This window comes from Lottia gigantea (assembly GCF_000327385.1).
Source record: "Lottia gigantea unplaced genomic scaffold LOTGIsca_69, whole genome shotgun sequence".
Taxonomy (NCBI): domain Eukaryota; kingdom Metazoa; phylum Mollusca; class Gastropoda; family Lottiidae; genus Lottia; species Lottia gigantea.
In genome coordinates, this window is record NW_008710347.1 from 896,173 (window position 1) to 968,261 (window position 72,089).

The 72,089-nt window shown below is 31.1% G+C and overlaps 2 protein-coding genes across 2 annotated transcripts; both read left to right on the forward strand.

Annotated features, from left to right (window-relative positions):
• Positions 1-3,650: 3,650 nt before the first annotated feature.
• On the forward strand, positions 3,651-7,593 carry LOTGIDRAFT_167796 (hypothetical protein; the record flags this gene model as incomplete). Its single annotated transcript, XM_009065300.1, has 3 exons — positions 3,651-3,797; positions 7,099-7,342; positions 7,577-7,593. The coding sequence occupies 3 exons, from the start codon at positions 3,651-3,653 to the stop codon at positions 7,591-7,593; spliced, it is 408 nt and encodes a 135-aa protein (XP_009063548.1).
• Positions 7,594-46,217: 38,624 nt separating this feature from the next.
• Positions 46,218-53,756, forward strand: LOTGIDRAFT_179482 (hypothetical protein; the record flags this gene model as incomplete). Its single annotated transcript, XM_009065301.1, has 2 exons — positions 46,218-46,385; positions 53,235-53,756. The coding sequence occupies 2 exons, from the start codon at positions 46,218-46,220 to the stop codon at positions 53,754-53,756; spliced, it is 690 nt and encodes a 229-aa protein (XP_009063549.1).
• Between the last annotated feature and the right edge of the window lie 18,333 nt (positions 53,757-72,089).

Here is a 72,089-nt window from a genome sequence, read left to right on the forward strand (position 1 = left end):
CGTTAAAAAACTGTCGAATAAACCCTAGAACACGTTGTAAGGTACACGATACTGTCTCAGACTGGAGGAAAACTTGAATTCCAATTATACCAGTCGATGGACATAGTCATTTCAATATCAGCGAATTAAGTCACCAGTATATCAGGATTAAAATCATGAACAAGTCACAAATCGTCTTCGAAACTCTTATAACCGCCCCTGTAACAAATGAGGATTGTATGGGCAGTCCGAAGACCGGGAAAAACAGGTCGAGTCTATCTGAAGAGAAGTAAATATTTTAAATGATTATTATCTCCCCTTATTTATTTCACAACGAAGCTGAACATCAATATTCCCACCTCCAGATTCATATATTGCCAAAGGAATTGTCTACACTGTGTAGGAAATTAGATGAAAATCTTCTAGTGCTGGACATTCACAAATACCTACATGTAATTGTAAAAATCATACAGCTTTGTAAAAGTTAATGACCAATGATTTTATTCAGTTCGTTAGCGAACCGGAAGTCAAGGTTCGACTCGGCCATGGGTCTAGATAAAACCTGCAGATCAAATTAATACTCGCAACGGAGAATTGTCAACTTGTCACTACGAGATTTCTCAATATCCCTGTTAATACTTGCTGCAGCAATATTCCATCATCATCATATACAATACGTTTTAAAAAGTTGTGTATAACATGCGTCCAGTATTCAATCGTTGAATGTACCCTAAATAAGAGATTTGATATGCGGAAGAGAATTAAAATAAGCTTGTAACAAGTCTAGCTTTCAGTCATTTACTAAAAGATGTTGCTTTTCAGCAGCAGGAGTAAATTTGCTCCTTTGAATATGACGCACTCGTTCTCCAGCTCTAATCGCTTTAGGTCGGAATGAAATCTTAAATTTTAGAATTTAACTTTTAACATTTTTGTATCATATAATAATACCATTTTCCTTTATTACTACAATTATTATTTCAGACATAAATAATAGTGATTGCTTTAATAATTTAATATATCGGTAGTTCCGCTTCTGATTTTTGATATTTTTCGACTTTTTAAGTTCATTCATTCCTTGGTGCAATAATATTATTGTAACGGTTGTTAGTATTCCAGCCCGGTAATACCTAACAGTTAATCAAGCTGTTAATAGCTCATTAAATAAATCTTACCATGGAAATTAATACCGTTATTCTTTTATCTTGATACTAGGGTCACCATGCTTTATTATGCCCAAGTTGAAACTAATGAAAACGATATTACTTCAGCAATGAGACACATGTGTCGAATTAGAAAATGAAGCGAAATTTATCCTATTGTTTGTTCATTACCAACTCAAATACAAACATCCATATCACTAAAGCGTGACATAATGACAGAATGAGATGCTCTCGTGGGATTCCTAAGACTTACGATTTTCACCAGGGTCGAGATTTGACCACTAAGGACACACCAGATGGCCTATTGCCAATAACCTCGGACAAATGGCCACTCAAGAGAATGTATCAATTCAACATCACATTTGTATCATTTTTCAAGTTCTTCATGTTTAGCACTCGTTTGCGGTTTCCTTCAAAGAGCATACACTTCAAATCTTGTTCCAGTGTACTTTAGTGGTCAAGAAAACACTCAAAATGGTCCAAGAAATTTTTAAAAGCAGCCAAAACTATCAAAAACCAAATTTTTATAGGAAACGTAGTGATTGAACAAAACATTTTTCGAAATGTTGTAGTGTTGGACACAAAAATTGAAATACCTATCAAAAAAAAAGAAAGATTTTCTGGGAAATTATGCATTTTTGAGGCAAGCTCACAGGTTATCACCTTTCAGAAAAAAATAGCTTGTAAGGGAGGAAAATGCAATGCTTATAGAGAAAATGAACACATACTTAAAGTTTTGTTGTAGATTTTCTCGTAGTTCCATAGTATTGCTCATCATTGTGACTTTGAACAGGAAATAGAACCATTTATTTATATACAGATTTCAAACTGTGAAATCAAAACTATTCTAAAAATGTTTCTTGAATCTTTCTAAAGACATAGCATACAGAAATGGTCATTAAAGGGGTTAAAAGTTCACATTTTGGTCTCAAAGATCTTCCAAGTTGATCAACTTTCACTCTTAGATACACAAAAACCAAAACAATTCTTCAAAAAGAGGGGGTGTTTCAAGACCTTGGCATGTTAAACTGTTACAAAGAAGATAGCAACAACTAAATCGTATACTTTGGTATTAGTGAGAATTAACGGTGTGTCTGTTTGCCAAACTAACGACTTGTAGAAAGCTAAGAGTTCTTGACTATGTCAATACATCTTATTATTATGTAGCAATGGTATCAATAGACACAAGAGGTGTTTAAGAATCATTAGGTAACACGGTTTGTAGTTCTTCCCGGTGTACTATTTTTGAAATACTTTTCCCTGGGAACTCTGCTCAATCATAACACCGTAAGTTTTTTTCTTTCGTTTTATGAAAATAAAATCATTCTATTTCTTCGATTCAGAGGTTATTTCGTTCAAAAGAATTTTTGGAATTTTAGCAAAAAAAATGATTTGGAATTTTTCTAGTTATTCCCGATTTTTATTTTGTTCATACATGATTAACAAATATTTAAATGACTAAAAGACGACAGTTTATCATAGAAAGTTTTCAATCTTAATGATGGCAAATATATGAGACCCTTCTAATTTTCTTTCTTGCACAAACATTAACTTTTGGGTGTGATTTCTGCAGAACTGGAGACTAGACCAGGTTAAGATTTGAAAACTGTAATAAAACCCAAATTGTTCTGGATACGTTTCTTGATGCCTTTGACCCACATGTTATGGTTTGATCTTTGGTCTAAGGTAAAGGGTCTCACATGACGTTTTTGGGTCACAATTAATTATGATTGCAGACGTTCCTTATTAATTTGGAAGATTTACTGTCATTGGTTTGTAGGCCAAGGTTTTTGAGAATCACAAAAGTATATTGATAAGCATTAGGAAATTACTGGCATTGTTTTGTCAACGATTTTGTGCATCTCTTTTCTTGCAAATATCCCATCTGGTAGTCAAAATTGAGTCGAATTAGCTTCATAGCTATCCAATGTTTTCTATACCTGCGTTCCGAAACACTTTTTGGCATAAAGGTTAGGAATAACTGTCTTAAAAAAAACCCCGAAAAACAAGACAAAAAGAATTACATATTCAGTAGGGACAATAATGACATAAATCACCTTCGCCAACTGTTGCACTGGAGATGTACTATTTTACTGAAGACAACAGCAAATGAATTGAATCCAATTCGATCAAGATAATATCACAATATGTCATAATAAATATTTATACATGGATTATAGATGTCTAGATATTGTAGAGTGTTTCTAATATTACGTGTACATCATCTATATTGTTTCACGTTCAATACTAATTTTAACCAAACGTTGTCGTGGTTATCATGTACCGTAACCATCTATCTATCGAGGTAACGACTAAGCATACTAATGAAGTAGGCCAAGAACAAGCTGTTATTAGGGAGCTATGAAATGGGAGCCCCAAAATCAAAAACCACCCTAACTGTACGGTTCAGGACTCTTCAGGAAGTAAATAAAATGACCAAGTCTCCGATTAGCAACTGTACGGTTAGCAACTTGCTCTGTGCGATTCCAGACTCTTCGGGAAGTTAAAAAAATGAGCAAGTCTCCGGTAAGCAACTGTCCGGTTAGCAACTGTCCGGTGACCAACAGTTCGTACTTCAGAAAATTGGCTACTGCTGCAGTTACTTTCAACTGTCAACTCTTTCTGACTAGTGCAAGAAACAATGAACCAACCAAGATAGTAAGTGCCTTACAGATGACTTATAGCAAAAAATATGACACATTGAAGCATGGGAACCCTTAACAACAATAATATACCCGGAATAAACAGATACATTTGTTTTTTTGTGGTTTCTAGCTTCAAAGGACGTTGTATAGCCTTGGTTTGTGTACTGGAATATTTAATACTTTTGTCCGAATCAAACTCATCTTCGGGTTGGCGTCTATGTTTCTGGGTTTCTAGCACCAAATCATGATCACACCATTACGACAAAACAAAGGGGCGTTCGATTGGTGAGTTATGCACATTTGGGACACTTGGAATCAACCGTAAGTTCAATAAAACAAGTTGGAACAGGGTTCAGAATGCATCCACGTGTGCAGAAAAAGAAGTATGTGTGGACAGAATTCAGTAGGGCAGAGAAAGGAATAGGGGGTCGGGGGGATTTTGAGTTTGATTGAGGCCAGAATTGGAACAGACAGAACCTGTCCAGAACTCACCGATTGAGTACCAACATGTTTCTGTGAGAATGAAGTCATCAAGATTTTCTAAAAGTAAAGGATTTACAAACGTCTATCGGAATTCAAATATACAGCTCAAATGGTCCGTGATACACATAATAAGGACATAAAAACATCTTCGAAACCCGAAACGACGAGAAATTTGGATACTGGTTGTCAGTTCAAGGGAGGTAATTATCTCACAAAATTGTGTTATCACAATGTCAGTTCTATTATAGGAGAGTATCACCCAGTATAATATTGGTTAATTTTTGAATAATTAATTATTGCGAAGGGAGTTTTGAGACAATGAAATGAGTTTCACGATCTTGTTTTGATTTTCTCTTCTGGTTAAGGCTAATATTACTAGGGTGGTCACTTGTGTTTGCTCTTGTCCTGTTTCCTACTGAAAAATCACAGTTTGTGAATCACATCTGGTGATGAGTATGCCTTCGAAATTTTCCAGACCGATTTTTCTATATCAAATTGAAAATTTTTTCCGAAATTTGTAATTTAAGCACAATTTGAATGGGCAATTAGTTTTCTTGATTTCATAAGAGTGAACAACAGCAGCAACAGGTAATCCGCTTTGAGTTTGGGTGCCTTGAGAACTTCTAGACTCCACCGTCTTAGATGAGGAAGGCATGGCAACTAGTCACCACTGTAAATAGTAAAAATTTCATTATTTAGCATAGTTTCAGGGTGAAATTCATTTAATAAAATTGAATGTTGCGTTAGGCGAGTTGGTTCAAAATAAGCGATTCTCTTTTTGGCCTGTCTCTTTGCTTTGATCGGAAAATCAGAAACCATCTCTTTGATGATATTTTTGTAACCTTTGAGCATACAGAATGTATTGAAGCTTAATCTATTTTGCAATGTTTGGCTTAACAGACAACTTCGTTTCTTTGACTTTGTTAACAGTTTGTTAGACAAACTATCATTCTGTAATCAGACTTGATTTAATAGAGATTATTTGAATGAAGGAGCCTATCATAACACTAGTAATTTAATCAGCTACTCAATAATTATATTGAGTGTCTTTTTCATTATCAAATGCTATCATACGTGCCATCTTGCTCTTGTAAATTCATCGTGAATTAATTTGGATTTCCTTAATAAAATGAATGAGTTCTTGAAAGTTTGTTTTTCTATGTTTTGAGTCTAGTGATTTTCCGAGGTCTTTAATGCCAAATTTAAAATCTGTTTCATGCTACTAAGGTTACTTCCAGGACTTCCAGGAATAAAAAGCATGTTCAAATATAATATTTCCACTAAATATCGCTCCTGATTTTCCATTGTTTTTGTGCATCCGATAATATAAAAGAAATGGTTATTGTTCATTTGAGAGGCTTTAAAGGAAACACCATTATTCTCACTGAAACCTCCTTTACTTGTATGAAGACGCGACTAATTTTCATCTAAATAGCAATTGAATGGCCATTTAATGAGAATTCGGAGCTAGAAGAGTGATAAATCGTTGGAATGATTTATGTTTCTGGTAATCCCCCTTCTTCCTCATACCAAATTTACATTGACTTGACAATATCATGTTATATGGAACCAAATCGACAGTTCACAACATGTACATTTCAGTCCAAATTGACAAAAATTAAGTTAGCAGGAAAATAAAACAAAAACTTGTGAGAAATGGGAAAAGTTTGTGCATTAATCTTTTGTGTATAATCTTGGTTGGTGAAAGACGACAGATTGAAGTGTCTAGGGAATTCCTCACAGATCGTTTGTTATAAACCAAGCGTTCTGATTTCTCGTCACTTTCTATCAAGACGGAACACAATCAAAATTTGTGATCGACATTCAGTAATTAGGCTGAAGCGATCCAATAAAGATATAGTGAGAATAGGCTGCACTAAATGGCCAGCTCCTATTTCATAACGACTCATAACGTTTCTTAATAACTTCTTCTATCATCTAGAGTCTTATTTGTATGATAATTTTACCTCTCAAGGGAACGACTTCTGGGTCACATGTCAAATATGGAGTCATATGCAATATGATTCATTTCGATAATATGCCATGGAAGATAAAATAGGAAATTCAGTCACGTGGATAGAATTTGAACTGAAGTTTATTATATCAGAAGAAAATCCCGTTACTCAACTGTCTTTTGATTAATCTCTGCTCTATTTACAAAATTTCATGGCTGATTAGCCGATTGATTAACCTTAGCAAATCGATGTCATCTCTTATTACTGAACAACTACTGCCTCAAATTCTTCAATTGCTTCTTGATCAAATTTAGAAAGCAAAGATAAGAGAGACGGCATATTGATGGGAAAGGAAATGTCGAAGTGCTCTATACACTAGTATAGGAAACAGGCATTATTTCCATAATAAAATTATAACACATCTTGTAGAAGTCGGCTTTAGAACAGATCGACAATAATCACTGGACTTTAGAAAGAATTTCACTTCAATCTTCCTATTACTGATTAATATACTGATAAAAGTAAACAGTGGATTTCTCTACAAAACTCACTTAACATCGTTCATTTTTACCACAATCAACTTTGATACGATTAATACGAGTAGAGCCTTATTCAATCCAAGATTTAATTCTACTCTAAGAGAGATTTTCGGGATTTAAGACTTGGTTTGAAATGTTCTTCATATAACTTAGTGGGTATCATTTCAGTCGGTATTTTATCAGAGACAGACGTGCTTTTGTAAGAACCGAATGAACGACAGCGCAATTTCACTCTTACTTAAACAGGTTAGCTAATTGATACATGTGAAAATACTACACGATATTCTAAGGTAATTTTCATAATGCTATATAAATAATTTTACTTTTTACATTTCAGTATTACGAAAAGTGGACTTCAAATATGCAGTCTTACTCCGCTCTGGAACTTGGAAGAAGTTCTTTACAAAGTTCATCTACATCAAAACATTCGAGTACCGTGTCATCAACTATAGGTACCAGCTTATCATCAACAACTAATCCAAAACATTCATCCTCGCATCACCAATCACACGATACTTTATCACAGTTTGCTGAAATAAAAACAGAAAAACTTTCATTTGAAGAAAGTATGAATTTACCAGGTAAGTTATTTTTTTTTTAAATTTTGATATGATTTTAAATGAATTAATTTATTTTACCTTAATTCAGTTCCTACTATAACAAGTCAAAACAATGAAATATAATTTTTTTACCGTGTTTTAAATTATTTTATTCCAACACAAAACACAAATAATTTCTCTTTCAAGGGATATGCATCAGAATTGAATAAAATAAAATATACAAATTTTTATGTCTCAATTTTTGTTTTTTTATAGATCAAAGTACGAAATAATTTTAAAACATGCGTCACAATGTGTTTTAACAAGTTTATTTTTCTTAAAAAATATGATTAGATAACTTTCAGTAATTACAAATTGACAAATATAAACAAAATATTTTTTATGAATTTGCAAGACATATCTTACATTCTATAAAAAAGGTGAAACAAATGATGCAATTTCTTCTTCTTCTTTTCTTTATTTCTTTTATTATGTCTCGTTCTTTTAATTTTTTTATCGTCGTGTACTTTGTCTTTAATTTTGAAAACTATTTTTTTAAATATAATTATAATATCTTATGTTCCTTACTATACATCACTATTATAATCGGTCTATAGTACAATTATTCCGACCTACATTCAACGAGCTGTTCATTGTGGTAAATAAATAATATTATTTGGACGGATTATACTATGTATGATATATAGTCCCTATGCCACGCTGCTTTATTGTCGATTCGCCATTTAAGGAATTGTATGTCTAGTAACGTGTGTATGTTATTTGAATCCTTGTATATATAATAATTTGAAGTAAAGTTGTACATTCATTGAGTTTTGCATATTTTACTAGGCACAGGAAAGTGATTGCCAACATTACTAGCACAATTTTAAAATTTATTCAGAATACGGATAGTTTGTGCTCTTTCATCTTGCTACTCAAAGAGATAGTAACAGATTTACACCAAAGTGTTTATATTTTTGTAATTCAACCATTGTATAATCCTTTAACAAAATCAACAACATTTAAAATTTAGTTTTCGGTTGCTTCAAAGAGGCAATATTTGCTGCTAACAAACTTTAAATCGAAACCATGAAAGACACAAATTTAATGCAGCAGAAACTCAAAATAAAATAATCTAATTTTTTAGCTTTAATCATGGAATATTTTTTCTAAAACTTGAACAAATCGGTCTTAAATATTGAAAAATTCATGGAATATTTAAAATCGTGTATCAAACAGATTTGGAATTAAATTTATCGTAAATTTCGTACTGTAAATGTCAAATTTGCATTCAAAAACCTCTGAATGATGTTAAAATTATAATGGAATTAATTTATATTTTAACATTATTTTTGAAATTTTTTTATATAAATCTACATACAAAAATATTGTATCAAAAAATGCTCAATATATTAATAGATATTAGACCGAACTGATGTACTTTTGAAAACAAATCAGATCTATGATATAAAGTCGAGGTGAATCATGCGAACAAATGGAATCGTAATTGTTGTGCAAGTGTTTATTATTCGGAATCAACGCTGAATTTGATGTCTTTAGAAAATTTCAAGTGGGTACCCATCAAGTTAGGAAGCAAGCATTGAGTTGACGAGTGGATGTTTGAATAAAACATTTAGAAAGGACACCTGCCTGCACTAACAATATCCTAACCTTAATTGTTAGTATTCAAGTTGTGTATTGTAAATGATATTGAGTAAAAGAAATACATGTTGATAGAGACTTGAAGTATCTATTGTTAACATCCAACCACCACAAACTGTGTGTAGAGAATTAGAGATTAGACGGTATAATACAACATATGGCCTTAAATTCTTCACTTGATCCTTCATTACTATTCTCTAATATTGATCTAGACATTATTTACATCTTAAACTTAGCTTGAAATAATCATAAGTCAATATTTAAATTATGTAATATTGGACAGTAATTTCCATCTAATTTAGATCAGAATTCTTTCAGCATGTAATATTAACGTATTTGAAATCAGTATTCATCGTAATATATTGAGTGTATTACCATTATTTGATACGATAGAGTATTTGGTTTTTTTTTTCATTTTAATAAATTGCCAATACATAAACCTTAATCTTCAAAAATATAAGAAACGAAAGGTCAGGCACAGATTCCTTTTTGTTTTTGTGGTCCTAAATCGTAATATTCTTCAGAGATAATTTAGAATCTTGGCCGAATATAACGATTCCATAATTTACTCTTCAGACTGTGAAACATACTTCTATTAATTCAGATCGGTATGATGATATTATAGCCATAGAATTGGCCAGCTAAAGTAACAATTTGCATGGAATTTGTTGGAATTAGTAATTTAGTATTAATATTTTCATGACCATGTATTAGTGATGCTATTATGAATGAATAAAGAACATAAACAATTCGGCTCACAATTATTATTTTTTTTCTTCTGAAAATGAAGTTTTAGTGAGAAATTAATTTGTGGTTAACGTCCTATTTTTCTGTGTATGCGAGATGGAACAAAAATTAACAACTGTGCCATTGCATTATTGCTTGTAACAATTTGTAAAATATATAATATGGATATATTTTCAACGACGGAGAAAATTACGGTTCAGTTCTCCATTTTGTCCCGATGTTTACAAAATTTGTTTCAAAATATTCAAGTTAATGTATCAGCACAGTTAAATTGGATGAAGAAATTATTGTAACAGGCTTTCTTCCAGATGGCCGTCTCTATTCATTCTATGGAAATAAGAAAAGACGAACGTGAGAAGAGTAAAATACGTGAGCAATAACCTCGAGTTCGTCTTTTATTATCCCGTTGTTACTCTTACAATACACGTTACAAGTCCATTGTAATGGCACCGTGGCGACCTCTTGTCTAATCTGCATATAAGATAATAAGAAGATTAATGTATCGAGATTTCTAAGATAAGATAGTCTTGTAAATTGATACTGATGAGTTCAGCATCGTCCTTTTAAGATGTTATAAAGATGATGTCTTGTTAAAATAGCCACTGTTTAACTTTCGCTGTTATTATTGTAATTTTTGATAGTGCTATTATACTCTTATCAAGATGAAAGTCGGTGAAGAAGTAATAAAATAATTATTATTTATTAGTAATATTGAGAATGTTGTCACTATTGTACAGTTCTATTTATTATATTACATCTGATTACTATGAGATCAAAGAGGGTCAGTAACTTGGTCAATCAGAATAATCAGCTATCCTTTACTTGTATCACTGCATTTCATAAATTTCATTCTTTACTCTTAACAATGTTTGAACAATTAAACGCTGAAAAAAAAAGATATTTTCGGCAACTTCGGTCGAGTATTTGTGTGACAATGATATTTTTAAATAGAACAGACTGTCATCAATTCTTTCATTTCGTCAATAATGTGACGACCAATGTTACATCTGAAGCAGTAAAATACTTTTCTACTAGATAGTCTAGCAACCAGAACCCCTCAGACAACGTCGCATCATACTTCTAGATTCTATATTCATAGTTTCTAAACTGTATTATATGGACAGCTTCGCCATCCATTTGACCATTCGTATGTTTTTCTCAGAGACGAGAATTTTTTAGCTTTGATAAACAGTAATAGTGTTCACAGCTCACCGTCGAAATTTGAGTCTTGAAATCCATGTATGTTCAGAATTATCAGCGTTAGAAAGTTAAAAATACGACTTTTTTTTCTTGAGAAATGGCATATAGAAAAAGCTGTATTGGCTAAGAATAATACAAGAAATTCCTAGTTTGATGTATTTTTGAAGGAATTATGCGATTTACATACATTTCTAGTACTTCTGAAGACTATTTACATATATTCAAGACCTAATTTAACCACCGAAAATGGCGAACTTTTTCCTTTAAATAACGATGTTCCTATGTCTTCACCTCACCAATCGTCCAAACAGAAAGTAAAATTCTTGATATATATTTGTTGAGTTATATCATGAAATAACTAGTTAATATTCAATCGCTTCGATTAGTAAAAATACATGATTCATTATATTAGCAATAACCAAACTCCTCACAATGTTTCATACCATCGTTGATGGTTTCGGTATTGAATACCTTGAATAAAGATTAGTAGAAATGTTTTCGTTTGACCTACATACTCCTTCCTATATTAAAGCTGCCAATAATATCTAAGCGTCTGTCATATTGATGTCATAAAACGCTTAGTTTTGGTGAAATTTCAAGAACCACAGATGTTTGATTCGAACATTGGTATGGTGGAAATGGATGTTATCAGCCTTCGCGATACACATAAGAGGATACAGGTTGTTCCTATTTAGTTCAAATTGAGTGTTGTCGATAGCCAGATCCCGTACCCAGCTTATTGGCAATGTGCAGCAGATACAGTGCCAAAACAAGGCAACCTTGAACCAGGATCATCATATATCAGTTTCTGTTAAGACGGTATAATTGGTATTGAAAAGACAGTCGTTTCTACGGAAATGGTCAATAGGAATCAATTGAATTATTCATTTTAATGATAAAGATTCGCAAATAAACGAATGCGTTACGGAAGTTGGACAGAACATCCACGCTTCAACCTTGAGCTGAGCAGAACGAATATCACTTTAAAGACATCTCCCCAACCTGGCATACGGATGAGTCCTAGTAAGTAACGACCAACAAATTTTTTTACTGTCTTTTTTTATGATGAGTTTCTGGAAAACTGCATTGACAGGAAATTCAGTGGATTCAAAAATACATAACGATAATATGTATCAATATCATTTCCATGTGGACAGGATATCATCAAGTTTCGTTGCCAGTGTTATTTCAAGCGCTAACGGGTTCATCTAATTCCCCAGAAGTTGTTATATGACTTTGAGCACTAAACCTCTACTGCGTAACCAATGCTCCCTGGTGTTGTCAAGGCTCTTTTGTATAATGTCAAAAATCGAAAAATTTTATCAAAAGTAGATAATTTTTGTCATTTGCATCGTAGTTGTGTGCTTTTATTTTTGAAAAATTCAGTGCGATTCAACTATAAACCTTAGCCAAATATATGATTAGCAAAATCTAAATTTATCACGACAATCTCCGAATCAAATCACATGGTATAATCTTCATATGAATTGTTGTTAATAAATCTAGTAATATTAGGCAACGCTCAGCGGTCTCTATATACCATATTTTTATGGTTATTTTATTAATATAATTATTATTATATTATTTTACACGTCATTGTCGAGATCAGTCTGGAATCTACAACCGAAACATTTTGAATTTTTACCGAATTTTTGTGAAATCCGAATTTTCGTGAAATCCGAATTGAAATAGTAACGTTTTATTTACGTTTTAAATTAAGGGAGGAATTCTCTATAATGTTATTTGACAACTGGGACTACTTATGATTTTTTTAGAACCAATTTTAGTCATTCAGGTTAATCAAAACCATGAGTACCTTTTAATATAAGTGAATGCTCTTTTGCCTTGTCAACAACCGCTTTCTGACTATCCCGTGGTTCCCCAAGTACCTCTCTTTTCTCCTCCTTCTACCAGCTCTGCCACAAACAACATTTCCTCTACCCTTGCAAAGTGTATCAAACTTCCCTGCGCTTTTTCTTTGATTTCTACTTTCCTGTCACTTTCTCCTGGTTCTTCTTCATACTTTTTCTTCTAGTTATACCAACAATAATTGCTGATCGCCATTTCTTCTCTAGATTGTGACGCTCCACGATAATATTTGGTCTCTCGAAATATTGCAAACAAAATCATCTATTTTTGTGAAAAATCTAGATCTTGGGTGCGGTCTCAAAGAGCATCTTATAGTATGGTTTAGTTGCATGCAAGCTTGTCTGATTCTGAGCAAGATTTTGTTATAACAGAAATAGAAGCAGTTCCCACCGAGCTAATGAAGGCATCGAAATGAGAAATCCATAAATTGTGAGCGAGGATATGAGACATCAATGTCGTCACGGGAGATTTTAAAGTGTAAACGCCATGAAATTTGTGGTCTCCAGAGACCTCTAGCGTTATTTGACGACCAATTAATTATCATCTAGCCAACATTTGCGTCACAGAAAACAACTGGTAGCCACAGTCGTCAGTTCATCACAATATGTCAATCTTATTGCGGATGGTTGCCTGGGAGAAATCTGTCGCTTGCTTCATTTGCTCGCCTGTCATTGTAAATTGAAATAAAGTTCCATGTCCATTTTATGTCTAAAAAGGTTAACGACGCTTTGACAGAACGTCTAACCTTACGACATCTCAATTCCACTTCTCACTGTGGATTACTTCAGTCAAATAACAATACTTCATTTGCATCTAAATTCACTTCGAGTTTGCTAAAGCTGAGCTTTGTAATAACTGTTGTTTTTATTCATTATACGCCACCTGATCACTCTACTTCAAATATAAAATAACTTTTTAATTGTACTCGTGTAAAGAAAAAGAATGAAAAGCGATCATATAAAAGGTATTTGATGTTTTATTGCTCTCTTGTTTTTATCAGTTTTATGTGATTAGATTCAAATTGTTTATTCAGATTAGTGGAAGAATTTAGATATAAATCTATAAAATCACTTAATGTTATATCATTAAATAAGATACAAATATCTCAAACATTATGTTCACGTCTGAACAACTTGTCTAGACGACCTACACAGGGAACATTATGGTGCAATGACTGCTCTTCATGAGATAATACCATGCATATTCTAACTTTTGTGGTCTCTTGTGATTTTCTCTAGTATGACTTCCCATGTTAAATTATGATATCTAAATAAGTAATACTATTGTAACCCGTCTAATTTCGGAAAAGTGATTGTTTTTGAATCCCAACATCTACAACCGAGAGGAATTGAGGTTATTTTGGAAGTAATAATATTATGAAGAATACATATAAAACTGAACCAAAATAGAAGGAAACAAATAAGTATCGCGTTTCCGTGCTTTTAGGTTGCCGTATCTTCGAAATTTCTATAATTTTGGTCCCATGTACAAGCCAACCCTCGAGGTAACTATATTTGAATCACATCAATTATGAGATATTGAGAATAGAGTTATAAAACCACAATAAGAATGATGCCATCAGAAATCATGGTCCAGAAGAAATAATGTAATAATGGTGATATTTACCAATTCTATAAGTCAGCCATCTCCAGCATGGTTAACGGAAACACAAACTATTACGCCCTCTTGTGCTCAAAATTATATCCGGTCGAGAGCAATTCATCACCTAATCTTTTGACACGTTTTGGACTTTAATGACTATGTTTAGTAAATAATTTCCAATCCCTGTTGCGTAGTAAAGATTTAATATCAAAGTTTAAGGAAAGCCAAATTAATCTGTGGACAGAAGTACTTTATATTAATGAAGAAGTTCATTTCAGACCTCCAATTCATTAGCAGCTGGAATTACTCTATCTTCCGGCTCAGATTGCTTTGTAGATCTTGTTCACTTTTTTCTTTCAAGAAATGATGCGGTTTGTAGTTTGAACATAAAACTGGTTTTTCAACTATTATGTATATCGTAAAGAGTTGCGCCGGTATTTGAGCTTTGGTTTGTGTAATGAAGGATGTCTGTTATGATTAACTCCAATGTATGCTACCATTTAAATATTGCTGCATTGTTTTAAAAAATGTGATCTTAATACCAAGGGTTTGGTGTTTGGTTGTTGTAATTGTGTATGTATAGTGTGATCCATATATTGTATTATGAACAGTTCAAAATCACATTTGTTCCTTTTGCATGAAAAGGAAATTGTTTAAAGGTGACCAGGGTTAGATCGTTTGTAGAAATTGTGAAGCAAGTCGCAAAAAACATGGGGAAAATAATGAATGTTTTAAGATTTTAACTGGCACTAGCTGATTCCGTCTTCAATCCTTATTTTTAGTTTCCTAGTGATCGTTGTATACAAAGTGGTTGCCTTTAAAAACCAAGTTCTCGAATTGGAGTGAAATCAGTAGTCTCGATTAGAAGATTCAATTTTGTTAGTTGGTGTAATCGGCCAAACCATATCTATGCAACTCAATTCTAGCTTTGAAGCAGTGACATTGATACAAATGCTCTATGAATTTTAATTATCTAACAAAAACTTAAAGAAACGATGACTTGACATGCGAGATTTTCAATCGTCTTTTGAAGGCTATTTACTCCTCCTCCTTCCAACGACTAAATGACAACGAATTGTTCACTATACCATGTACCTTTACTAAGTGATCACTACTATTAATTATAATTGTAGACCGGGAGTAGTCTTGCATCCCTTTGACTGGAACACATTCCATAAGAGTGATGGATATTTGTTTTTGCAGGATTTTTTTTCATCATGCATAGCCAATTTGCAGCACATCTTATCATAGGAACGGTTGAATTTCTAATAACAGAAAAGCGTTTTGAAGAAGTTGTACATTTTTTTTAAACCGTTGGAAATCCAACTAAATGTAATTTAATTATGTTAATAGAGATTACATCTAAATACTCACTATTACTGTAATGTAACATTCTCGGCAACGTTTGACGTTCATACTTGATAGTGTACATAACGTGAACGTTATAAGGAAAGTTCATTGATCTGTTATACCGTTCAAACGACAAACCAACTGTACAAATATGATTTGTATCCGTCGCGTATGCACCACGCATGGGGGAAATAACGCATCCCAACTAAAAGGAACTTTCCTCGCGAGTTTCAAAGCGAAAAACTTCTAATCTTCAAATGGTATATTTAGATCTGACATTCTTTTTATGTCTAGTTAAGCCGTGTTTAAATAAAGCTGTTAGAGACAAACATTCAGATGACTACATTACAGAGTAAGAGAAAGGACAGACCATTCGTTCAACTTACTATTTCCTTTTACATCGCTAACTATTTCACGGAAGCTGGAGTAGTGTCAAAAATTTCATAATTTCTTTTGTTTGAGCTTCTGTTATTTCAGGTATTCTTTTTACCTTTTTAGACTTAGGTCATGTGACTTTGGAAACATCGTCAAAGAACTTTTTCAAAATTTCAATTTTTTTTTTCAAATTCTTAAACAATATACTCATAATAAATAAGAAAATATGTCATGAAAATTTTAATTTTTTTTTTAGAAAATTAGAACTTAGAGATTATACATAATAAAGGAAATTGATCATGTCAAAGATTTATTTTTTGCATTAATATTTATTTGTAAAGTTATTTATTTCATTTGTATCTTTATTGTTCCATAATAGGTTGGAATAATTATATGTAAACAATGTATATTTATCATTTTCGATTAAATCAAGTAGAGAGTTGGAACACAACATTCAGTTAACCGTCAAAACAGTCAAAACTTTTCCCGAAAGGCAAAAATGTTATTTAAAGAATTTGTCTTCCTGTGCCAAAAACCGCCATCAAAGTCTCTTCATTGTCTTTGATTTGCACGGATCGTCCCGACTTTCCCATAGTTTGACATCATTCATTGGTCCATAACGTCAAATACCCCACATCTTCATCATACCGTATAACATTCTTGGATTGAACCCAATAGCTACACATCAAACCTCTTTGAACAAAACTAAACTGCACCATCTTTTATCTTTTTATAGTCTATTCTATTGTTTATGTCTTATAATACTGTTTTAACCTAGAGCAGCCATTTCCATTTAGAAGCGAAGTCAAAAACCATTTGAATGCACTTTAACTTTGGGGGATTTAAAAGTACAGGATCGCCTTTTACGGAGGTTGATCTAGGCCTTGAATAGTTTACAGAAGTACTAAAAAAATCACATACATGTAGTTGTTTCAAATGTACCTCAAACTTGAAGTTTTACTTTCTATTTCTATTACGTCTATTAAGGCAAAGTCTAAAGAAAAGACGAGTAGTCACTTTAACTTTGAAAAACAGATAATTCTGGACACACATTTGACGTGATTTGAAGGCTCAAATTTCGATGGTGGGCGGCGAACACTATTACTGATAGGATAAGCTTGGCTAAACATTTCCTGTTTCTGAGACCAAGGTACTATTGGTCAAAGGGGTGGCGAATCTGTCCCTTTAAAGGAATGGTGTCCTTATTTTTTCTGTTGTAAGTGTAACCAACTCGAGAGCTCAGAATTAAAATCGGTGTCGCAACAATATGTCAAAGTATGTCGTCACTACGAATATCACCAGAATGTGATTTTTTTTATACAATATATAGAGACAATACGTATATCAAGTTCATATTGCCCTAAAGAACCTTCAATGGTTTTCAAGTTTGACTTTGTGAATACTTCTGGCAACGACCCCCTCCATACAATTGAAAATTGAAAATAGTTTGGATTTGGTTGTCTTGTAAATGGATTGACGTTATATACAATAATATAGCAACGAATTATTCACATATATGACATAATCCACAATTATTCAAGACACTTTCTGTGAGATTTCAAACGACTAGACCATAATCTGAGAAACTTTAAAACATTGTAAATGTAATTGAATTAATTGATGCAGTATGAAGATGTAGAGTTCTACACCTGTAGGGAAGAGATTTGAGTAGAGAAGAAAGCAAATCCTAGTTCTATTAGCAGAATAGAAATAAAAGATTTAATGTTGTTAATTTATCAATGTATAATGATAGTAGGATAAATTCTTAAGATCCTTTCTTATCTGGAAATCGTCGACTTTAGCTAAAATACTCAAACCAATAGAATTACCTCATTTATATAGACTTAGTATAGGCTTGCTGCTATTGTTGTATTAGTAACAGTTTATCAACAATCTTCTACATATCCTTCTTCTTAGACATTATATCCCATTCTTTCTTATCTACCTTTTAAGAGATTTCCAGGAATTTGGCCAAAGACTCCAGAAGACGATTAACTAGCTCTGATGTCATTAATTTCAATTATAATTATGGACGCATTGGTTTTCGATTGAAGGACTTAGTTCTGGAAAACTGACTTAATCCCTGGGGAGATTTACAAAGAACCTGTCCGCGTTCGATACCATTGTATGCATACGGAATTGGGCGCAAGTGATAGTTTCCTTTACGTTGTCATTATATTTGTCACAAGAGATATAAACTAATCCCCCAGAAGATAGGCAAGCATGCTTAGACGGGTGAAATGAATGTTGTGTGATTACCGAAGGAAATTGGCTTCGAACTCTTGGGGGAATCATTCGACGATAAGGATTACTTGATGGCTGTTTTTTCCATTTGCATAAGCCCTCACGACGAGCACGCGCCATTAACTCTTGTTTGATAGCAAACATGCGCAGAGAAAATGTTGATTTTCTACAAAGTGTATAAAGAGGCAATTCTCGATTCGATACTTAAGTTTACTTTAGTAAAGATACTTCTCTTTATTTTGACTTGTTACAAATATTTTACCATTTAACTGATTGATTTATATAGCTTTACTTTACACATGGCGTCAAAATTGCGTTTAGAGTTTTCACACAGAAGGAACCAAATAAAATTTATCATACAACTACATTATCAAAATACAAAATCAAACATTATCAAAAAAAAAATAATCAAACATTATCAAAAAACATAATCAAACATTATCAAAATATCTTGACTCTACTTTACTGGCAGAGTTCTATGCTGTAATGATGTGAGTTGCATTCGACATAGTCTGGTACAGACCTCAACAATACATTAAAGTGTGGGTATCTGCTGATTTTGTTGGTATATAAATAAAGTTTATAAAACAAAGTTACTCCCTTTATAGAACAATTAAAATTCCGTACAGGCAAGACAGTCCCGTCAGTCCAAGGAAGTGCTGGCACGGTATATCGGTGAATCGATATATCGCGATACGACATGCCACGATACGCTTATCGTATCGCGACGTCGTGTATCGATACTTGACGATACCTTTTATTCCATAAATAAGTTGAGATTTTTGTTGTTTTATGATATAACAGTCTTGAAATTGTATTAATTTTTTTTTATTAGACAGAGGACGCTTTCCACTATCAACTATGCTACCAAATATCACAATTATAAAGTTATGAATTAATATATATTATAGAAATTTTGAAGATAAAATGTTACTTTTTATCCCATTACCTCATATCGCGATATGTATCGTATCGTGGCCCTTGTATCGCGATACATATCGTATCGTGGCATCATTGACGATACCCAGCACTAGTCCAAAGCATGACAAAACTCTATAGAACTTAAGTGAAAAACATGATTTTACAAAATTAATATATTTTGTTTTTTAAGATGCATACTCTTTCCTTAATCAGCAGTAATGGATTACTATAAAATAGTAACAAAATAGACGAAGTTAGTTGGGAATGGAATAATATTTACAAGCAAACCTTGTCGTAGAGCAGTACCATGCTTTCTGGAACGTGATATTCACTATAATATTATCATCTTAGTTGTCTTAGTGTGTTCAACGAATTATAAGAAAACAGCACTATGTTCTAGCTTGGATCGTTACTAAAAAATATCATCTATCAATGTTTTTCTCGAAAATAGTTTCTATTATGTGTAAAAATGGGGTATTTAGATTTATTTAGTAAAAAGTACGGAATAAGCGTGTCAGATGCTAATATCAGTTATATCAATGGCCGTTCGGTGATAATTACAAACAAATCTAATTCTTTTACAAAGTAGATTTACTTCCTTGGTGATAAAAAATAGGAGAGGTGAAAATTGGTCGTTTTGTTAGAATTTAAATAGCTATATTTCTACATTATGTTAGATGTTATTAAATTAATAGGAGAACTCGAGTCAGACAGTGAAATATGGTTATAATCTAGAAGAGGATTTGAACACTAGGAAATAAAACCTGGTGATTTCTTCCTATTGACAGTGATGATATTTACAAGATCAGTGAAAACTAATTAGCACCATATTTATCATTTTTCATACCATTACTTGCTAACGACCACTGCTTCACTGTCATATAAATTTCAATTCCCTCGTATTGACACAACTAGTCCCCATTGACTTATTAAATTCCTATCATAACAGTATTTGATTAAGTGCCAGATTTTATATGCCACTCGAGCCCTTTATGATTAAAATTAATCTTGATGAGTTTTCTTTTTTCTTAAAGGATGAAATAAATGTTACATATAGTTGTTTGAATTCACTTGTTTTGAATCATATTTGAAGAATGTGAAATAGCAAATAATATTCCAGTACAACCATAATTAGGCTTTAGTTATCCTTAAGCGTAATTTTGAAAATAAAACAATTTTTGGTTTTGCATGTAACATGTCTGATAGCTTCGACAAATCGTCAGAGAGATAACGACCAGTTAAGGTTATCTGGAATTTTAGACTATACTTTATACATGGAATATTTTGTACATGAAAGCAACAAGGATACATTTCCATTGGACGAATGGTAATAATCCACCAACAAACATTATCCTTGGCAAAGTTACAACTTTTATGAATCACAAAGCCAATCTAAATTATTCGCATATATGCATGTACATGTACTGTATTTGGCGACATTTTCACCTTCGTTGAAAAATTTCCTGTCACTTTATCTGAGTTTTTTTTGCATCCTTGTTTTTGACCAAGAAATGATGTTGAAGGTAGCTATAAAGCGCAATGGATAATGAGCTCTGGTACAATATTGCCACATCATTGTATTGTAACAATATTATCTGGACCGTTAGTGCTTGATGAAATACAGTCGCAGAAATTTCTTTTCAGAGAGTGCTGTTTTTGGGCGATTTCACTACTAAAGCCTTTTCACTCCAGGCAGGTCAGAGCTTGAAACTAAGAATACAAATCTTTGTTCCTGATATTTTGAGATGCTACTTCTTTGAGTTTGAACAGTTTCAATTTTGTAAGAAGAACATCTTGTGAGTTATTTTGGTCTATTGCAAAAACTGTTTACACTCCTTAATTTTCAAAATTAGTTTTAATTTTGGAAAAAGAAGCCAATAGTTTAAAAGGGGGGAAAAAGTTCTGGGTACCAACGTATTGGAAGTTGTTCATAATCCACACGATATATTGGAAATGATTTACTTCAAAATACTTCAATTTAATAATAAAAATCATGCACTTTACGATTTGAATTCTCTCATATTTATGGTCAAAATATTTGCGTCTAGAAAATTCCTTCAATTAAATGAAAAATTATTATTCAAGAAGTGGTTTTCATGTTGAAGAACGCGACTCTTCATCTTCCAGATTCCACTTAAATAAATACATATCGTCTCAGCTGTAATCTAACTAAAGCTCCTGGATTTTAAGTGAAAGGTTGCCTGATTTTTGGTTAATCAGAAAGTTTTAATGCTATTGTGGTTTCATTACATTAACAAAGATTCATTCCATTATATTAGACCCACGAAACACCCCTTCCGTGCATACATGGATAAGAGAGAAAGTTCAGTCTTTGATAAACTGCCGACCAGATCCGAAAAATCCAGCATGTCGATTTCACTCAGGCCTTTTGTGACTTTAGATCACGTTGAATGAAGCGCTAGCATCGATATTGGGGATTTCGGGATCTTGAGGCTTTTAGATATGATTACTTGATTTCTTTAGTCTTCATTTTCTCGATAGCTAGTTGGTCTAACTAGGGTTAATTGAGAGCAGGACAGATTAACAAAGATAGAGAAATTTGACCTATTCTCATGTACAAAATTAATAAGGTGTTTTCGAATTTGTCTTCGACTGAAATATAAAATCTCTGTCTTTTGAGTTAATGAAAGATTACGATTGGTGCCAACTCTTGCGAAATCGATTTTATTTTATAAAATTCATGGCACGGTTGGCCATGATCGGATGGATTCTTATCTGTTCCTTAGCTTTAGTCATTAACGTAGACATGGTATTGAAATATATTGAGAAAACAAATGCAATTGCATAATGAATAAAATAGTTACAAAAAGTGAATGAAATAAATAATTCTCTGATAATAATAAGTACAAGATTCACTTTAAATCATAATCTTAATTAAAGGGATTGGTGCGCCATTTTTTTTTACCAATTGTACCTTAGTCTGATTATCAAAGCGAATCAGTAACAGCTCACCATCGAAATTTGAGCCTTCAAATCCAAGTATGGTCTGATCTTGAGACACTGCCTTCTATAGAAATAGGAAAGGAATTCCTAGTTTGAGATATTTTTCTAAGAAAACTTTGCGATTTTTGTACATTTCTAGTACTTCTGAAGACTATTTACATATATTCAAGACTAAAATCAACCCCCTTAATGGCGCATTTGTCCTTTTAAACCCTATCGATTGATGTTTTTTTTCCTGGAAGAATAATTCAAGAAGGAGAAGGTTTCAATGGTCATCTATAAGTTCATCACAAAGAATATCTTCAATATTGGGAAATCAACATAAAGGTTCTAAGTGATTTTTCTATTAAACGGGTACGAGCAATATGAAACTAGAAATGGATACTTTTGATCTCGAAGAAGATTTCACTAATATGTGACAAGACGAAAATTATTACGCAAAGTTCCAAAAAGCTTGCTATAAATGAAATATCATATAGTCTATTGTTACAATAGAGATTTATGAGATTAGAAATTTAAGAATGTTGAAAATACAATCAATGTTGATTAAATCGTCAAATATTATAAAATATCCATTTTTATATCTTATAATTCATCAGCAATATTTCACTTTTTTCATATGGGTCACGCGTCTACATTGAAATCTGAAAGTAATGTAGTCTAAGGTACGTGACGCTGATATACAACATTTAAATCTCCCTTTCTAGATGAAAAGTGATGGAAAATTGTTGAAGATGTTGAAAAAAGAATAGAACTACGACAGAAGGTCAAAACTTGACTTAGAATGAAGGTATTTGTATTAAGTTAATTTTTCTCAATTATAAAGAAACGTTTGGAATCCGGCGGGACCTTTCAGACGCGAGTTGAATGTTCAACTTAACACAGCTGAAGTTATTTCTATTCTATTGTAACAACAACGTGATCTGAACGTTTGTACACGTTTTCACAATAACAGTGTAACGGGTGTTCGATTTGATTGCATTAGTAAATTAATCTTTTTAACTCCAGTCAATAATCTTCCTGAAAATGGTCCTTTTTCATCACTCATGGTGCCTCAATCTTAGAAACTCTTTGAAATAAGTCATGCGTCTTTACAACCTAGATCGTGGTCTTTAACAAGCAAAGCAACGCCTTACCATCAGTGAATAAAGGTAATCAGTTCTCACTAATGGCACCAATTTGAGCTGATCTCACGCACTAGTTATCATTGTTCAACAAACCTTTTCATACGCTCTCTTCTCTTCTGTTTGAATATAGATGATCATCTATCGATATGTCTCGAATATGGTGTAGAATCTCTTCCAGCAAATACGGCCTTTTTTGTTTTGATAAGACTTCAGATAACTTGATGATATGTAATTCTGAGTGAATCTCTAGAAAGAGAATTTTACTATGTACATGTGTGTTCATGTTGATGTCACTAAATATCAGTAAAATATCTTTGGTTCGGAATGACCAAAAAGAGTATAAAACGATTTGTATCGTTCCTGATGCATGGCTATATTAAGCTCTATACTCTCTTCAGTTCAAAGTTGTGATGAAAAACTATGAAAATAGTAACAATATATTACCAATAAGAGGTTTTCCTCCGTTGCTTTGAACAAAGATGTATTCTTCAGATATGTAGTTTTCTCCGTCTTATTTAAATCACGTATTGGTTGTATTAAGTCGTGTGCGTAGACGGCTATTGTCAATATACAAGAAAGTTGAATGAATGAGAGAAGGGTCAAAAATGAAATATAAGACTCAGGTAAGTAACAATTATCATCCGATATTTTCATTGATGCCTTCACAATTAGATACACCCATCTTGTTATACACAATTCTCTTTGTAGTTTCTTTTATCATTACCGCCAATACATCTTATAGTATGGGTTTCAAATTATATATATGCCCAGTCATGAACGTAAGAAAGTGATTGTACTCTATAAAAATCTGTAGTTTTAGATGGTTGTATGTTGAGTATTGGAAGGGTTTGACCCCAATAGTCCATCATGTTAAGAATCAGTGAGTAAATCCAGTTAGTCCGTGATGGTGTGAAAAGGGTTTTTACGAATTGTCAACTCTGAATATACGACACACAATTATAGAGTTTAGCCTTCATCTAGCACTATTCTAACCAACCATTATCCACTCCCCGTACATATCTTGTTTACTTGATGATCGGCCACTGTTTGATCGACAAGGTAAATTTGTTTTAGCGAGGCTCACCTGTGATTAGGAGACATTTTTTGAGAGCTTCAATCCCTTTGATCTATCCGACAATCTGTTTACTGCTAATGCCTCTTTGAACCTAGAAACGTCTCTATTTGAGATATTTCTCTCGCTACATACTCTTTTTTCTTTATGTTTGTCCATGTGCAATTGTCAACAAGATGGTCTTGTAATCGTCAAGTCTTCGCCCCAGTGTGTAACGTCTGTTTTGCTTTGAAGATATTATTTTTGAGGTTAGTTTAACCAGGTGTATCTGGAACTTCACGTTAACAATTATTCCTGGTGAACGTCGTACAGACCAGTTTAACTTGGCAGCGTTCCTGTCATTTATTTGAAGACGGGAATCGTTTTCAAAAGGAAACAAGTTTGTCAAAGAGGATTGACATTCTCGGCCCCCGCATCAATTTATATATTCTCACGAAAAAGGGTGTCGTAAGACCGAGTACCATATTTACATTTCAACATCAAACGTAAATTGTTGTCTCTTCTCTTAGATCTTTGCTTCCACAAATTTCAATAATTTCAAAAGTTTTTGGCTGATAAAAAATTATATTCATTGATGTTACTGTCTCAATGACCTGAACATGAAAAACAAATAGTTTCAACTAAATAATGTTATACAAAATAAATTTACCTTCAGTCGTGACCTAAAAAATTGTTATGGATGGAAAAGCAAGACTTAGCAATCTAAGATTAGCGAACAATTAGAGGTATCGGGTTTAGAAGTGATTTTACTATCAGAATGCATAATAATAATGACATTTATATTGGAATTTGGAATTCATGTGATGAGGATCATAGCGTCACGCGTGGCACAGTCATTGAGACACCCACCGGAAGTGATACCTCTATTCACTTTATTATTGCCCGTGGGGCTTCAAATGCCGACAATAGCAATTTTCAGAATCAATACCGTCGTTTATATCATCTACAAATAAACAAGCCGTTCAAAAATGAGTGCCTAATTTATTACCATATCAATAGCCCAGAAAGTTTCTCTTCATAGGAAATAAATAGACAAAATAAACAATATTATGTATGAGAACTCATCAAAAAAGTCACTAGTCTACTCGCACATATGCATCAAGAGTTCCGGAAGTGGGAGCATGATCTGCCTCGCTTGCGACACCATCCGATACCCAAATTCAATATAGTCTTTTAGATTTGGATTCAATTTGAAACAACAAAAACTGCAATCTTCCGGGTGTAAATATTGAGGAAATGGTTTCGGTTATTCATTCGGAAATAGTGTTTCAGGTGGATCAAATTAAACTCCATTAGCAAGAAACGTCCTTTAAAAGACGATATACTATACTCAAAATCCCATTGTATAAAGAAATTTACTACTACTAATCTAATTGGATATTAGTTATTGTAATAGTAACGTATATGGTGAAAATCAGAAAATCTTAATACTAACAAACCATTGATGACAATGTGTAAGGAGATTTAAGACAAGGCGTGGGTGGATATGTGATTTTATATCCCGTATTGGACTCTCTTCACTGTGCTTGTGCTTCAACATGATGTCATCAAAATATTGGTGAATGGCATTTTTTCTCTGCTTGTTCAAACTTTGAATATTTACTTCAGACGAGATCAACCTACATCTCTTTAAATCCCCAAATAAACAATCTTTTCTTTGAAGTCAAAAATCAGTAAAATATCTAAATAACGAACTGAGAAAGAAACCGGACAAGGTCGCGATGCTGTTGGCAAATGACATCCGTTCTAATTCTCTCCATTGAATTTGTCAAAACAAAATTATAGGATCCCCACTGCTTTACCGATTTGTTGAACTAGAGGTGCCATTTTCTTTAATGAATCGAACAATGCAATTTCCAAAAAGAATATTATTTCTATTTTAAATGGGTACATATAAGTACGATAAAGTAAAAGCTTATAGAAAAGCGTCCAGATACGGATGATATTGTTGCTATTGCTGTTTGACAAATGCTAGTTAATCAACTAAAATAACTCTTTTCTGTACGCGTAGTCCATGTCTAAGAATTTATATAGCATTTTACTAGAATTACAAACAATTATTATTAGCTGACGTTTTACTTTTAAGAAATTTGTAAAGACGAATTATTGTTTGAATTTTTATCTGTAAAATCATTTATTGCTTCCGTTTAGACACACAGTACATTGCTGTCATTCGATTACATGATCAAAATGGGAGACGTTTTTTAGGATTTGCACATATGTACTTAGATTTTGGGCTAATCCAATTATAAAAAAATGTGTATCAATACGGCATTACAAACAATGAGTATTGGGTACGTATGATGAAATATCTGACAAAGCAGACCACCTAATACATGGAAATTTTGTGCTCTTGTATAAATAAGACCATATTATTTGGATTTATTTCTCTAAATCCTTACTATTGAATGGGTTGACTAAAAGTGAAACGAAATTCTCAATTCATGTGATCTTTTATATGGAATTACACCGAGCCACCTTTGGGTTTGATTGTTCGATGTAAACTGTGGAGTTAACCTTTGGTGTATTAGAGATTCCGTATATGTTAATGATAAGGCACATGTCTATTATCAAATGCACGTCCTGTTAAACAGTAAGGGTGTAATAGCCACCCTTGACGTAGTCCTTTCTACCTTGACAGTATGTTTTGTATATTGAATCAGCTGGCTAACCTATATATTCCAATCGATTGAACGCACTGCCCGATCTAATCCAATTAACATCTTCTGTTCAACTCATTCTTACATGCAGTCCATTAAATTTTAACTATGGTGTTATTACAGAATTGTCACAATTCTGCGTTCGAGAGGATTGTCCGGTTATTTAGTTGTATCTATCTTCAAACTACTCGTATTAGCTGTACGCCCGTGAGTCCATGTCCATGCTCAATGGTGTTTTGCATGTGAGCTCCACATCAATAAGTATAGGTCATTGTGGCATGCGTATAGGGCAATGCATGCAGGGCCTGATCAAATCTAAGGATCAACAATACTTACGAAATGCTTTGTTAAAGAATGGACGCAAAACATATTTGCTGTTTTTATTTTATTTTAACCATGTTCATGACCATGTCCAGGGTTCAAGATGGAATCGATTTCTAACCAGAAGTCATCGTTTTCTTCATTTCTAGACATAGACGCAATTGATATGTTATATTAACGCCTATTCCAATTTAAACATTTGAATTTTAAAAGGATACTTTAAATATTCAAGCAGTATGGCTTCTTTGGCAAACCACAATATAGATAACACGAACGTTTTAAAACTACTTTCTTTTCAAGGTTTTAAATTTAAAAATCTGTGCGTGCAATGATTCAAAATGCATAAATTAACAAAATGGGCTCAAATTTATCGTCTCATTACTAGAAAAGAAACTTCATACTTTTAAAGAATTGTAACATTTTCTCACATTCTAGCAATCAAAAACAACAATTCACCCCAATGAATAAAATTTCCGTTTTCGGTTGTTGTAAGAATAACGTAGTAATGGATTGCCCCTTACAAACAATAGTTAGGTCAAACGATGTCTTTGATCTTACAGGTGTTTCCTACTCAATACAGGTGTATCGAGAGAAGAAACGAGTCTATCTTGACGAGCTTCAGAAAGTTAACATTTATTTTAAATTCACTTTTTGGACGACCAGTCACAACTCTTTATTCCCGTGTTAACCTTCATTAAACCAACTTTCTGTAAGTGTTATATCTTTCGCGCACGTCGAGTTTATGTACCTTTCATGCGCTCAAAATGCATGTCCGTTTTCCCTTCTTTTTCACGGCTCTATGTTGTTATTTTACAAGGATAAGTCAAACCTTTAACCACGACTAACATGTATAGAAAATAAAATAATCTTTTGTGAACATAGATCTTGACAACTCGTTATTGGTATATCTAATGGTGTCAACCGGAAGTTCATTGCATGTAGGAAGTCCCGCAATCTGATTATGTATTGAACAGTTCTAGTTTCATGATTCTGAATTTGTTACAAAGAGCTTTTAAATGCTGAACCACTTGGTTGGACAAATTATTCTTCTATCGTTGTTGTTCTTCACAACATCATCCTAACACATATATATTCTCTCAAATTTTAATAGTTTAGATGGAATCAACTTCATATTTTAAATATAAAATTTTGAGATTTATTAACCATTATCAGAACACGGTCAGCACTTGGTGTTTGTATTGTAACCATATAGTATTAAACTTAAGATAACAGCAATGAGTTTCGTTCCGTTTTTTAATAGAGCTACTTCAGTTAGTCTCTAATGACAGCCCTCTTGAACGTTCGTAAAATTATCCTTTGGACCTAACTTGATAAACACCGCGTCACAAAAAGCCAGTGCTGGGGATGGTAGAAATTTGATTGGTTATTCAATTAGCCCTCTTGAACGTTCGTCAAATTAACCGTTTGACCTAAAAATGCCAGCGCTGGAGAGGGTAGAAATTTGATTGGTTAAAGCAAACGTTATCGATGTAGGTCAAAAGGTTAATTTTACGAACGGCCAAGAGGGCTGTCGTTAGACCCTAACTGAAATGGCTATATAAAGAATAAAAAGCTAATAAAAAAGAGACGAAAGTTTGATCTAATTTTAAATAGGCTGCATCAGTGAATCAATTTTCTAAATAAATAGAATTATGTAATAGATACGTACGCATAATTATTGATTGTTGATGTCATTTCTATATATTGCCCCCAATTTTTACTCAATCCTGCAAACGGTTATTTACTCAATCTTTGTTATTATTGCATTCATTAAATTAATCAAAGACACATGTAAGGAAATATATGTCATTTACAACGTACGATATCCTTCGCAACATTTCTCTTGAGTTCGGTGGGCAGAGAAAAAAACATTTTTCACTTAAAAATTGGAAACAAAATACGTAACCTACGCCTTTAGAATATTGAATTGTGTTTTATATTACTTTTAATATGATTACATCATCATCAAAAATTCAATAAAAGTTGGTTTTCTATAGAATATAATTACATGGATATTATAAGCTTTACCGTATGTCTATAAATCTTTGAATATTATTCTTATTCTTATATCTTCTTCTGTAAATCATATTCTTTCTATTTTGGTCACGACTGTTACTTATCACTAGGTTGTTGTTAGATCCTCATAAACCTGTCATAACTAACAAAATAGGCCGTCAAGTAAAACACATCTTCTTTCTTTATACTGTTAATATAGACACCTTATAAATCATATTCTCATGTTATTATAAAGGACTATATCATATATTTTATCAGTAGAACATGATAAATCATCTCCAATACACGCCTACTATTTAGATAAAATAACATAATAATAATTAAACATAAAGATTGTAAGTTAGATTTGAACTTCTCATCATGTTTCAAATCCCTCATTTTTTATTGAATAGTGAAATGGATATATCGTAATACATTCCTTAACATAATTGATGGATTTTAGAGGTAAATATTTTTAATTATCAAATTAATGGGTTTTGATATGACCTGAAAGGTACTATATTCTATTGCGTAATTATATTACCGCTTTCCCATTTGTATAAAACTCTACATTTAAAAGTTTTCAAAAGTTCCCATGTCCTCAAATAAAAAGTTCCACTTGAGCTATTATGATTATAGATAAGTCCAGATTTTAATGAAAAATATTCACAATGCCCATTTTGAATTTTCAATTTTTTTGATATTTTTGAAATATGAAAAAAATATCTCAAACATCCCTGCATTAAGTTAAAAAGGTAAGTGAATAATTATGAGAAGTGACAATATTTACCTGTGTTTGTTTACTCTGTATATGCAGTGTGGTCTATTTAAATATGTGATTAACATACCTGTATTTACCTCCCTTACATAGGTAAACACTCTTTTTAATATTGACTCCTCCCACTCTATTTTGGTTATCGCCCTTGTTTTAATTTTTTCAAAAAGTATAAATGCGAGTAAATAATCTGAGGTAGGCCTTGAAATTTTTTCCCTTCAATTTTGGGTATTTTTACAGTTTTGACACGATTTAAGATGAAAGAAAATGTATTATATAATTTGGCGATGTGTGTGCATCTGTTAATGAAAATCTTCGATATACCAAAGGGATCTTAGAAGAAATTTTTGACCAGCATTAATAGTTTTTCTTGCCCTTTCCGTGATTTGGCAAACTAACTAACAAGAGAGGATCTCATTTCAAACGATTTCCATTTCAACAGAGTTTCTTCTTTCACACAGTTTCATATCTTCACTGCATGATTCACAAACATCTCGGAAAATCAACTTTATTAAAAACACACAGAAAATTTCAAAAAGAAAGACAGTTGAGATAGTGTTATTAAGAAATGTTTCTATTTTAAGTTATTTATCACTCTAAGTTGTTTGATTATAGTGAGATGTCGATATGATGAATTATAGTTTCGTGTTTATTCTTTATAATAATTCTTCTTTTTTCTCTTTGTTTAGTAAACTTTTACTTTTCTACACGACAATCTTTTAGAACTTTTGTTCAAACAAACCGAGATGTAATTAAGAAAAGTGCGCTACTTGGTTACCGAAACACAAATTTCAGCACGAACCAAATTTTGGGTTGAATTCTTTATTCATACAGCACGCTCGGTGAAGAAAATAAAGACTTGAATGTAGTTGACACTAACTTTCTCTTATTCAAATCGACCTTGTTCATGTTACTGATGTTAGAAATTGACAAGCCGGTAATTGACTACAGTCCAACGTCGATATCTAATCCTTCTGACTAGAATAAAGGAAAGATCGTCGTCTTTATTAATGTATTGGCCAAATACAAATAAATTGTATTCACGCCCGACTCTAGCAATTGTATCATTCTTGTATTAAAATAAGTTGAACATGGCCACATTGTGTGTAAATTTGTTTACCTTTCTCATTAAGTCTTTGAAATATTTTCACTGTTTCAACTTGAACCAACTGTCTGTATTTATTCTGTTATCAATATTACAGAATTTATAAAAATAACTATTTTCAGATAACAGAAACATAATGATATTGTTATAAATTACTCTATGATTATAAGATCATTATTATTTTATAAAAATAATAACAAAATATAAATTTAAACATCTTGAAAATTATTTTCTATAGTAGAATATTTATATTTATTATTCTGAATTATGTTTAATAAATAACATATAAATTTACTTTACATAAGTATTTTATAGAAATATAAGTACTATTTTAACAGTGAAAATATTTTATTATAAAAGTATTTAATAAATTATGAAATATTATATTACGTAACACTATGCAATGATAATCGTCATTGGTAATAGTAATAGTAATTGTAGATACTAATAATAATTTGTATCTACAATAATAATTTAAAGTAAAAAATAAATAAACGCATAGAGAAAAATAATGAAAAATAGTAATTTTATGTACGTTTTAATAATTTAAAAAGACAAATCAGAATTTTATTTATTTTCTAATTATCAATAAGAAATTGAATCTTACGTAATATTATTTATTATTATGCAAATTACCCATCAGTTAGCATCAATTCACTTTCTTCATGTTCAAAATAATTTGTAAAAATATGTTAATCTTCTTTATTTGTTATTGAAACAGAAATGATTTATTCCTTGTTAGTTACATAAATATTTATAAATTTGGCAAAGTTATCGTATTAAATTACGACCTTAGGGAATATATTTTTTTCAGTAATGACGTACATAACATAATCTACATTACCTGAAAAATAATTATTTTATGTAAAGGTCGTCGTGATAATTATACAACAAAAGCAAACACTGGTACAGGAATAATATTTTAACAGAAATTTGGTATCATTATTACTGATACGTTAGCACCAAGTTATGATCATCACTGTTTATGTAACAGAAGATATATCACTTTTATTATCACTGAAGAAATATCACAGAAGCAGTATCACTGTTAATATTACAGAAGAAATGTCACTTTTATCGCAGGAGAAATATCACTGTTAATATAACAGAAAAAATACCACTGCTGATATCTCAGAAGAAATATTACTGTTAACATCTTAGGAGAAATATCACTGTTAATATCACAGAAGAAATATCTATTTTAATATCACTAAAGAAATATCACTGTTTATATCACAGTAAAAATATAAATGTTTTTATCACAGAAGAAATATCACTGTAAATATCACAGAAGAAACTCAAAATAGCAAATTAAAGAAGAATAGTCGTATTTATCACCGTAATCATCACAGAAGAAATGGCACTGTTAATATTACAAAAGAAATATCCTTGTTAATATTACAGAAGAAATATCACTGTTTATATACCAGAAGAAATATCACTGTTAATATAACAGAAGAAATACCACTGCTGATATCTCAGAAGAAATATTACTGTTAACATCTTAGGAGAAATATCACTGTTAATATCACAGAAGAAATATCTATTTTAATATCACTAAAGAAATATCACTGTTTATATCACAGTAAAAATATAAATGTTTTTATCACAGAAGAACTATCACTGTAAATATCACAGAAGAAACTCAAAATAGCAAATTAAAGAAGAATAGTCGTATTTATCACCGTAATCATCACAGAAGAAATGGCACTGTTAATATTACAAAAGAAATATCCTTGTTAATATTACAGAAGAAATATCACTGTTTATATACCAGAAGAAATATCACTGTTTATATACCAGAAGAAATATCACTGTTTATATACCAGAAGAAATATCACTGCAGAAGCATTCGTCTGCAATAAAAAAAAAAATCTAGAATGACATCTTCTAAATAAACGAAAGTGATATTTCTAGCATTAAGTAATTTTAACATTAAGATAAATATGTGCATATAATTGAAAAAATTACTTTATGATAGTCTGTAATATGATCAAATACAAATTGTAAATGCTAATTCCATTGCAATAATATGATCAAATACAAATTTTAAATGTTAATTTCAGTGCAATTATATTTTTAAATTACATTTGGTGTAAAGCTACAGTTGTCTTCATTATTAAATATAATTTGCATAAAAAAAAAAGAAAATACTCAAAAGCATGATGTTTGATATTTATATCTATATATTAATATAGAAATGATGTACTTAAACAAACAAACCCTTGTTATGTGTCTCTAATGTTTTATTTTACTTTCGTTATAGATTCATTGTTGTCAATTTTTATTACAATTGCAAGTTACACCCGATTTTTAATTAACGGTCAGGACTCGTGTATTGTTTTTATTTCAATATCATTGTTTTTTGAATTTTAATTTTAGTTTCCTTTTATAGAAAATCACAAAAATATATCATGCTTATTCCGGCGATATTTTCATACTTCCAATTTACCATTAGAAAAGGTTATATTATAGAGGCATGACATATATGGAATCATTGATTTAGAGAGGTTTAAAAGGGAGAGTTAACATATTTAATATGATATTGTACACATACTCTCTATCGTTCAAACCACGTATTTCTTTAACATAACCGTCAAGACTATAGGCAGTTGTTGAGGAATGATGGCACAAAGAAAAGAACAATTTACTTTAAGATTTTCATACCAACTAAAAGCTTTGTAAACGCGCCTTTTAAACATCATATTCCCTTTGGTGAAAATTGCTGCACATCGCGCAATGTATGCTTTTGAATGTAGTTTGGCGTTTCCTGTCTTCTAACGTTTTGTATCTTCAAAAGAGAAGAGTTAGTCAAACATTGTTTATAGTCGTTGACAATTTGTTTTCATTTGTCTACTTCTTGCATGATAACAAAACGTTGTGGGCTACAAAAATAGATATCATTACTTGTAATTCAATCCAAAATTATCAGGTATATCAATATTTATGATGGTTTATATCACTAAAATTAATTAATGATTAATAAACCATAATTATAGCAGGCGGCGAGATTTAAAATTTTGTTGCAATTCTACAGCATGCAAAAAAACACATATTTCAATTTCGTGCTTTGATCTGTATTTTTACATGGCGATATTGGTTGTTATGAAACCTAAAAAAACAGAATAGTTTAAATGTGTATCCAGAACACGAATTGTCTGTTATTGCAGAATTTGTTATCTCTTTTGGATAACCTGAATTTTAGATTTATGAATATCGCCTTATTTGACACAAGTGTAAAAACTTGGCATCACCCTATTTATAAAAACTGAAATGAATCACTTTCGTTTGAATGTTTTATAACCTGAACTTAGACAATGTTTAATGGAGTTTCATTTGAGTAGGAATTAACTATAAAACTAACTAGGAGATGAAAGGAGTAAAGCTGATGTCCCTTGAGTGAATCGTGGCCGTCCATCAGACAATATTCTTCACTCATTATCTCTCACTTACTATTCTTAATGATTTAATAAACGAGCACGTATGTTGGGGTTATTGAGCAGTTGTCAGCCACTTGTTTTGTATTTTTTACTCCTTTTATAGAATTATGCAGAATAAATTTTGACTTAGACATGCGACCCTTGGGATGATTTGGGCATATTCAGCTTTAATGCAAAAAGGGTCGTATAGAAATATCAAGCAACATAACCATGAACTCAGAAAGCTGACAAAGCCATTGCAGAGAGATTCTTCTGAAAATATCAACTAGATGTACAGTCATTGATTAAAAACAGAAAAGCAATACTACATTTTGCCGATCTCCAAACACATATCATATGAAAATTAAATTAGTCGATCTACCGGAAGTAAACGTTTTAACCGGAAGTCCACTTTAAACCATTTGTTTGACCATCTGATAAGAATCGTCCAGCATAAACAATAATTTTAAGTAACGAGTCAAAACCAAACAATAAAATGGAATGAAGACGAAACGCATTCTTAGATAAAGCAGGGTGCAGCCCATTGTAATGCTCCAAGAAAGCTGAATATGTAATTCATTAATATCAAAATTTGATTAACCGGAAGTAAACATTTTAACCGGAAGTATACTTTATGTTCTACTGTCTTATCTATCTTACCATCTGAAATAGATCGTCTAGCACAAAACACTTAATTTCCTGAAAAGCAAATTCTGATGATAAAATATAATTAAAGCTGAATGGTGATACGGATGATAAGAAAATATATTTCCCATGAAAAGCACGGGCCAAGGTTTCAAAGGTATAAGGGGTTGCAAAGGTTCCATATTCGAACAATCGTTAAGGATATACTTATTTAAACATGTAAATTCACATTTGAAATTATCTGACACAATTTAACTGTTTGATAAGTAAATAGAAACATGTTAATTTTTAGTATTTGCTATGAGGTTTTCCTACAGGTGTAAATGATAATACAACTATTCTTGGTAATAAATGATCTACTCTTTATAGGTTGCTACGTTCATTTCAAGGGGCCCCACGTTAACAAAATAATCTGGCTATGAGTTGTTACTTTCCTGCAATACTTGTTGGAATTATTTAATTTACCAGGTGTATCTATAAACTATAATGTGCTGAGAAACCTGCCCAATTTATATATTTGTGAAGAGGCATTGAGGAAGTCCAAAAGGCACAATGAACAATCCATATGCATACCGATACAACATGTCCAATGTGTAGTTTTTAGTATAGTTTGTAGTAATACCTCTACCATTGTCATACCAAGATGTCCTGGCATAGGTCGAGATGGTGCCTTTAGATTTTTCAACTCGGTTTAACCGTTAGTGGATTGGTGGGAGAATCTTACTTTGATCCGTTCAAATAAAACAAGAAACCGAGGCCCTTTGTATAAGAAAAAGGTCTCTCTACAATCTAAAGGCTAATACTGCTGTTCTGGTTAAATGTCCATCGATGTACACTACCGAAAACTGGAGCAACGAAATAGGGCATCAAACTTTTATATCTGTTATATATAGTTTTTGATGTACAATGCATTTCAGTAGTTGTTACTTTGCAATATTCAATAAATCGTGGAGTATTCTGTTATCTTTAACTTATATATTTATAACTGAGTGTTGTACATGTATTGACACCTGTGTGTCTGATAAGGGTGTAATATATTGCAATTTGAAGGAGAACCACAATGTTGGAGTTGGATATGGGTAATTATTTTTCTTCAATTTGTCTACTTTAATCGTATTAGTTGTTCATTTTACTCATGTTGTCAGATTACAGCAAATTGAAAATCTCGATTTCTCAGATTAGTAGAACAAAAGATTCCTTCATGTAGATCAGAATAAGATTCTGAGAAAACAGCATGAAACAATAAGTTATACTAGAGAGAAATAGGTTATGATAGTATAATGTAATATGCTTTATCTGTTACATTACGAATGTTGTACCACAATTCTTTAACACTTTGAGGTTGTTTACATGGTAACCCCAGCTAAAACCCATCAGCACATCACGATTGCAACATGGACATAGAGATCACAACTCTAAACAAATTTCGGATAAACCCAACACAACAATCATGTTACAGAAGTATTGTTATTGTGTATATGAACATTGCTATCTCAGGTGATTTAAACTTCGACATAGTGGCCTCAGTTAAATTTGATATGGGGGAACAATTGCTCTAAACAAAGCCCCATGTTGGTCTAATTGTAAAATGGACCTACATAATCCTAATACTAATGCGTTTCAATATATATCATCAATGCAATGAGCAGCTTCCGGAAAAATAACAAATCTTCGAAAGAAGTGACACACTTTTCGTTACTTCAAATGTTAGTAATAAGTTATCTACCTTAAACGTCAACACGTTAAAGATTTTTTAAATTATCTCCCCTACCAATATTCCCTTGCATTGGCTACCCATTGATGACTGATAAAATTTTCAACTATTATTGCAACGAAAACTCGCATTTTGAGAATGCCTTGTTGAGGAAGCTTACCCCTTTCCTCCGAAGTCTGTCACTTGTAAGGTCGCCATGAGGTAAAAATTCAATTATAATTGCCTTCTTTTTCAAATGAAATGATGCATTGTGAGAATGCCTTAGCCTCCATATGATAATATCCTGCCCATGATAGTCCATCTTGTATTTTTTCTCACCTGAAGCTGATATGCATTGCTATGATAGTTTTTCGATTTCTCACAAGAAGACCCAAATGTGGTGATGTCTGGGTCATGAAGACCGCAAAGTACATTGATAAAAATCATTATGTTATTATGTCTTAGTATTCCACTTTTATCAGATTTTTTACCACCATTGGACATAAACATATCGCTATCTATTTAGTCACTAAAATAAGAAAATATAAAGGATTTGTAGTCGTATTGCCAACAATGACATATTTGTATGCGATATTGCTTTTTATCTGTTTTATCTATCACATACCATATCTTAAGAGGAAAATTGTTCGACTGCAACACGAAATTCCTAATAATAAGTACATGCATTAGTACCTTATGCTTTTGGATAATCAAAGCATTCCGTTAGTTTCAATTATTGGAGTTAATTTTAGTATAGTTTCGTGAGGCGCTATTAGATTAATTTGGGGCAAAGAAAGAGGGTAATTGTAAATTTTACATGTTCATATTGGTCGACTGGACTTATTAAGCTGTTGACTCAAGACCTGCAAACCGCCATTTTGACACAATCACGCCATTTGTTGAGGTGAAAATATGAGATATAAGACCGATTGTGACAAATGCATAAAAATATAAAATTGTGTTAAAGTTTGATTCCTCTATATTCTTCGAACGAAACACTTTTTGTTTGATTTGGTATTTGAAATTTTCGTTAAAAAAAAGTTTTAAATGCAACTATTATCATCGTCAAAAAAGGATCTCTTCTATAGAGTATCGAGACTGAAACCTTGAATGTGAACCTTAAAAGCTAATTGTAGTGTAGAAAGGTTATAGAGTCCATTTTAAGAAACATTCTTAAACCAGGATTAGTCCTGAAAGAGGCGGATTTTATCAGATGAAGAATTGAAAAGGAAACCCAATATACCCTTAGCGGTATTCTTATTTAACAAACCAAATACCAAGAGGAAAACATTTTCAGAAAAAATGCAAGGGTCTTCTTTTATACTGCTGTGTATGTTTTTTTTTTATTTCACAAAAATCTATTATTATGCTTTTTATGTGATAATTTTTTGTAAGTTAGTTTGACTTGTAAATCGAAATATATCGAGCTCCTGTTTGCGATTTGTATTTACTTGAGCATCTGATCAGCTATTATACCTTACGCGTGGTAGTAATATTTTGCTGAATATATGGTTTAATTGTAGGTAGAATCTTGTTCGCAATCAGATCAGTACCACCAGCTCAGTGGTCCTATAGTCCAATATGTGTCATTACCTCAAAACTTTTAAAAGTTATTATTAGGCTTTATTATCAATATAAATTGCGATGATTGTCCAACTTATATTAGACTTGTATATGGTATATTAACAATATTCCTGTAGACAATACTCATATAAATAGTATGATTATATTTTTAATGATTGATTATTTCCAGTACAGATCGAACACTTTCAAGGAAATTGCTAACTGTGATGTTTCTATTTTTGATCAGAACGTTAAACGTCATATTTTGATGAATAGTTTTTTTCATCATATCAGATAAATAAATGCACATTGTTTTGATATTTTATTTCCTACCTATAACCATCAACTATACGTCGTTTTATTGTCAGTGTTACTATGGCAACGAGTAAATGTTATGCCAATTGATGTCATGTGAAATAGAAACTCAGTGTAATAGTTGTCAATAATCAATGTGATAAGATCGGAAATCGAGAAATACGATGAGAACACAGACGGGTGACACCAATCTCGCCTTTAGAAAATTAACCCAAGCAATTGCGATGGTTTTAGTTCCGATCCTTAGTGTTTTTCTGCACAATGGTTTAAACTTTAAGGGCCTCGAGTTTGATCCTTAACATTTTAAAACTCTGGCTATAATAGATGGAGAGAAACAGAGTTATTAGTTGATTACTCTATTGATCATGTTTATTCGTAATTATATTTCTGCTTCAATTTGTTTTGATTTATATATAGCAATAAGCTCTTTCATTATGTCTTCCGTATCCTTTTTTTTAGAGTGACCTTAACCTTATCTAAGAGTTCAATTAAAATGAATGGATGTTGTTAGAATTGAGTCAGACATGAAACATTTATATCACATCTACTGTATTTTGCCGCATTCTATTCCATACCTACTTAATAATTCTTTTAGATCACACTTACTCGAGTTTCAAGTTAATTGATTTGCTCATGAAATCTACTATTTTTCTAACTGTCTGTTATACTATAGATCATCTCTCTTTGTTACCATTTAATAAATATGTTTTAATTATAGAAATACAACGTATGATGCTTCATAATATAGTTGATGCTCGAATACATTCGAATAATTCATATTGAATAAATGTTATATTGCATTACACACAAAAATTATACATATAATACAAATACATGGAACAGCATTTGACTAATAAGATTCCTATTTGTCATCTCGATTGTCATATAAGAATATCATTACATGTTTGTAAAAGGCTGGATGAGGTTAAATTTCGAGACTTGAGTATGTACATATTTAATGCTTGTCAGATTTAATTTATTCTAATGTTATATATCTTTATGGATAGTTCTAGGCAATAAACATAATTTCAGTTTTATTTGGTCGCATGAATTTAAATTTGTATTTTAAAATGGATTTGGGTTATTTCAATGCGTTGAATTAAAATTTTGAATATTTGTAATTTTGGAGTTCGTTAATGTTACAAAGAATTACGAAGAATAATATTTCTGAAATTTTCGAAAATTCTCTCTGAAAATTTCGAAATTATAAGTTTATGATAATTATAATTTATCTGTCTACTATAATGATATCTTATATTAATATTTATTATAAAGATATTATAATAATTGTTTTCATCAATATTATTTTATGTGATTTCATCCTAATAATCTTCGTTAATCCATTTTACCTAACGTCTTTCAATAATAATATCACTCTGATACAATACAGGGATGAAATTTAAGTCAATTTTAAATAATTGGTGCTTAGGAAACAAAAGTAGACGATATAAATTCAAGTTAAATTGACTTAAAAGATTTAATTGTTACCCCTGTCTTAAGACTTTGTTGAAGGTGATATGTTAAGTAGTTTATCACCATTTAATGTATACTTACAATATCTATCAGGTCTTTCAATGTATATATACATTATCTATCATAGGATTACTACCCTAGACTAATATCTCACCCCCGTCAATATCAGCCCGGGCCCCCAACTGATTTGTTTAGGTAGTGATACAGTAGTATATGGGTGTTAATCGACGTTGATGAGTAGTGTACACCTAGCATACCGTTAATCAACAGTCAAGTGCAATTAACCTGGCGAGCGCAATCCGATTCTCAATTGGATTGTACAGGTAGTCGTTAATAAGCCCCGATCACATCAGAATGACAAAACTTTCTTTCACTCTATTATTGTTTGCAGTGTCAAAAGTTAATGGTCTGTGCTAACTGGTAGATATCCTTCTATGTGGGAAAGTCCGGATTCAAATTGGTTCGTCTGAACAACTATTTTCCATTACGTCTGATACTTGTCAATCTTAATGAAATCGATTTTGTTCGAAATCCATGCCATAATTTCAATTATAGAAGAAAAATATACGCCAAAAATATTTCACGATCTAGACTTGATATCTTCCTCTCAGACGAATTCTTTTAGTTTTTTTCCTACCAATTTAAAATATGATATTACATTTTATTTTAGCTTCCAATTTTTATACAGTACGTTTCTCTATTTCCATTTTAATTCGATTTATTTAAATTTTTAAAGAAAAAAATCAGAATCTGTTATTTATCTTTTATTTACAAATAAATTTATTTAAATGAGTGGAATATATTTTCAACTTTTATTTTGTGTGTTATAAAATACAAAACCCACATGTATATATATGATCGTTTCTCTTTTAGTTGACAAAATTATTACATTTTACTGTTCACATACTATTATAGAGTAGTCGAGTGCTATAGTGTTTGATTTGAAAAGAATTTTTAACTGTTGTTGTAAACACTATTTTTAGTCTTCAAAAATCGCTTTGTGTGCAAATCGTGGGCCATCAGTATATGGAGTCGTCCTTTTTCACCCAATATTGTGAATTTGACGAAAAATGATACGTTGAAGCAAAAATTTAGATATTATTTACTGTATGATTAAACGCAATGCATGTATCGACTGTTGCAAAATTTTAAATCATGGCTTTTTACAATAGATAACGATAAAAATGGCGATGTGTAAAGGCTTGAATTGTAAACAAGGGTTTTGATTACCTCCCTTTACCCGTACAGTACAGAACGTGAGACTATGATACGAAGCTTGTTAATATATACACAACTACACAATTTTGTTATTTTAGGTAGAATATGTTTAGAATGAACATAAAATCTGTTTTCTGAACTAATAAATATAGTTAACTATTTAATCAGTATTTGATAAGATTACACTTTAAAAGGATTTTAAGCCAATTTTTCTATTAAAGCTGACACGATGTGTTTAGAAGAATAAACTTTGCCATTTTCTCGTCTTGTCTGTTTTGAAACAGTTCTCAAAAAGACATACACTGTTTCTGTATCGTATTTAATTTATCAAAAAACACTTTTATTATCCATAAGACTGCTATCAAGTTATGTTTTGAAAAATGTGTATTTTGCACAATTTTTAGGTATGGATTCAGGCAGCCCAAAATGTGACATAAATGTTCTATGCCTGTGATGATCATTTTAAAAGAAAAATAGAAATGAATTCGGATTTTCTGCTATGGAATAAAATACAGGAATATGGTCTTAGTGGTCTGTAATTGCATCTGCGGTTCAATATAAACCAATTCGGAAAGGTAGTCGAGAAATATCGTAGCCTTTTTCTCTTGATAATTGGCAAATGTATTGAAACTTGAAGGATTTCAATTTGCATAAATACTGGATAAAACTTTACTTTTGTACAGATGCTTACAGTATCAATTATTTTATTTGCATTTACAATAGTATTTGTTTTATTTACAATATCAATTGTTTTATTAAGGTAAATATATCTGTAAAGTCAGCAGAATTGATTAAGTATTGTTTTACTATCAGAACCAATGATCGTGAATCATAATAGTGAATGTAAGTCAAATTCCCCAGGTTTTATTCTAATCCAACTAATTGCTGGTCTGCTTATCACAATTTACACACAAATCTTCATTCATTTCTAGAATGCTGAAGATTTTCAGCCATCTTAAGGAGACTCAGAATAAAATCTTTATTCCAATAAAACGGGGTTTGAGGGATTCGTTTTGGTTATGTCTTGAATTCCTAACTTCACATTCAATGTCTTAAGTTCAAATCTGATGTTGTTAGTTAATTGTTTAAAATGGAAGAGGAGGGGCTGAAAAGTAATCTCCTTTATCTTTTGCTATGTTAGTAGCCCTTGTCCAGCTCGAGGGCATTTCATTGGCTGACCAAAGCTTTAAAATTTTTATCGATATTAAAGCTACATGGAAAATGTATTGAATTTCTTATTAAATGTATTAAAACAACACCCATTCTCTACTGTCATGCAAATTTGATGGGAGATATTGGCAGCGTGAAATATGGCTTAGCTACCTCTCAGCCTATCGTAGAGCAGCATGGGTAGTTTGTATATAGTGGTATAGTGAGTGACGTCACGAGCTAGGCATGCTCAAATAGTTGTGTGTCTCTAGTCCGTCCTGTGTATTGTTGTTTGAGTGATTGATGCAGTAGTGGTTAAAGCTAGCGTTAAACACGACGACGACAACATACAACTATAGTATCTTCTCTCTAGTACTATACAGTATTAACATTGTGACAACAACATTGTGAACACTTCGACAACGTTTTTGCTTCAACATTTTGTCAATGGCAGTATCTAATAGTGGACTATATATTAGAAGTTGTGGTGTTTAAAAAAGTGTAGTTAGTATACGTGGATTTATGTTCGAGCTATCGAAGCACTTTATCTACTAGCTCCTCCCATCTACCTACATTATACCGTGCTACTGTTTTCTACATTCTTCTACTGCCGTCCACTGATTCGGACCTCAGTAGCAAGTCTACAAGATTATAAATGGACTCTTTACATGATCCCTTGTGTTTGGATGAACTTGTTTCTAGTTGTGATACCGGTTCCCAATCAAATATGACCATGCATCATCTCTCAGAAAGTGGGTCCGCTTCGGCGACTAGTGACATTCAATTAATGAATCCTCACAGTTCTAGTCATAAAACATTACATGGTGTGAGTTCGGTGGATGGTTCAGAAAAATCAGGTGAGATTACTAAGCCTTTACAACATCTGTTTCTCGACCTCCTGGTCATTCTAATCGAATTGCATAATTGAATGAATTGGTCTATATATATATGTATTGATAATGTAACGGTCTAGGTAGATTTGTATGTTATTGTCCACTGTCAGCATTATGCAGGCCGTTCAGAGCAGATTTATGCATAGATTGCAAATGCAATGGCAATAAGTGATAGTAAAACGCTACCCGTTTACTTAATCAAAATTTAGGAAGACCTGTACGGTACTATAAAATATATGTTAGTATCGTTTTAAATACTAAAATAAATACTATTGATGTACATAGGACTATTTGGTCAGCTAAGTTGTTAAACTAGATTATTAGTGGATTTACTCTAATCGTATTAATCTTTATAAATATCCTTAGTCAAACTCAATAGTCCGAATACTAGCAAACACATTATACTTGAAAATACACTTATATGGCTGGTAGTTGCCCAAGGTTAGTCAAGCGGATTTTGGCCACAGGGGTTATCGGTTATAGCATTTCAGTTTTTCAATCGTTCAACTTATTTTCAACTTTTACCTTCCAATGAAATATTTGGCTCTTTCTATGGGTTGTACAACATTTGAAAGGTGTTCACCATGACCTTAGTAAAACTGTTAACATATTCCCAAACAGCTATCATAGTTTTTATTTCACAAAATAGTTGAAATTCAGTAGTTAGTGAAGGAGTATTTAGGAAGGGTGTACTATCATACCATAGTTTGTGATAGTATGTGTTTATGTCTAGAATGCTTCATCATGCAAATATCAATGTATCGCTTGATTAGTAATTAAATAAACCATGGTCGAAATGTAGACTATTTCATTTCAATATTCAACATTAAAATTAAGCATAGCTTTAATGATCCCATGCATAAAATGGTACACATGTTAATATTATGCTTGCTGTAATTAGTAAGTTGCAGGTATAATAAAAGTGAAGATAAAGATATATATGAAATTTCAATCAGATCGCTTTACTAATGCTGATAAAATACTAGAATTTCCTCTGTATAACAACCATGGTTATTAATGAATATAATTATATTAGAAGTGTGGCTATACCAATACAAATGTAATTGACCTCGATGCTTAATTAGCTCCACTGATTGTTAGAAATTAACCTCAAGTTGTGATCTATTCACTGTCTGCCATGTTGGTGTCGTCAAGCGGTGTGATGAGCGAGAAATTATTACATTATTAGCTGTGTATTGTTGTCCGTCTCCGTAATTCATTCCTGTCTTGTTTCCGTTAGAAAATAGAATTATCTTCTGGACTAAGATGATTTATCTTATAAACCGGACATATTTCATTTTAAGATGAATTATCAGTATAAATATTTATTTTTTATATGAATATCATTTATATATTATTGATATAGTTTGAAATTGTTTAAACAGTAAATAGAAATATAGAAATTTTAATAAATTATTCAAGCAGAAAATGTTGGAAAATTTCAAGAAAACTTTTCAATTTCAAGAACACTGAGTTTCAATTTTATACAAAAATGTTAAAATTTCCTCAAATATGTTCAGATTTTACATGCTATTTTCGACATAAGTAATAATAATAGTTAAATAATATTGGAATTTATTAGCGCTGTTATTTGTCTGTTGCTCAATAGAAAGTCTTGGAATTAGAATATAAAATTTTCCCCAAAGATCTATAAACAATATTAAGATATATTTAATTTCATTACGAAATTAGAATAAATTTTTTAGAATAAACGCCTTCAAATATTGACCCTATTGAAGTGAATGTCTTGCTAGAGGTGGATAAAGTGTTGTCGGGTAAATGAAGTGGTCATTTCATTATGTGTTAGTCAATTTAAAGGGTCCTTACAAAGGTCTTTGTGGCCGTATAATAGCCGCCTGTAAACACACTTGAAGAAAAAAAATTGTGTGGTAAGAAAACAAATTAAGAAGAAAAGTCAATATTGTAATATAATATAATATAATTATTTATTTCATTTCATTTTTTTTATTTAGAAATTTCATTTAATTAATATTGGAAAATAGAAATATATTAATGTATTGAATTCAATATTTTTAAATAGAAGAATTTTTTGTATAAAATAATTGTAATTATTTAGAAATGAAACGTCTACGTTTATGGTAGCATCAATTAAAATGAGATTGAAAAAACGGTAATATGGAAGCAATCGACATTCGCCCCAATGATCACATTTTTTAAGGGTGAAATTGTCTATTGAATTGTAATTTGAAGAAGGTTTAAATAAGATAGATTATGTAGTATTTTTCAGCCCTATTTACATCGAGTTTCTTTATATTTCTATCAAAATTTGTTTACACACACACAGCTAGGTAACTTGAGTAAATTTTACATAGATTATAGCTAAAAAGACAACACCAATTTTTATTTAAATATAAATAGTTTAAGTTAATTCCTTTAAATTGAACAAAATATCTTTCAAAATTTAAACTTTAATAATCAAAACTATTTTAGGTTTTATCAAGAAAATGAAAGCTTATATTCGAATACATGCCCCGATGTTAAATAGTTTTATTCATAATTTTCAGATTCAAACGATGGTTCAAAATCCAAAGATGATTCAATGTCCGAAGACGATAAAAAGAAAAAAAGACAACGCCGTCAAAGAACCCATTTTACTAGTCAACAACTGCAGGAATTAGAGGCAACTTTTGCCAGGAATCGTTATCCAGATATGGCAACACGTGAAGAAATATCGGCATGGACAAATCTTACAGAAGCACGAGTACGGGTATGTACAAAACATTTTTAAATTTTGATATTTTCACCCTTTACATCAAAATTTACGTTTATATGCATTTTTTGCAACGTTCACATTTTTATAATTTTGCATAGAAAAATTAAATATTCATATTTTGCCGAATACGTCATCTTTTTTTGACGTCTTTATTGGCTAATAAGTCAACAAGGTGTCTATTAACTTTATATATAACACCTGATTTGTGAAGTTATGAATATTAAAATGACTTTAGAATAACCTTTATTTTTACCTTATTAAAATAATTATTAAGGTCGCCATTTTTATGTAATAAATTCAAAACGGTTTTTTTTTGGTCAGAGAAAAAAAGATATAAATTTCAAGACACTCGAATAAGATTATAAGAAATCATTTTAAGATTAAGTATTCAATATGTAAACATGATTTCATTGACAGTTAGAGAATATCAAATCGTGTTATAGGCTTGTCCACTCCGTCCAAATTTACTTATATAGCCGAGAGTGAAATTCGGACAGATCAAGATTAATGTATTTTATTACTTATCTTGCTACATAAATCATTTAGACATCAAACTTGACCAAAATCTATTTATAGCTTTATCAAACCGGGAAAATTATCTACATTCGGTCAAATGAAAAATTGAAATTTTAAGATGCGTAAGTAAATTCGAATTTTAGTCTATGTTGTTTGGACCTTGAACAAGAAATTTCCTTTCCTATTTCCAAATTTCTATATGCGTGTTTGCTTTACTTGACCTGTTACAGAAGTAATATAAACAAGATTTGAATATTTAAAATTTTGGCTTATTAAAAATTTATATTTTAAAGTACTTTACGGTTGTATATTATTATTTATGGAATATATCAATTTATGGAATATAGTTATTTGGAAGATATAATATATTCCACTACTCGATATAATTATAAGAAATTATATAATAATAGAAATATCATACATTATAAAGAGTTGATTAGTATAGCTACAATAGATTATTTAGAATGTTAATGTTTATTAAACAAGTTAATCTAAAATTATATAATTACCATCATTATTATACTAGTCATTATAACAATGAATAATGTGTTAAGAATCTACAGGAATCGTAGAACTGTCCAGGAACCTTTACCACTTGATTCTACAGAATAATTAACAAACTGTTGACTCAGTACTTTTTCGCAAACGGGGTTCTCCAAACTGAGCAATATTTTTTCTAACTTTTGTACATATAGGGGAACATTATATTGTTTTATATATATATATATATATATATAGTTTTCCAGTCAAGGTTTTTGCATAGTAGATAAAAATGTAAACGACTGCGTTTGGTCGAAATGAATTTTACATCTACATTTATAATGAAATGATACGTAAAAATTTAAAAATTCTCATCGCGTTTTCAAGAGACCTTGGAAAATTTGTCAGTTTATATTTTCAAACTTGTGTTGGTAAATAAAACAAATCACGTTGCCAAAGTTACAAAATATTGGCACAGAAACGAAATTTAGTGAAATGTAATGGGAAAGGACAGTATGGTGGGTAACAAATCCAAATTCCAAGTTTAAATTTGAATGATATAGTATATGGGATATTACAAGGAAACGCATAAAACTTGTACCTGGACACGAAGGGTCCCACTATTCTTTTTCATTCTCGACAGTTTGGGTTTCGAGAGCGCAATGCACGATCACCGGGTGCTAGTTTTTTACGGACTGAAACGCGAGTCTAGAGTAATTAAATGTAGAATTGTTATGTTAATATTTAGTTTAATAATTATAATAGATAAACTGTTGATTTTAGAGACTTGTGAAAATTTCTAAATTCCCGATTGACATGTTGAGATTGACATTACTGATTGTAAAACATGGAAAACATTACCTAGTCTGCGCATTTTACAGTCGCGAGAAATTCCTTTCTTGTTTAAATTTTACCACATTTTTTACCGTTTTCATCCCATTTAATAGTTACGAATCGTTTAAATAGTAGGGAAAGACAAATAACAACTTTGTTAGTAACATAAGTAAATTGTAAGTTTTAAAGTATGAACAACTGTTGTACGGGTTAAGAGGTTTAAGAGACAAGTGTATTCAAACGATGTAAAAGTAAAATTATGTAAATAAGAGAAAGAAAAGAACAGTAAAATAACTTAGTACTTATTGTATGCATTTAACTTGTATAGACTCTTACATACTTGCCACATGAGTAGTGGGTCGTTAACTTAAGGGGTGGTAGATTTCGGTTTTGTTTACACCCCAAAATTACAAGAGCACGATTAGTTTGTTAAATGTGTAAAGAGAGAAAACGTGCAGGTGATTTAATGAACCGATCCTGTTGAATATAAGTTGTTATATAGAACTACTGTGTGATTAAACTCAACTTTCACCGATTCTAGCGAGATTAAAGTCCTTGATGACCTGTACCAATTGTCTCGGTTTGTGGTACCAATGTTAACCACGTACCAACTACTATATAGTATCTATCAAGCTATGAACTTGTGTATTGGTTTAGGGTTTTAAATTGAAACTGTTGGTGAAGCTAAACGAATATAGACTTCATCGCATTAAAAATAGTTAACTCTTTCAGCAACGTTAAAATTGGCGTTGTAATTTTGTTTTTCAAGTTTGGAAATCTTGCACGCCTTTACTACAAGAAATAGCAGGGATATACACTCAATGTGTTGTGGTGTTATCGATATCATGGTTAAGATTCCAGACCAAACACAACTGTTTTCTATTGATCTGTTATCAATATCACGTTATGCATTCAAATTACACTTTAAACAGCTTCAACTTGATTGTTGTTAAAAATACATTGACTAAGTAATTACATTTGTACGTTAAACGATTTCCTACTGTTTTATTGTCAACCATGAATATAAAACACGATCATTGAACCCAATGAGTCGTTGAATCGTTTCTAATATTTTCTATAAAGTAATGTCCACTCAAACGACCTGATTATATAAAGTAATGTCATCATATAGATAATATAATTTCTGATAAGATTGCCGTTTTATCTTTGTCACGTGCTTTCAAAGCCTCCGTGGTTCAATTTTAGCAACCCCTTTGGAAAATGCCCTTGTTTGGAAATTAAGAAAAAGGGACATAATAAGGCAATTCAGAACAAAGAAAAGAGTGCAGACAATCAAAAAATTAAGATTGAAAGATTGGACATTTTACAGCAAATGCGTTTAATAAAACGGTAAATTTGAAAGAAAATTGGGAAAATGGCATAAGTCACTTTCTGACTGCCTGGCTGATGCATACTTTTCCCATGCTCCAAATTTCTGTCTGGGCACAAAGAAAATGCAGACATAGCAAATATTTGTTGATTAAAAGTCTTTTTAGAAATATTGAAAGAATTTGCAGATTAACATATAAGGGATAATCTATCACCACACCAAATTGGATTATATGGGGCTTACTTAATAGCAAATTTCTCAAAGAAGAAAGTAGTGCGAAGAGGAAAGATTTTCTCGATTGAATCAACAGTAACTATTTAGAATAGAAATATATTGTCAGTAAGCAGCTGTAATTGATTTTTCACACCTTGGTGATAATGCCTGGTGACAAACGATCACTTTGATCAGTGGTCGTGATTTCAACTCTACGTCATAACATACAATTTCACACCGTTATCATGTTAGTTTTCTTTCTTTCTGGCCAAATTTTATGAATGAATTAATAGTTGAATGTGAAAATAAACTTACATAGTTTAATGTTTATATATATGATGTGGGTAAAGCGGTATTTGACTAATGGTAGTAGGTTTATAAAAGGTGCCGATGCCATAATGTGTGGTTTGGTCTCGCCGTATGATAAACGAGCTCTATTTTATAAAATAAAGCAACATGATAAATTATCTTCGCAATTGATCGTTTATTTCGATTTCTGTTTGATATTAATATCTGAAAATCTCAAAGAAATTTAGAAATAACACACTGCAAACTCCATAAAGATTGGATGTAAAACTCTACGTTTTTAATCAACCTGGTGGAAAATGTCTTGTATATAACGTAAATTGTCTTGTATATAACATATTATATATATAAACTGTTCTATACTTTAAAATCTATTTTATTGGTTTAGATGATCGATCTGAAATTACTTCCAAACTACAAGCATAAATTATATATTTGCTTGTAAAAAATGTCATCATAAGAGTAAGGCAGATGAAAGAGTTCCGTGCCAAACCTCCATAACTTAACAAATCAAGCCAAGTTTTATACTCTAGTTCGTGCAATAGAATTGGCGACATTCTGTCCAAGAGAATAGATGAATGCAAGTATTTATTTATAAAAGTTACCTTTGTCGAATTTTTTAATTAATTACTTACGCGTAATTTTAAATATATTTTACTATATACAATCAAAAGGAAATGGAATTTCGGTATTTTGCATGTAAAATGTGGAGTAGTAAACTCGGTTTCATGAAGTGTTGGGTAAATTGATTTTTAAATGTAGAAATGTGTACGATAGATGGAAGATTTCACATGTTGCATTTAATTTATTTGGATGCACATAATGAGTATTTTTGTTTGATTTTAGTTGTGAAACAGCTATCCTTAATTGGCTCTTTGTAAGCGCCTAAAAAATATTAAAAAGTATCCATTCATACATAATGTTCTTTTGGTATAGGCATAATCAAAAGACATCATAAAAAGATGAAAACAATACTTGAAAGGCTCGATTAAATTAAAAACAAATTATATGTTAAATAATTTCTATGTCTGTATAACATACAATATCTAAAAATACCATCCAAATGATAAAATACTAGTATATTATAAAGATTTGGGTTTTCTTTTGTTTTTTAGACTTGGATTACATGTTTTATTGCGTACAAAGAGACAAAAGGTTAACGATCGTTTGGATTGTCTCAAATTTCTAGGGTATAACGAGGACTTTTTTTTGTAAAGTTACAGTCCAATTTGTATATTTATATTACTTTTTTATGTATATATACACGAAATTAGGTTACATACATCGTAAGAAAAAAAATCTGCCAGCATTTCAAGGTAACAGTGGAAATCGATGCAATTTTGCATAGTTTAAGGATTTATCAAATGCTTTAAATAAGATCTTAACTTTGAAAATAAGAATGCATGTTTGTATCGATCAACTAGAAATAGAAGTTATTTGATATTTTAATAGAACAATTAACTTTTGTCTATTTTATTGATTATTGTGATGACATGCAATAACTGATAGATAGACGTCTTTTATCATAGGTCATCTATAAAAATAGGAATATACATTCTACATCAAATAATATTCAAAACGTGATTCCTTTTGCATTTATTATTTATTATTTTATCAAATTTTATTGATCAGAATTATAGAGAAATTTAACAACAAATCTTTTTCAATGATCATTGTATCCTTAACCTATGTATCATGTTTTGTTTCCAAATTCAGCAACTTTATAAATTAGCATAAAGAAATTAACTGGACACAATTTTAAAGGAAACATTATTTTATATACTCTAGAGATTTCATGTTGATTCATAGTAGTACTTTAAAATTCGAATTTAATTTGTTTTGTTTAATACATTTGTTGTTTTCTGGCACCAAAATAAATGCTGACATGTTTGTGTTAGTCATTTTACAGCTAATGTATGTAATGTAGCGTGATACCGACATGATATTGTATGCACCTGCTTGAATGACAGCACAACTAAAACCTAGACCAATGTTGTATTTTAAAATAACTTTAAGGAATGGTCAAAATGAAGTGTCAAATGAATACGAAAACACCATTATAACCTAAAATGTTTTAAGACTTTTAATTAGGATATAGGATTGGGTGAGGTTGGAATCGGCCTAAGCAAAAGCATTGGTTCTGGTCGGGGAAAAAAGTAATATTAGTATTAGGAGAGAATATATCATACGAGGGTATTCAATCAGCTAGGAATCAGTAGCATAAATAAAAGCACATAGTCTCTGGTTTGATATATAATTAATAAGTGGAATATAAATTATTATAATAAAGATTGATATAAATAAAGATAATTATAAATAAAGATTATATGCAAGATATAAGATAGAAATCACCTGCATACCTAATTAGTATTATAACCTATAAACCAAAGCTAACTCTCGGTAGAAATAAAACAATCCTAAATGACATCTCATACCTAATATATGTTTTGTTTTTCTTTGACAACTGGGATGAATTTTAAATTTCATCATCAATTCTAAATATAATGCGACCTTGACCTTAATTATATTTTCATTTCGTATACACTCCGTTGATTTTGATAGTTAAGATCGAATACCTAGCTACGCGCTATTTAATTGTATACTTTTTACAGCCAAATAGTACTAGCAATTGATCACGGAAGGCAAAAAAAGTGGACGTATCAAGAACTACAGCACAGCACTAGTTACTTTCAGTATCTACATCCTTACTTATCTTCACCAACTATCGCCTTCTTTATTATTTAATTATTTATTTATCTTAGACTTCAAATAAACAAACATACGCTATATATTGAATGCTCTGTTCTAGTAGAAAGACAGTATCGATTTGTAAAACAATATTATACGATGGGACCAGCTATCGGCTAGTGATATGTAATGTTTATGTTTACCAATATCACTGCAAAACATTCATTAACAATACCACGATATTAATTGCTAAAGTTATTGTCTTATTCGTCAACATGTCATAATATGGTGTATTTGTATTGTATGCAAACGACAATTATGATGGTGATGTGCAGCAGTCATTAGTGACTAAGGGGAGATAATCAGAAATCAAGATTTCACCATGCTACAATTGCCTCATGTCTAGAATGCATTGATTAGCATACACCAGGTCTGACTGTCACTTGTATTTATTATTCTATTCTTTATCTTTTCAGGTCTGGTTTAAAAACCGCAGAGCAAAATGGCGAAAACGAGAAAGAAACATCGAACCATTCAAGAATGGATTCGGATCACAGTTCACTGGTTTCATGCAACCACCGTTTGATGATGGTTTATACACGGGTTACTCCTATAATAACTGGGCAGCCAAGGTACCCAGTCCATTAGGCTCGAAATCCTTTCCTTGGGGACTGAATATGAACTCACAAATGAATCCTCATTTATCATCAGTAGTATCAACACAACCATTAGGATTCTCGTCTTCCCCTAGTAATATATCTAGTATAAACTCTATGGTTGGTAGTGTACCTAGTGTATCTAATATGAACTCACCTACACCACCGTGTCCATATGCACCACCAGCCCCACCATATATCTATAATCGTGATCAATGTTCCAACAGTATCGCCGCTTTACGGCTCAAGGCTAAACAATACAGCCATTATCCATCAATGAGTCCCCGTCAACCAACGTTATCAGCTTGTCAGTATGCTACAGTTAATGGTGGACCAGTTTGATCCGGTTATTTACCAGTTGAATCCAGGTTTATCAAGTATTTATGGAAAGTTAAATAGGATCAGTTGGTTAATGTAGTACAACCAAGCCAAAAAGTGACTGAAACCTTTCCAAAGTCAAATCCGGAACGCTTACAGACTGGTTTACTGCCCAACTTAGAGGTAGTGATCTTCGTGTTTCATCAACGAATTAGCGATCGAAACTACACAAAACGGGGAAACTTGTACATAGGTGTACGTGTTTTTGTTATGTGATGAAAAACATTAGTGTTCGTTCTTGCCCAACATAGAGTAATTCTGTTGTGGTCCATTTTATTCTTCTTACTTTATTTTTAATATTATTAATAAGGTAGGGCGTTGAGGATGAGCTCTAGAATGTCAAGTCTTGTGACATCTATATGATCAACAAGTCCATGTGATTGGTCAAGCCTGGACATAATCTAGAGCAGGATAGATAGGAGATGACCTTTCGTGAACAGTTTAGATTTTTCTGATATGGAGGACTGGTAAATATCACCCTTATCGCTCTCGTTTTGAAAATACTTCCGACGTAGGATAACATTAGAAGGGAAAGCAGCTGTTGGATTTTGCAAAATTTAAAATATCATTACTGTTTTATTGAATTTTGGTGAAAACAACTTATTCCTCCACAATTTGTACCACATTTTCTCTATTTTCACCTCCAAATTATCATGTTATTTTTACTAACATTACTTGTTTCGATTAGTACTTACAAATGTGTTACAAAAATTTAGCCAGAAGCCAAAAAGATGTTAATTACCTTTGAAAACGACTTTATTTAAATGAATATATTATGTTGATTGTTGATATAAAATGTACATCGTTTAAATGTGATGTTTGTTTTCATTTCATTATACCTTTATGCCACTTGCTGCATGTATAATACCAAAGTATAGATTAATTTAATTTAAGACGAACATATCACAATATTAAAGGAACATGACTGGTTTTCTATTTGCAGACATTTATAAATTCTCAATTTGGAACTATAACGTATTTGATTTTGAATGCCTCTAAATAAGAATATCAAGACAATTAGAAACGTTGTGGTCCTTTAAGATGTTAGTTTCTAAAATTAGAAATGAACAGTGCTATTATTACAAGAAGTCCTAAGACCCTAGTATAATATTACTATGTAGGGATCATTATGACTTGTAATTGTATAGTAATAAAAATATAGTTAATCATTTATAATGGTCATGAAATTTAGTAGATTAATTGTTTTTCTTATAGAAATATGTTTAATAAATTATGATAATATGTGTATATTTAATGGTGTTTATTTGTGTGTATAATAACTATAAAAAATATTATAGTGCAGCTTGTTTGAAGTGATGGTGCGATCTCAGTATGGGTCTACTATTGATCACTCAACTATGAACTGAAATTCTATTTTTATTAGAACCCTTCAAACACATTATTTCAAAGATGTTCCCTTCGATGCTTAAGGCCCAAACAAAAACTTTATTTTAAAGATGTCCATTCAACGCTTAAGGCCCAACCTAGCACTTTAACGACTGATGCAGAATGCCGTTTAACTGATACGAATTAGAGTCAATTTCAAACAGATTTTATCAGTTTACGATTCAAACACCCGCTTCTGATTGTGTCAGTCTACCGATTGTGCAACAACAATGGCCACAGATTTGATTCAAAGATATTTGAAAGCTGTGTTGAGCGAACAATTCTTGTACGGAGTGCATAAGCATGAGACATGACTATATAAGCTCTGAAAACAGATTTCAAGTATATACACCTGTCCACCACATAGTACTTAGTGAGCTCAGAAGATCACACATCTCTGAAGGTAAACAGAAATGTCTTGACGTCTTGCTGTCTTTAACAGACGAACGTACCCATTGATGAGATATTGGTTGCATAATAAAACATGGTTATTATATACTGATTATGGGATATATATTACAATTTTCAACACAAAACTTCGACCTGATAATTCAATTCTAATTAAACCAAAAAAACACCAAGACTCTGACCCTAACTCACATAAATAAAGAGTCGTGAAAATATATACGGCTCTCTATAAACTATGCATTATGCAAATGACATAAGCCGCCTGGCATATATTATCTGGCATACACTTATGCTTACTGATATAAACTAAACACTGTCCGACTTGGACGTGAAACAACAGGTGGCCGCTGCAAACACCACTGTCTGATTCTTTACACTAATCTTTAACCAACTGATATAACACTGTCTGACTTTGATATAAAATGGCTGACTTATAGCCACTGTAGCTGGCAGACCCTGATAAAAATCTATAGTTGACTGACAATATACATTGTCTGACTCTGATATCAATCTATAGCTGACTGGCATTATATACTGTATGACTTTGATATAAATCTATAGTTTCCTGATACTATACACTGTCTGATTCTGATATAGATCTGTAGCTGACTGACATTATACACTGTCTGATTCTGATATAAATCTATAGCAGACTGACATTATACACTGTCCGATTCTGATATAGATCTATAGCTGACTGACATTATACACTGTCTGATTCTGATATAGATCTGTAGCTGACTGACATTATACACTGTCTGATTCTGATATAGATCTATAGCTGACTGACATTATACACTGTCTGATTCTGATATAGATCTGTAGCTGACTGACATTATACACTATCTGATCCTGATATAGATCTATAGCTGACTGACATTATACACTGTCTGATTCTGATATAGATCTGTAGCTGACTGACATTATACACTGTCTGATTCTGATATAGATCTATAGCTGACTGACATTATACATTGTCTGATTCTGATATAAATCTATAGCTGACTGACATTATATCCTGTCTGACTTTGATATAAATCTTCAGCTGACTGACAATATACACTGTCTGATTCTGATATAGATCTATAGCTGACTGACATTATTTACTGTCTGATTTTGATATAAATCTACAGCTGTCTGACATTATACATTTTCTGATATAAATCTATAGCTGCTTGATATAAAACTTTGTCTGACCCGGATATAAAATACAACTGACTAATGTAAACATAGAACGACTCTATAGCTGAATGATGTTAAACACTGTCTAAATCTGATATGAATCTAAAGGTTTATTGACATTTAAAATTTTCTAACTCTGATATGAATCTATAGTTTATATGACATCTATAGCTGACTGACATTATAATATACTGTCTGACTTTGATATAAATCTATATCGTTGTCTGACATTTTATACTGTCTGACTGTGATAAAAATCTTTAGATGACTATTATAAACATTGTCTGACTCTGATATAAATCTATAGCTGATTCTGATATGAATCTATAGTTGACTGACATTATATTGTGTCTTAAATCTGATATTAATCTATAGCTGTCTGACGTTATATATTGTCTGACTCTGATATTTGATCTGGCCTTGATTGAGGAAAAGTATGAGATACTATGATTACAATTGGAAATAGTTTCTATACAAATAAATAAATATAGTTTACTGGATATATACACAATACAGTCTGTGTCTTTGATGTCAATGTTGATATAAGCAAAGAATGCCTTTAATTTTGAATAAAAAAATATGAAAAAACTACCCACTTTACATGCACGACATAATGATTGAGTTAGACACTTTCTAATTAACATGATTTTAAATTTGGATTAGACAGTTTCACAATAGTTGACAATTTAAGATTTTAAAACGATGGTGTACTTTATAACAATGCACTTTAAGAGGAAAAAAGTCCTTCACATGCTGAATTTTTTGTACTTTCCTTTTGTAACCTCTGGCTTTGAAGTAAACCGGATGAATGTAATATCCCATGTAAAGAACTGTGAATTGTGACATGCACCGGATTGGAAACGGTTTTTTCCTTTTTCTTCCACTCTGATTATTATCTTTTGCATGTTTATCTGATGGGTTGCATCTGCATGTTTGGTTTAAACAATACCATTATTGTAATTCGTGATATACCGATTGTTTTTTCTTTTTCAATATCGTTGCATATTGCATATCATGAATTGTGCACCTAATCCAAATACATGCTTGAATAACCTTGGACAGTAGTCATCACTTCTGGATTTTATTTTAATTTTAAAAGTGTCATCGGCAGCAAATGTTTCCTAATAGCAACGTTGGTTCACATAGTTCCATTGTCATAAACAGTATTTTCTTATTAACTTGAACAAAACATATTTACACAATAATAAGGAGTTTTGATTAAAATCTTAGTTAACAACATAAAACCAGTGTAACTAGGGTTATGACATCTATTAATAATCTTTTGAAATATATTAATATTATGACTTGATATTGCTCCTGGCAGTAAGCTTCCAGGAACTTCGCCATAGACTGCCAAATCCAGATGTGATTTCTCACACAATACGCCTCACTGAAGTTATTTGTTTTCAGATAAAACAGACAGAAATTGTATTTTACGCCTGTTAATTTCTAATTTATTCTTAAAATCAATAATTTCTAACTTTTAATTACAATGATTATATAATTAAATGATTATTAATTACATTAAAAACAAAACAATGAAAATATATGCTGTGTAAGTTTTGATTTATGCAAAAATCTAGAAAATTGTCTTCAGAGATAAGAGAAAAACACTTGAAACCAGTCAAAACTTCTCAGGGTACAGTTTATCAGTGCCAAAACTTATTAAGACCTATAACGTATCTATCATCAATATTTCATGATTTTTTGTTCACTGGTTTCTCTTCAAAGTTCATTATAATAGTACAATTCGAATATCTATCTTTAGAAATGAAATGAAATTGAACTAAAAGGACAGGTGTGTCATTTTGGGGGGTTGATTTGAGTCTTATGTATATGTATAACTGTGGACTAATCTACTATGTCCACTCTTATTCTATGGACATGTCATCTAAAGAAAGGATACATCTTGCGATTAAAAAAGACGATTAAAAAAACATACTTACTGATTCCTGATTATTCTTAACTGGCATTAAAGGCGTTTGGGGAGTTATGCCGATAGACATTAAAAATAATTTCGACCAGCTATGTCCATTCCCATGCATTTATGCTCAAGGGAATTGACTTGACCACGATGGCGGCAAAAGATATTCATCATCATAAATTTACCTATATTTTATTGGGTTTTATTGTCGTAAATAAGGTTTGTTGACATCAAGATGCTTTATTGCTGACCTACAACCTTTTTTCTTGAATATAAACTTGAAATTTCTGTCTAGCCACTAAAATGTGTTTTTTCTTATATACTTTGTATAGTACATGAAAAATACATGACAAGATGGGATGTGTTTTTTTTTTCATTTCGCAAATTGGTTAGTATTCTTTTTCAATTTTTTACTAAGGTAGTAAGGATGATTTTTGTAAACCACAAATTTCATAAGGTCTCAAGATACATCTGTTGTTTATATGGACAATGGTAAAATACATGAAGATATTTTCTTTCACAACTGAGTGGTTTTAACTCTACTCAACAGTAAGAAAAAATAACATCAAACGTTATTTTATAACCATCATTAGAAAGATTTTAGCTGTAAATTTTGTGAGTGGATGTCAATATAAATAACATAAAATAACTGACTTTTATGATTCTCATTGCTTACCAGTAGTTTTTATGCGTTTCTGTTTTTGTGTAAAATATGTCGAGGGTAAATTTGTTACCTATAAAATGTTAACTGCAATTAAGTATATGTAAGAATAAGTGTAAGATATAATAGGGGTGTTTTCATTGTGACTTCTAACAAATAATAGTTAATATTCTAGTGTAATAAACATACAATAGTATACAATACAGTCTAAGAATTTCAGTGTATCAGTTATCAAATTTACTGTGACACGGATTCTTCTGGTGTCAACGGGACATTATTCAAATGTTTAAACCAAAAATATGCAGAGAATTCCATGCTCTGATATTACAGACAATGGGATTAAAGGGAATGATTAAAGTCTGAAGAAATATGAATGATTTATTTAGATTAATTTCTCACTTCCAATGGTATGGAACGTTCACAAATATGTGAAATAGTTCAAAGTACAAGTATAACGTTTGCTTTATTTTGAGGTCCATTGCGATAATAACATCGCCAGATTAGCTTAGAAATAGTATATGCTGACCCATCTGGAATAACCCTCAGTATCTCAATTCGTCTTTCTTCTTAAGAGTTGATTTGAGTGTAATGGAGTTCTATGTCCCGGTTATAAGCAGCTTTCTGTACGAAATGCTTAGCTTCGTTTATTATGCGCGTTAAAAGAAACTATTCGTTGTATTTTGATTCCATTTCTTGCCTTACTTATTGACTATGCCAGTGAAGGAATCGTGTATACTAGTTCAGTGTTTTCATGAAACTCTATTTGAAGTCTTGTGGTATATGGTGAAAGTCGTTATCCTTATTTAATTACTAATTTCTCAAATTTCAGCAGTTTTCGACAAATTTGTTTTAATTTGAAGTAAACGCCAGACCCCAAAGGCGATTTTCATAGAATTAAAAGAGTCAGTACCAATAAAACCTCTATTTTACAACATTTGACAACATGTTGACAATTCTAATCCTTCAACTTGCAAATTGCAACAAGATACGAGGTAAACAGCGTGATTCCGGAAACCCACTAAGACGCCAATCAAGATAAGATCATAGACAGTATTAATTTTTCAATATGATCAGTCTGTATTTAGTTAGTTGAGAAAACAGTTGTTAATCTTCAAGAGAAATTCGGCTACAGCGTATGTTGATAAATATAAGCTTAAAGTTTCAACGTTTTCACCATTCATCCAATTGTATTTTGAAACATCTTGGGCTTAGGGTATATTAAAAGTAATAAAATAGGGATTATGTTGAAAGCTCCCATCTATATTGCTATGACTAGATACCATCCAATAAGAGACTGTATTATTAACTCTATTGGCATGTGTCAGCAATAATTAGAGTCCCACTGTTTCAATACTTGATGAAAACAGATAGAAAATGCTTACCATATTATGTTTCAATGTGATTCGAAAAGAGGTGCGTTTCCTTTACAAACCTTATTATTAAGAAAATAAGAGTAAGTCTAAAGTTTGTTTTTCTTGTCAAAATTAGACTAAGTGGCTTCCTGAAGTTTGGTGTACTAACTGATCTCATGAGAAACTCTTGTCTATAGAAAAACAATGTTGATGGAATTATATAAAGTTATGGTTATACTTGATTTAGCTTATCCAAAGCAATTATTATCTCTATCAACATTTTTAAAATAATAAACCAGAACATACTAAAGATTTATTTTAATTAAAAAATACAAAAATGGGTATCATTCCTGCTTCCAAACTATTTAAATTTATAGTTCAATATAATAGTATGCATTTGTCGTTAGTGCTTATAAGCAAAGAAACTGACTTAAAATGAACTCCTTGCGTTACACCGTGTTCAAGAATAGTATTGTTTCACTTTATCATATGAACTTAATATCTGATCTTATTCGGAATCATATAAATGTTTATATCTGTGGGATTTTGAAATCAATATTACATCAGTCTCAGCACAAATTAAAACTCCATAAAATATTTTTTAATTCCCTTTGGAAATGGGTTGAGCTCTGCTGACTTCTTTCTCGAGATTCTTTAATTGTGACCTTAGCTTTCATTTGTAAAGATACGTTCAAAAGGGTTCTTTTAGGGTTCGCTTACTTCAGACCTCAAAGGCCAAAGTTACAATAAACTTTTCTCTATAAACAGTCTTTAACTCTTATTTCAAAATGAAAAATAATCTAAAAGAAAAGATTTAAAGTCAGCCTCAGTTTCTTGTCAAATTCAACATGTAGATGATGAGATGAAGATAATATTACTGCACGAGACACCAATCCTACTAGAAAATATTATATCTACTTTTATTATTACAGTAATTTCATGAGATTACTTATACTTTAGCTTTACTAAACTCAACTTTATTTCCTTGAGCATTACGTCATCAATAGTTGTGATCTGTGTTTGAAATCAGAAGTGTGACTGGATCATCGAGAGTGGTAGAATATCCAATGGCTATTATGTGGCTATTATTTGATGACATAAGATGAGGTGTTGTTTAGCAATTAGTTTGTCTGGTTAATGTCTGGTTTTCTAGTGGACAAATCAATCGAGTATATAGTAGAAATGGTCAGTAGATGATGATGGACAGGTCAAGTAAGTTGTTTTGCTATCTTCAATTTGAAATTCTGTGACGTTATTTGATTGATTGATTTATATTTTGATAGATGACCTATTTTCTGTTTATGAATTACTGCAGTAGTTGAATTGTAATTAATGAAATAGAAGAAACTAAGAAATAAGTCAGAATTTATTCAGCACCATCAAGACTAGACAATTCATTATTTTATCATTTCATTTCCGTTATCAATGATTCCAGCGTCAAATTACTTTTCTCTTTAATTATTGTTTCTCTTTAAAAAAAAAAAAACTTCACCTTCTGTCGGTACAAATTGATTTTCAACATTGTAAGATCCCAGAGAAAAGACTTTAGCTTTTTTATCAAATTATCTGAAGAGATTCGGGTGATGTCGTACAGCATTAAAGATTTTTTTCAGAAGCAGATTGAAAATATACTTTTCAGATCTTAAATATAAGCATTTTTCAGATGGCAACTAAAACACTGTATTCATACCATAACAAGCCCTTTTTCAGATCTGAACCTCCAACATTTTTTTTCAGATATGAATAATGAACCTAATTTCAGATAAAAATGAACAAACTCTAATTAAAATATGATCTCATTTTCAGAAAAAAAATTAACAAATCGTTTTTTCCCACAGAAGCATGTTTGAGTAAGAGTTATACAGAGTTTGTTATTATTTAACACAGACTACAAAATATGATAATGTTTTAATGTAAATTTGACTGAAGACCAGACATTGAGTCATGAAAACTCATAAAAAGGAAAAAATCGTCGACGATATGCCTAGTGGCAGTTTTTGACCAACTAGATCAAAAAGATGTTAGCGGCTGGACGACAGACGACCTTAGTTTTATTATAGATATATTTTGTATTTAGAAACAAGGTACGTGGCCACCAGACAATTACAAATGATGCGTGTCACAATTACTTATTTATATTCTGACGTGTTGTCTGACTACTCTTCATTCACTACCATACGACTTCCGGTTAACTTGACTATTCTCTATTAAAATTGACTATTGAAAATTATTTAACAGTACTGTTAGAAATCAGATAGACATTGGGATGAGTTGTAGTTTATACTATCATCTATTTGATACACGATACCTATCTAATATTACATCCTCTTACTATCCACCCGGCAGACGACACTTGTTCAAGGTTGTAAGCGACTTGTCCTATATACCAACACTTTCCAACCCAAACTGACGCCATTTATTGTCTATATCATATATTTACGTATGATTTGAATATAAATTTAGGTAACAAAAACCTCTTGAAATTGTGTAGAGAATCTCGTCTCCTCACACTTAATGTAATCTTTCCTTCACCTAGTTAATAAAATAGTCTGAGAAACTTTTAGAATTATACAGTCGTCAGGAAAATTATTTCACAATTAAAGAGGATAGTATTGAGAATTTGGAAGTTAAATTTCAGTGAAATAATTGTATCTGTTAAAGATTGAACTTGTGGGTATTGACTTTAGCGATATATCTATCTTGAGAAAACTGTTGAGTTTATTTTGAGTATTATAACCGGTCTAGTTGTGATCTAGACACACTAATTGCTATTAGAGGGTCTCGATAGTTAAAAAGTTGTTAGTACTTAGCCCTGGGGTGTCCTTATATACCTTCCTTCTTACACCCTCTACAATGCACCAATATATTAATTGTTCTACTAGTATTGTTCAATATGTTATGACAAATACTAAAGTACATCGTTGAGTATTTCTGTACGTTTCCGTCAATAGTTCAAAGTTAAAACTTAATGACTACATATCGGTCAATATGAAACGACTTTTTACAAAATATTCTTTACTTTTGGATTTTAGTCTTGGTTAACTAAATAATTGTAATAAGTCGGGGGTTTTACACGATGGCGTGCAAAATATCCCCCATACAACATAGCCATGGTTGAAACTGCCGCTTTCAGTTAATCCCCTGTAGTCTTCAGCCGCCATCTTGAATAGTGGTTTACAGTACTAGGAGACACGTTGATGTTATAAGACTCAATCGAGATGAGAGAATGGTCGTTTTTCTGTTTTCTAGAAAATAAACCGATGCTAAACGTTAAGAAAATGTCTGTTCATGTTTTTGAACGATATTTCATTGATACACTAGGGTAATAGCACGTAAAATGCACCTGTAAATCGACAATAACAGAGTAGAGTACAGTAAGTAAATAAACATTTCTTTACTATTGCTACTTTACTTATCTAGTAATTACATTTTACTTATTTTTTTACTAACAAAACAATGCAGAAAATATGAACAATTTCATGTCATTTTTGTATAATATTGATGGCAAATTACTGAGAATTCGTTAAAAAATAAATTCCTTTGTTTACCAAAATTTTCAAATTTTTCTGTCCCTTTTTGATGTTTCTCATGCAATTTTTCTAAAAACGTTCAAATTTTTAAATTTAAATGGTATTTTTAAATTGTCTGAATGTTTTGTGAGTGGAATGGTTTTTGAATAATGTTTTTATTTTGATGTAAACATTGAATTTTAAATTATCATTCTATTTTTGTCAACATGACCTAGCTGTTCGGATACCATAACCAAATTATTCATTATGCTTGTAAAATGTTGTTTTTGTGTATATAATATATGTTTTATAATTATATTAATAAATAATTTATTTGATAGATGTCATGTTAAAGAAGTAAGATAAGATAATCATATTTTATATTTAAGATAACAATTTATTTTTCTCACCAATTCACACCTGACCGCCATTTTACCCTTTTACGTGATAAACACTCTCCATTCATTGGTCTATCGATTTTCTTTCTGATTCTCTTAAATCTGCTATTTTCATTCAAAATCTTTCTTTGTATGCCAAATTTCACAAATTTATAATATATATGAAAACTTTCACAAATTTAAATTTTTAAATTCTATAGCAAAATTTTGAAATTGATCTATCATCATTTTCAAATTTGAATATCCATGATGGGTAAGATCGCCATTTTGTTTTCAATTTTAACCGCCATGGAATTGAGAGAATTTTCATGCAATTTGAAATACTCTCTGATAATCAAATAGCAAATTTGATGAAGTAAAAGATTTTGTTAAAAATATGAATTTTGGTTAATATATCTGAAAGTTTTCGTTGAAAATAATATTACAATTTTCACACCAATGTGTTAAATTTTGCCTTTTGAAATAATTGTATATATAAATTCGAATGAAAATGGAGAAATTAAAAGAAAGGGTTTGTGGTCACCTTAATTGCAATTTAGCCGTCTCAAGGACCAGTTGCTATTGGTATAGTTTAGGAAATACTTGACCTGAGTAACTTATAGTAAATACTAACTTAGTATTAACTTAACTCATTTGTAAAACAGAGTGGAAATTCTTGGATCATTGAACAAAATCGATATAAAACAGTGTAGATAATAATGATGACAATATAGATTGGTTGACCTAGATATAAAGTAAAGATAAGTAATTATATATTTTATATTATAATATACTATAGGACTGATTCATTTTATAACATATAACTGATGCTGCATGATAGAAATTTATATTTAGATGACTGATCATCTCTTTATTTTTTATAATACTATAGGACTGATTCATTTTATAACATATAACTGATGCTGCATGATAGAAATTTATATTTAGATGACTGATCATCTCTTTATTTTTTATAATACTATAGGACTGATTCATTTTATAACATATAACTGATGCTGCATGATAGAAATTTATATTTAGATGACTGATCATCTCTTTATTTTTTATATGATATATACTATAGGACTGATTCATTTTATAACATATTACTGATGCTGCATGATAGAATTTTATATTTAGATGACTGATCATCTACTGATCATCTATTTGTTTTTTTATATGATATATACTATAGGGCTGATTCATTTAATAACATAAAACTGATGCTGCATGATAGAATTTTACATTTAGACGACTGATCATCTCTTTTATAAGGCTATATTCACAGTGTAAAAGCTTTATGAAGTAATCAGTGATAAATTTGCTGATTTTATATTGGATACTTATCATAAATATTAGTGTTATTTATATATTTATATGTAAGCCAATTTCAAAACTTTTTTGAAGGAGTTCTAAGAATTTAAATTTTAAAAGAAAGATTAATTTTTTCTAAGTTCTTTTGTGATGTTTACATCTATATCATAACACATAAATTTATGATAGTAAAATTGTGACAAATTTTCGGTAGTTATGTAGTAAATTTAGTAGGTTACTGTCACTATCAATAGTTATTTATGGTGTTTATTAGTTTAACTACACTCTAGGTGACTATATACTTGATACTTATCTTTTAAAATGATCAAATATATATTCCTCTAGTGTATCATATATTATTAAAATTTGTCACCACCCTCTCACGCTTGGAGATTTAGGTCTCTATGCATCACTGGCTCTTAACCTCAATTTCAAACCAGACTGATATGATAATTTCAAGTCAAAATAGACATTCACAAATTTTTCATGTTTAACATGTATGTACCTATCATAAAACATTAAACAAATTCTCAGTTTTTCTTGTCAAGCTATTTTTTTAAGGTAACAAAAAACGTAGTTTCATGACAATTTATACATTAATTTCGACGTTAAAGTAAATTTCTGAGACAAAAAATCAAGTTGTTTAGAGGACATTCTTAAATTTATTCTTGCATGAATTTGGCATTGTTCATGGTTTGGTGAAGAAATTGTAATTAATTTACTTTTGGTAATTATGTGCACTGACATTAGTGCAGTTATCGCATCGGCATTGCTATGGTTTGGGCATGAAACATGATTTTTGCATTGACCTTTTGGTATCAATAACCACTTTTTGTGATGTTAGAGGCAAGATATGTTCAGAGAATTATAAGATAACTAAATAAGTGAAAGTAGGTCAGGTATAATTGTTGTAGGAGAAGTAGAGAATAGGTAATAAATTAAAAATCGATTCTAGTAGATCAATGACAATAGTTCTAGCTTTTAGATCTTATATTTAGTTGGCAGTCCTCTAATGCTGTTTGGTACTTTAGTAGAATGGTATTTTGATAGATTCAGAATGGTATTCATGTAGCTTCAGAATGGTATTTTTGTAGCTTCAGAATGGTATTTTGATAGATTCAGAATGGTATTTTTGTAGCTTCATGAGTGGTATTTTTGTAGCTTTAGAATTGTATTTTGGTAGTGTCAGAATGGTATTCATGTATAGCTTCAGGATGGTATTTTAATAGCTTTAGAATTAGAATTGTATTTTGGTAGATTCAGCATGGTATTTTGATAGATTCAGAATTGTATATTGGTAGTTTCAGAATTGTATTTTGATGGTTATAGAATTGTATGTGGTTTATTTGAGGATATTTTTTCTTAAAATAAAGATTCTTTTGTGTTCTTCTTTATGATTATTTCAATCAGCACATAATACAACTGAACACATTTTCCTTAAACGCCTTCATTCATTATAGTGAGATCCATTAGTAGAAAATAAGTAAACGAATTGTTGAATAATAACAAATAAAAATACTGTTAAAATTATTCCTTTGTTTTCCCTTGAAATTTATCGTTTGTCTGAATCTAAATAATGTTTTTGATCAGCCTTTAATTTGCATATTACACATTTAGAAAATAGCACAGGTACACCATGGCAAATATTTATGCAAGTGCACTTGTTTAATAGTCTTATTTTGTGTATGAGTTCACCAAATCTTATTCTAAATACAGATAAATTACAAACAATTAATTATGTGGTGAGAATTTACAACTAGATACAATTCGTTTGTAGGATTAACTGTGGATTAGTAGAGGTCTAGTAACTAATGTTTAATACGCCTTCTCTTCATTTTACACAACACTATATTAGGTGCAGAACGTGTTTAGGTCCACTAATCTTTTCTCACTTCTTAACATTCTTACATTTTCTTTCAACACTGGTATTGCTGGTCCTAAAAACTTGCTTTTGGTAGTTTCTAAAAAATAATTTTTTTTGTAGCAAAGAGTTTGGTGTAAATTATTTTCTGTTAGATTTTAAAATTTATGGGTACAGATAAATAAGATATGCACATTATGGGCTTATCACATATATAATTTAGGAATTTATGCCCCACCCCTGCATGTATTTACCCGCCCACTCTTTCTCTTTGGTCTCTATATTTATTCTAATTTTATAGGAAGTAATTGAAACCATAAAAATTAAATTTGAACTTCCAATAGATGTGGCAAAAATATCATTTGCCTAAAATTACTACCTGCTACTCATTACAATTGGTTGACCTCGTACATGATGGAAATTCACAGTTAACTCTGAAATTTTAGCCTGATTTCCGATAGTTTATCAGTTAGTAATGGCTACCCTATTGTGTTATATTACTATCATTCTATATCTCGTCCCCTCAAACTGCCCATCTAACTTGTAGGGCAAAGGTCATGTGACTAGATCTCCAAAGATAAATAGGGACATCATTTAAAATTCGAGTAGATAATATGGGTTTCATTTTCCAAATTAAAGATATTTTGAGAAATTTAATACTTTATTTGGTATTTTCTTAATTCCGATGCCCTGACGATTATTTTGATTTAACTCAATATATAATTTACTGTTATTCAGCCACGAAGTTACAGTTGTTTTTTTTTACTTAATCCATCACATATTTTCATTATTTAGCTCAAAAACGTTTACTGTTAATTATTATGCATCATATTATATCCTGCATATTTAAATGTTACAATTAGAATGTGACTTTTTCGTTAAGGCTAAATAAGAAATAGAAAGGAAATCATTTGACCAATCACAGTGAAGTATTATATAGGTCAACCATCATGGCCGCTGGCGCATGCTCTGAGACTTTAAAAGCAACCAATGGTAAAATTCGTTACATCTACCATGGCGATTATTGGTCAAATCATTTCTTGAGCCTTGATAAATGTTTTTAACGAAAATTTACATACTAATGATATCTTTTGAGATTCTATGAAATAATAATGTAATGTTTTGAAAACAGTTTTGTAATTTTGAAGCAATTTTAATTTAGATCACTTACCTAGGTTTAATACTAGCTTTAAAGCACTGCAATTTTTGATTGGTTATGGCTGTTTCGTTGGTTTTCATATATGAAAAAAGATCGAAATAGTTGCGTTTGCTGACAAAATTGGGTTTTAAACATTTTGAAATGAATCATAATAATTGGAAGAATATAGAAAACCTATTTGTCAACAATCTTATTTCAAGTATGCCTGCATTTTGGAAGCAAAATACATGCAACAATGCTAGTTTGATCATTTGAAGTTTTAAACAGAGTAATTTTGTATATATAACTGATAATATAAGTATCAAACCATATCTTACAATTTCAGCATTTACTGTGTCATTTATACATGTAAAAAAATGTAAAAGAAAAATATTTGTATGGTTTAAAATGTATTTTTGAGGTTTTTTTTTTAGATGATATCGCGTTGAAAATATTAACCAATCAAAATAACCAAATTGCTTTTGATCTACTTTATATGTAACAGCTGTTTCTATTGGACAAAAGCTTGCCATTATCAACCAATCATATCGCTATAAAAGAGCAAACGTCTTTTATTTAAGATTTTGTGATAATTTTTAAAATAAATAAAGATTGAATGAAATGTGTATTTTAGTGACAGAGTTTTTAGTTAGATATAATACAAATCTCTTTGAAATTTCAATCTTATCTTAATAGAATTCAAAATACGTGATGATTTGCCCTCATTATTGATCAACTCAAGTGTTTGTTCATAAAATTATAGAATATCAGTATAATAATTTTCATAAACAACGAGAAAATGTCTTTGTGGTGTAATTTATCAAATCTTCAGCGATAAAAAGTCAATACACTGTCTAATTTAGTAGATTTCAACTCACATATATACGTCACAACATAGGCTCGAGTATTGAGTATTGGACATTATTTCAAGTTGCTTTTAATAGAAGATATAATGGTAAAACCATGTTCAAAATCAGACTTTCTTTTGGCCAAATGTTTTATTTCGCTTTTAGTAATTCAACTGTAACGTTTAACATGGTTAATGCGAACTGGTCACACCATAGTTTAGTAACAGAGAAATTCCTTCATTTAAGTAAAACTTTACACCAGTGTATTTCTAAATATGGGGTTTACATTGTAAGGGTCATAAGGATGAGCATCCGATGGCTAATCGGTGCCATGAAATCTAAATGAAAAATGGCGTTTGTTGAGCGGAGAGAGAATTGCAATCATTGAAGTAAATTGTTACATCAATACACTTCAAAATATGTTAACGCCCTATTGTAATGCTTTAGAACAGTGAGTGACGTCAGAAGCGGAAACGGAACCACGAAATCTAGGTGAATAATGGCGTTTGTTGGATGTCAGTGAAAATAAAACATTCTTATCAACACATAATAGTCGATATCAGAAATTTATCTCATAACTTAAGGCCTAATATCATGTTAAAATAGTAGGATAATTTTCAAAACGTGACAATTTTCACTTTATCATTTTGATCATCACTTGATACAATGAAGATTGTTAGTGAAATTGAACTATTATTGATTCAACATAGCTTCAAACATGACATTAAGAAAGGCATCATAGATGGCTCACTCGTGAATTACTTCCCTTTATTCAAGGGCAGATAATAATGTTATGGTTGTTTGGAGGTGTGGCCTAGTTATTGAGAAAATATTATTTTGTTTGATATTAACGAAATATTGATCATAACAAAGTCTATTGTGATATATATTAAAGAAAAATATTGCTCAAAATTTAATCTTCATCTTGAGACCCTTGACCTTCATTTAAGGTAGTTCATCTGATCTTAAAGCTGTTCTGAAACCAAGCTTTAGATTATTTTGCTTAATATTTACTTTTGAAAATGTGTCATTGCAGATAAACGAAATATTGCAAAAATATGATCCAAATTGTATATTATCATACAAATATGAAAGTTCATTTTTTGTCTGTAAAAATACAATGAAAAAGATGACAATAACTTCATGCATAGATGCATAATGTGCAATGTAACTACTACCTCCAAAAGAGAGTTCCATCATAATGGCACAAAAACGTTAGTCTTTTAAATAATGATATTTCATTTGTGTATTTGTATGAAAATCATTTTGATATTTTATAACTTTCAGAAGATGAGAAACTAACCGTGCTAACTGTCCATCAGAGGGTAGAAAACGAGTGAAACAGTTTATTTAATATACAAGGTAAATAAAAGTTTTTCTATATAGATATATAGGTAATGTCACATGTCACTGCTTTCATCTATCTTATTCTACACTTATATATTTCATTGGGTGTTTTCTGAGGGAAAAACTGACCACGGTTGACCAAGATAAATCTACTGACTGTGTCTAATGTATTTGTTCGAACTTTCCAGAATGCTAAATCTTCATAAATATTTTGATTTTTTTTTGCTTTTACACTTATTTACCCTTTCAAGTATCCATGATGGTCATTTTTAGTTTTGAGGCAAAGCAATCCATACATGATAAATGAAAAATATTTAATAGAGAATTTAGCTATGTTGGACCTAATTCATTTGACCAGCTATAATTTTCATCTAAATTTCCAAGGGCATCTATTGGTTGAATTGATAAGTAATGTATATATAAAGTTGTGTTAAGTATACTCTATTAAAGTAAATATATTATAGTAGATATCAAACAATCAGATAATATATATTCCATATAATGACTTATACGACTCATTAAATACAAACACTATCATATTTTTCTCAATTTATCTCTAATATTTCTATATTCAATGCTATTTTTCTTTACTAGTTCGGCCAGTTTGTCTTTAACTAAAAGGTCTCAAGGATGAATAGGAGTCACAAAAGAAGGCAATGTTCAACACAAAAACATTCTCTATTCAACAATGATACCGTACCAACCCTCCTTTATCAAAGTTGGCCCCAAGCGTTGGACTAACCGTTTAACATGACAGGACCGGTCCATGTGAATAATAGAAGCCCAACGAAGCGTAGATTGTCTAAAACTAGGTCAGATAAAGAGCTGGGATATTCTGAGAAGAAAAATTATTGGTTGATTTAGTCAAGATTTCCCAGCATGCCTTCTTTAGTTGTACTTATCTCATATATTTTATTCTTTTAAACCACTTTAATGTAATTTCTATTAAACATTATTATCATTTTATGTTATATTAATCTAAATTTCTTT